Source organism: Monodelphis domestica, chromosome 1, assembly GCF_027887165.1.
Source record: "Monodelphis domestica isolate mMonDom1 chromosome 1, mMonDom1.pri, whole genome shotgun sequence".
In the NCBI taxonomy this organism is placed as follows: Eukaryota; Metazoa; Chordata; class Mammalia; order Didelphimorphia; family Didelphidae; genus Monodelphis; species Monodelphis domestica.
This window is the reverse complement of record NC_077227.1, coordinates 520,759,516-520,818,571: the sequence shown is the minus strand read 5'-3', so window position 1 is coordinate 520,818,571 and position 59,056 is coordinate 520,759,516. Positions and strand designations below refer to the sequence as shown.

Genomic DNA, 59,056 nt, shown 5'->3' with positions numbered 1-59,056 from the left:
ACTAGAGTTAAAATGGCATTCTTATCCTAACATGTGTGGACAGGCATGCCTATCCTGGCTCAAGCAGCCCTGTCAAGTGGAGAGTTCCCAGCCCTATAACCCGAGGCTGGGACAAACAGAATAGAACCATCCTGTGTTGTTCAGCTTTTGCGTGACAAGTGTTCACCTCCTCCCTCTCTGACACCCCAAGTGAACTCTTTGTGCTGGATTCTGTAAAGGTCAAAGCATAAAAAACATCATATTTTACCTTTGATTACCTTTGGCTCTTTCTTCTGACGCAAAAGACCCAAATATACTATCACAACATCTCATTTCTATGGCTCATTGCCCCGACTCAGGTGATACAGGAATTCCAGAATCTAACAAGTTCTCCAAAGGTGAAAATCATTAGATTCCCTTAGTAGGTGTCCAGATTCCAACTGTGAGAAACATGAACACTTTATTTTTCAAGCTAATGGAGACAGAGCTCCAATCGGAACCCTTAAAGGCATCAATATCTTACCAGAGAATGACCCCACCCTACCCAGCTGCCCCCAAGAGAGCTGCTCTCTCTCATGATTTGCAGTAATGTCCCAAGTAGGGCGGAATAAAAGGAGTAGCTGTGGTTTTTCTCCTAGTTGTTGCTACTTTGCTTGGTCTTGCTTAAGTATTCCCCACCTCTAGTCCATAGTCTACTCAGTTGTCAAATTAGTTTTCCTAAAGCATAGATTTTCACTGGCTGCCCCCCAACTCTCTCTTTCCCTTTTGGTTTCTCCCTCCACATTAGGGACAAGCAGGAACTACCTGGTATCCCGTAATGATGCCACTTCTCACCTGTGAGACCTTACTCAGCATTCTGGGTTTCAGGTTTTTTATGCATAAAATGAAGGGAATGGACTTTGTTACTTTCGAAGAGCTTCTCTAGAGTCAAGTCTACTTTCCTAGCTCTGTTCTATTCGGTTCCTCAGTCTTTTCCCCATCGCTATCATGTGTCATTTGTGCCATCTGCTGGTATTTATTTGCCACTGCAGAACCACAGGGATTCTAGAAACTCCAGGTAGGTTCAATTTTCTTTCCTTGTGTGAGAATTTATTTTTCATATACTGTATTAATCCCTATATATTAGGGAGAATTACAGTGTATTCCTCTGCCTGGGATCTGGATGAGAGAGACAATCTAGTCTGCATTTTCTTTTTCCTTGGGAATCCTAAAGAATGTCTTCCTTTTTAACACAACTGGCTAATAAATGGAGACAAGGGTTCTTTGCTATGGATGTGACCATCCACCTGCCAGTGTGGGGGAGGGTTGAGAGTCTGAAAGGCCACATCTTAATCAGCTATCACCAATTAAAGATGTCTTGGGATATTCAAAGGAAGAGTTGAATAATGAGCTCCTAAAAAATCTATTTATTGGGCTAACCTGATTTAGTTCAGATCATGTGAGACAATCATAGAGAACTATATCACTTTATCAGTTTTGATGCTGGCTTAAGCAATAAACTTGATATAATCAATAAACGTATTCTAGCCAAAAAACCAGTCTCTCATGATATTTTTTTAATAACCCTTACCTTCCGTCTTAGAATCAATATCATATATTGGTTCCAAGGCAGAAGAGTGGTAAAGGCTAGGCAATGGGGGTCAAGTGACTTGCCCAGGGTCACATAGCTAGGACGTGTCTGAGACCAGATTTGAATTCTCAAGATAATTTTATTTGTAATAGTTGATATAATCAATAATGGGAAATCATATTCTTGATTTTTAATTTGGGGTTAGTGGGTGTTGAGGAAGAGGGCTAGACCTATGAATTCATTGGTAAAAGGAGCTCTCAGTGAGGAAGCTTTAGCTAACAAAACAGCTCAGTCCCTGCTCAGGTTAAGTGACTTACTTAGTCACACGGTCAGGATGTGTCAAGAGTCAAGACTTGAAACCAGGTTTTCCTGATTCAGAAACTAGCTCTATCCAATAACACACTGATTTGCTGGTTTCCTATTTTAAATGTTTCATAACTCTCTTTGTGGGGTGGGGAGAATGGTGCTGGGAAGATGGGAGATTTTAGAGGAAAATAAAGCTTTAAACTTTCCAGGACCCAGATCGTAAATGTTTGGAATGAATCTTTCTTCTTTTTCTTTTTTTTGGGGGGCATAGGGGGGGAGGCAGGGGTGAGGACAGACGTGGTTCAGCAGAGCCATGAAGTCTTTAACAGTTTCGAAAGGGGAAGGGAATGGATAGGTAGGGGCAAGTCAAAATCAGGAGACTCCAACACGCTGATGTCTGAACTTGAAAGGATTTATTGCTAAATCATAACTTCTGAACCATGGAAATTTCATGTTAGGAGTTGGGGAGAAGAGTATGGATGGATGTCCCCCACTTCCATAGAAACACTGAAGACTGAAAACCTACCCACCCAACTCAGGCAGACTTCTTGGACAGTATATTTCCTCTGCTCTCCAAGATCCTTTGTTCATAAGAGAGGAACAAACCCCTTATTCCACAATGGTAGGAGGATTCCCTTGTTAATAGAGTTCAATCTCTCAAAGAGTTTCCACTGAACTTCCAAACTTGAAGTCATAGCTACTGGTGTGGGACAGAAAAAGCCCAGAAAAGAACCAGATAACCTAGGTTCATCTGATCAGAGATTTGGAGTTGGAAGGGAGGGCTCTTAGTTCCAAATCCTCTCCACTAACTGCCTTGAGCAAGTCCTTTCTTTTCCTTGGATTGCCACATCTGTGATATGAATTGAGTACACGGGATGGGAACCCATCAAAAGTAGAGTTCATAGCTGATGCACCCTTTCTAGCTCTCAGTACAACAGTTGTAAAAGAAAGGGCTAAACTTATTGTGTAATAAAGAACTGAAAACAAAGGAGGTGCCTCTTAGTTGGGAAGTGGCTAAACAAATCATGGTGAATGGAATATTATTGCAAAGAAATGAGGGCGATGAAAGATTCTGAGAATCCTGGGAAAAAATATGTGACTAGCTGAAGAGGAATAGGATGTAAGGAGGGCTAAATTTGGAGGCAATAGACCTTGATTTGAATCTTGGTTCTTCTATTACATATGACCTTGGGCAAATCACTTAAATTTTCTGAGTCTCAGTTTCCTCATCTGATCTCATGATAGTAAGTAAGCAAAACCAGGGAGGGACACTTTATGTGCAGATGTATGTGTGCATATATGAAAAATATTTTATGTATACATATATATATAAATACTATACAACATACATAAGAAAATAATATTAAAAGCTATACATTATAATAACCAGTTTTAGCCCCAGAGAAGAGATGAGAAAATGTATTTCAGGAGATGAAGGGAACAAAGTCTACAGAACGTTGCATGAGATGTTAGATGAGCCCATGTGTGTCCCTTGCTTTTGCTTCATTGCCCCCCCCCCCACCTTTGTTATATAAGGGAAGGCTCATTAGAAATGACTACATTGGAAAAATAAAAGGCATTTATCACACTTTCAAAAAAAAAAGGAGGGAGGGGACACTCCAGGTTTATTAAAGATTAAAAAATAAAGAAAACACAAAATAAGAAAGCACGTGCCTAGGAGTGCTGAAAGGCCCATTCACTTACACTACATCTTGAGAGATGCGTGTCTTTGGAAGCAGAAGTAGGAAGAGACCTCAGTAGGCTTTACAGCCAGTTTAAATAGAAATTTTGATCTCGCCCAGGTGGGGATCTCAGTGAAATTAGAGGGCATCTTGGGAACTAGAGCAAGGACTTCTGGGGATTGAAGTCCGGGGTTCAAATCTCCATTTTTACACACCTCAGAATCCTTAACTTCCTTCAATGTTCAGCCTGTGCCAATTGCTAATGACTTCTCACCAGAAATTATTTTACATATATTCTGTATCACATGTGGGCATATTGTTTTCTCTGATAAATTCCATAAAAGCAGGGACTCTTTGGCTTGTTTTGGAATCCTCAGAATCTAGCACAGTGCCTGGCACATAAGTGCATAGTAAATACATATTAAATAACTTATATGGAAGAGATAAAAGATAGCAATATAGATTGGGCTTCTTCTTACTGCAGACCCTTCCCTAAGGAAAAAATCTTTTCTTAGCCGAAGTCTATCTTTCTCTTTTCTTTTATCAAAGGGAAAGGAGTTATCCTGGAAGATCATTGTGATATTTTCTTGATTTTCTCTCCTCTTATTAAAGGGAGGATACATCGTTAGCTAATAACTAGCTTGAAAGAACTTTTGAGACATTTTCAACGATTCTCATGGGTTATAGCTGCATGGACTAATGAGGCAGCAAGATTCCATTTCTAGAGTCTTGGCAACACTATACCTCAGGGTCTGGAGCTTCACTGCACTGTATATACTCTATCCCTGCCACCCCTGCTAGCCAGCATTGAGGCAAGGCACTGATAAAATGCTTTGTCCACACTGACAGCATCTACTTCCTCACCTCCAACTCATTTCTCAACTTTTTACAATGATTTGCAACTGAACCATACTAGTAAAATTACTTTTTCCAAGATTATCAAACATTTCAATTATTAAATATATAAGCCCTTTCTTAGTCTACTTCTTAATTTGTTAATTAATTTCTTTAATTTCTTAAATTGCTGTCCACTCCCTTCTTCTAAGGACACTCTTGGCTCTTCCACCCATCTAAATGTTTTTTCTCAAATTCCTTTAATGGATTGTCTTTCAGTGAGCATCTCCTGTGACTGTACTAGGGTCTTTTCTCCCTCTACAGCCATTCTCAGAGCTCTTATCTCCTACAATTTTAGTTACCACCTGTTTAGAAGTGACTTCTAGCTGTATATATCCAACTCAAATGTCTTCCTTGAACTCCAGTCCTGTATCACTGTCTACTGGAATCTCCGGATATCCTGTTGGCCTCTCAAATTCAAGATCTCCAAAATGGAATTAATTATCTCCTACACTAAACCTCCAAACTTCCCTATTTTTGTTGAGGATATCCTTGTCTTCAGAATTAACTAGGTTTATAAGTTCAAAGCCACCTTTAACTCTTCTCTCTTCAACCTCCCTATACAATCAGTTATCATCCTTTGAAAATTCTACCTCTGCGGCTCTTTCCTGTCTGCCTGGCATGAGTAATGAAGACATATTGTCAAATCCTGGATAGGATAAATCCTGGCTTTCTCTACCCTGTCAACTTGTGGCCCATAAATTATGTCCCTCGGCCAGTTGCATGTCTTCTTTCTTGCTCTTAAATGAAGGAAGGTGCATTAGACTAAGTTGAAACCTTGTGAACCTAAACATTTCAGGAGAGTGGGCTGCCAGAATTCCAGGAGCTGGAGTCCATACCAGATTTTGTAATAGTTGAGTCTGGCAAGTAGTAAAGTCCCTAGTAACCTGCTTGACTCAATATAGCACTAGATCTAAGGCCACAAAGAGAATGGTGATTAGAGTAATAGCTGTTACATTAGAAAGTGAATATGGTGGAACAAATGCTTTGGAATAACAGTTTGAAGATTGAGCCCATTCTTCTCAGGGACCAAAGTATTATAGGGAAGAGTGTACCCCCCTGGTATTAGAAGTGGGGAAATGCTTTGTAACTTTTGTTCTTGCTATAGCTTCTCGATATTACTTTATAAAAGCTTTTAAAAAAAGATAAAAAGGAAAGGAAGAGAAATTTGTCACTGTAACATTTTGCATCGATTACCTCTCTACCTAGTCACCAGTGAAGTTCAGGGATCCCCTCTCTATCATTACCTGTCACCCAAGACTATTGAAAAAGCCTCTTAATTGGTCTCCCTGACTTGTATCTACTCTCTTTAAAACATTCTCCACAGTTACCAAATTGATTATCTAGAATACATATATGATAATCCCTACTCAAAATTTTTTGGTGGTTTCTATTGCCTCTTGAATAAAATTTAATCATCAACCTGTTATTTAAAGGCTACTACAATTTGACTTCAATCTACCTTGTCCTATATAATTTTTCTTCATACAATCTTTGATCCAGTAAAAATACACTGCTAGTTATTTCCTGTACACAATTCATCTCCTATTTACCTTACACTTACTTTAATACATGTTGAATCAACTCCCCAACACAGTTTTTGGGAACAAGGGCTAATTTTTTTTACTTTCTATGCCCAGGACCTAGCCCAGTATAGTAAATGCCTAAAAATGTTCATTAAAGTGAATTTGACTTTCTGGAAAACTGTTGAACCTCCCTACCTATAAAGGATTATTCCTCCACTCTATATTACTATAGTTTGCCATGCTGTCATTCTCTTCTCACATCCTTCAACCTAACCCTATCCATTTACCTGTCCTGGTCCCATCTTCCTCCCATTACAGAAGACTCTTTAATTAAACAATTCAACATTTAGTGTCCTACACTCTCAAAACCCTTTCCCCTACTTTTGCTGTTCATACCTTAATCTTCCAATTCCCTTCTCCACTCCAACCTCCAATGCCATTTCACCTTTACAAACCTTTTGTGTTCTTTCTCATGGAACTGCTGACTGATCCACCTCAGATTCTGATCTTAGTATTGATATATAGAAATCCTTTGATTCTTCACTAACAAGACTTCCTACTACATATCCCACAGCAATTATCTCAAATCACTAACCCCAGCCCTTCAATAGTTAACCTTGCCTTCCTTCTATTTTACTAAGAAAACTGAAAAACTCCATTGCAAACTTTCTCAACATCCCTACTAAAATATCTTCATATCCTTATACATTATTTCCCTGTTTGCCAGTTAGAAGATAAAGTAGTCTTTTTTTCCTAGTCAAGCCTAATTTCTCTACTTTGCCCTCATCACCTCTAGGAATTTGTCCTATTGATTAGTTCCCCTCATATTGACTGGCACATTTTCCATTACCTACCCACATTCTTAAAAAAAAAAATCATTTGACCTTGCCGTCACCTCAAATTATCAATCTATGTATCTCCTCCCCTCCCCTGAATACTGGATGGTTTAATCTAATCATGTCAAACCCTAACAGAAACTAGGGTCGTCGCTAATTCATATATAAGAATCCCATCAGGCTACATATTTAAAATGTGATGTTATCTGTTTTACTGCATTTTTATTTGTTTTGTTAAACATTTCCTAATTAAATTTTAATCTGGTAATAGGTATGTGTTTAGACATCTCTGAATTAGTCTGACTGCTTTCAGTTTCTTATGACCTGTAAAGGGGGAAAGGAAATGTTTATGAAAATTATAGTTCAAATGAATGAATGTTAAATCAGCCGAAGGGACTGTAGTAACTATAAGCTTATACCTGTGAATTGGAGATCAAGTAAAGATAGAGATGTTTGTATTAGCTATTATATGCACACACATACATATATATAAAAAGTGACACTTTAGCTAGGTTAATTGTCTATTGGCATATATTCATTTCTATGTAAAAACATGCAAAATATGTATGGCTCTATTTATAGAAACATTTTTTCACTGGTTATTATGACCAAAAACATTTAATTACCATGTGGGCAAACTACTAGCAATGTGCTTCTCTGATTTGCTAGGCTGGTCCTCTGAAATCATACTTGACCTGGTAGAATCTGCAAGAGCCTGTATTCTGTGGGCAGTCTTCAAGGATTCAGTCTTCTTCATGCTACAATGAAATTTAGGGAGTAGGACATTGTAGAAAACTGTTCTTTTATGGACCCCCAGCTTAACTATAAGAATTAAAGGCACCTCTTCTTAATATTAATGTTTGATTGGTGTTAACTACATGAAAGCCAGAAATGAAACACCACTGCCTTTGAAAAACTAGGTCTAGTGTGAATTTCAGATTCTTTAGAAGATCTGATTTAGCTATTTCCTGATCAGTAACAATAGAGATACTTGGAATAACAGAATCAGGTCTTGGGAAGTCCACATTTCTCCCCGCTACTCAGTTTAACAAGATCAGGATGCCTGCACCATACTCAAGATTAAGTATCTGGGAAAAAAGGCAACAGACATGTACAGAAAACAGCTGACAGACTCATGGGCTGTCCTAAGTCAAGCTAAGCTATCATTGGTACAGATGAGACGCAGAAAAGTGATATAAAAATGTCTATATAAGGCAGGTCACTTCCTGTCTCTTCCTCTTTCCCTGGAGAGAGGACTCTGGCTGGCAGCATGCTAAGCGTTCCGACATCTTGGCGTGGTGGCAGCTATTGTCTAGGTTGGTGGTGAGTTTTTCCCTGGAGCTGATTTCAGGTTCTGGCATCTTGGCTTAGCATTTTCCCTTTTTGGAGTTCAAGCCTGACTCCTTCCTCCTTCATACTCCAAACTCTTATCTCCTAATCTCCCCCCTCGTACTTCGGATGGGGGGGGTGGGAGGGGTTACTCCTTTCCTTCTTCCTCCTTAATCTCCTCCACTATCAATTAAAATCAACATAAAATTTCCAGCTGACTTGGGTTTTTCATTAGGATTTTATAAATAAAATCCTTGGCGACCAAAAATAATTATACATTCAGTCTCGGCCATAATTTCACCCTTTACACTAGAACCCAGAAGGTAATGGAGAAGCACAAGGTAGGTGTGAGCAGTCTGTGAGAAACAGGAATAAAGGGCATCATCAAGGAATTGTAGGAGAAAGTCACAGAAGCACAGGATTCCAGCTTACTGGTTGAACTTCTTATAGTGAACTCTGGAAGAATATAGACAAGAGTTCTACAAGATAGGCATACATGGATAGGCTGCAATCTGTTCCCTTGGAGGGAACCCCAAATGAATCACAGATCCATTTGCACATTTGATAACACTTTTCATTTGAGTATTGTATTTCCTGAGCTTTCCAAGGGGCCTTACAGTAAAGGCCTCTTATATTAAGACAATGGCCAAATAAACGGGGGGGTTGGGGGGGGGAGACCCATATCTGTGCTCTGTATGATAAATTTGCAAAGTCAGCCATGGACTAAACCAACCTCATCTTGACCAATCATAATGCTCAAAAGATACAAGAGATACAATTTGTCTACCCTCAAATTAAAATACTGGGAAGCCCATGGGACATTTGAAAGCAGAGAAATAGAGAATATCTCTAAATGTTGGTAACCTAATGTTGAAAGGCACAAAGACTAGGTCATTATATGTTATTAGCTATTCTACAAACACTGGTACAGGACAGGAGCATATCTTTGAGGAAAATGGAACTTCAGGGGCATTCCCTTTGATTCACACACACACCAGGAATGTATCACATTCTTAAAGAAAGCTCATTGGGATTTGAGTAGTTTAGAGGGTAATTGTTTGTATCTATACAATAACTACTGTAAACCTTAAAATTTCTTAGACTTATGAATGTTGGAAATTTCACCATTGGGAAATTTCATACTGGAAAAAAATTTCCTACTGATAGTAAGAATTCTATTGGAATGTGAAACCCCTTGGCATGGGAGGATCCTTCTCCTCCCTACTTAAGACTACTTTAGGACAGAAACCTTTTGCTAAACAATGGAAAGGGCTTTGACCTATGCTTAAGCATAGAACAGGAAGTTCTTTGAGTCATGATTAATTTTAGAATTGATACAATAGAGATACTTGGAATGACAGAACCAGGTCTTGGAACTTACAATCTCCACCCTACTCAGTCTAACAGGATTTAGGAAGGGCTGCAGCATAGATCAAGACTTAATTATTTGAGAATATGACCTTCAACAGACATGTGCAAAGCCACAGACCTCTGGGCGGTCCTGGGTTAAACTAGAGCCACCATTGGCACAGGGGAGACATCGACAGTGATTGGTAGATGTGAGAACTGAGGGGAGGGAACTTAGATGGTTTCCTTAAAGATAGTGGGGTCTGAAGAGAGAGTTTTTTGCTCTGAGAGGAGGTTTTGCTCTGAGCGAGGTGGCTCTGAAGGAGGACTGAGGAGGTTGCTCTGTGGGAGGACCAGGAGAGAAGGCTGGTTCTGAAGGAGGAGAATTCTCTGGAACATTTCTTGAAAGGAGGCTCTCTTGAAGATGGAGCGTGAGGTTGGCATGAGAAGCCTTACCTAGAGAGATCTTAGGTGAGTGATAAAACCAACTGACTGATTTATTCATTCTTATTCCTTTCTTACTTTCTCTCTTTTTCTATTGATTAATCAGTGTATTATAAATTAAATTTCTCTATAAAACCCAGTTGGCTTGGGCATATTCATAAATTGGGAATATATTCCCTGGTGACCATTTTATATTTATATAAAACCAAGACACAGTAGAACACATATTTCAGCGGTCATAATATATATATATTTCCCTTGCTCCCAAACATTTTAATTATCACAGTTTATGGCTCCCACTCTCTTATCTACAACTATTTAACACTCAAAACTATTTTAAATCTAATACTACTATATAATAATTGTAATAATCTGGAATGGGAATAAGAAATTGATCTGAGTTTACTAAACCCAGTCTATGAAAACACCCATTTATTCACTGATTTCTTGTTTTCTGGCTTCTGACCCCACTAAATCTGTTCTCTCCAAGTCACCAATAATGTCAATTGCTGAATCAAAGGGCTTTGCCTCAGTCCTCAGCTTAATTAAGCTTTCTCTACTAATTCTCTTGAATGCTCCCTTCAGGCTCTGACTTCTGCCAAACTCCCTCAGCTGCTGAAAACTACAAATTCTGGATCCTTTGATGACTATCATCTACCTAAGTGTAGGGTTCCTCTGCCCCACCCCCCATCTCTATACATAGGTTAGGCTCTTATTTTACTACACTTTCTGTCCTGGTCATATCATCAACTTTAATGTATTTAATTACCAACTCCCAGAATGGTAAACTAAAAAGAACACTGGTTCTAGAAAAAGGGGACATAAGTTCAAATGCTGCTTCTGATAAGTATCTCAAATTCTTGACAAGTCATTTAATCTCCTTGGATATTAATTTCAGTACTTGTGAAATGAGAACATTGAACTCTTAGAGCCCAAGGTCCCTTCTAGCTCTGTGTCCCTATATATCCAGCCCTAATCTCTCCTGAATTCATTAACAAACCAAATGGTTATTAAGTACTTGCTATGAGTGAGGCACTAGAGATACAAACATAAAACTCCAAATAGCAGAATTTACATCTTAATGGAAGACATTATGTACATAAATACATAAGGAATAAATATTATAGGGTAATTTAGGAGGAAAGGAAAAGATTTCCTTCTTGTAAAAGGTGGTACTTGAGCAAATCCCTAAAAGGGGAGTTTAGGAAGTAAATGAGGAGGAAATAATAGTATTCCAGAGTTGGGGCAGGTTTGACCAGGGCAAAAAGAATAGAGGCAGGAAATGGAATGTTTTATTGGAAGAACAGAAAGAAGGCCAGCTTGCATGGATGGCAGAGAAGGAAGCAATATCCAATGAAGTTAAAGACAGGATCATAGATTTGGGGCTGGAAGGGACATCAGAGGTCATCCAGTCCAACTCCCTTCCAAGTTATGAAGGGTTTTGAAAACTTAAATTTATTTATCTTGGAGAAAATGGGGAACTATTAATTAAAGGATTAGTATGGAAAGATCCATACATAAGTAAAATCTCTTTGGAAGCAGTGTGATAGTAGGAGGGAGTGGAGTGAGAATAAGAGGCAAGACCAATCAGGAGGCTATTACAATAGGATAAAAAAGCCTGAATTAAGGTGGTGGCTATTTGAGAAGAAAAAGGCATTTTAATTGCAGAAGTCTTGTAGAAGGTAGAAACCCAAATTTTGGCAACTCATTGGTTATGTGAGGTGAGAAAAAGTTGAGAATTCTTCAAATGCCTGCTGAATATCAACATTCCCTCTTAAACTTGCCTCTCCTCCAAACTCTATTTCTATTAAGGGAAATATCCTTCAAATTAACCAGGTTCATAAGATTATCTTCAAATCTTCCCACAACTAATCAGCTGTCAAATGCTATTAATACTACTTCCATAATCATCTCATCTCTGTCTTATTTGGTGGACTCAAATGGCCACTACCCTACATCATTTCTTACCTGGATGATCACTAGTCTCCCAGTTGCTCTCCTTACTTTATCTCCTTCCCCTTGACAATCTATCACACAACTGCAAAAAAATGTTCCCAAGGGCAAGGAACAGAGTAAGCATGCTATCCTCCTGCTCAAAATACCTTGTCATTGTATCTTCCATAATCTGGTTCTAATCTACTTTTCCAGTGTTATTACCTCTTATTCCCCTTCATGTATTCTAGGCCCCAAACTGGAATACCATCTGTTTTCTCAGGTAAACATTCTATCTCTGCCTTCATGAATTTGAATGAGCTGTCTTTCATGGCATTCCCTCTTCCATTTCTACCTTCCAGAACCTTATCTTCCTTTGAGATCTCAAGAAAGTTAAGATGCTACATCTTCTGTGCCTCCTTCCTTAGACCTCTTTCCCATACTCTGAAATGTTAGCATCTATTTCCTCAAATTTTCCTGGAGCACTTTTATGCCTCCCTTGCCCGGATTACTCCCTAAAATTTACTTTAAAACTATATATAATCTCTTCCCTCACAATTTAAGCTTCTTGAGGTTTCATTTCTGTCATCTCAAAGCTAAGCACAATGCTTTACATAGCAGACATATAGTAAATATTAAATTGAATTCAGTTGGGGTGATATGTTTAAATATTAGGCCACTAATTTATTCATGTGTATTTGTAGGCATTTTTAATGGTTGTTCCCCATGCCTTTCTCCCTTACCCTCTGCCTCAGCTTCGAAAGATTCCTTCAAATCTCAGCTAAAACTCCATCTTCTGCAAGAAGCCTTTCCTAATCCTCCTGACTGCCTGTCCCTTCCCTCTGATGCTTTCTAATTTGTCCTGTATATAGTGTTTGTAAGACAGCCTGATAGTTCCCTCAATCCTTGACATCAAGGACTATCTTTTGCCTTCCTTTGAATCCTTAAGCTTAGCCTTGAACACAGTGGGCACTTAATAAATGTTGCCTTACATTCAATGAAAAATATCAAAAGTAATAAAAGTCATCTCTGTGAATGTTTCTTCATCTATTAAAAAATGGGGCTAATAGGTCTACTAGATTTTGTGAGGAAAACAAAACTTGATAGCACTATACAAATAAAATTTAGTATACAGGAGCAGGCAGAGGTTTAGTTATTTCCATGTATCTACCCCTGGCTCAGAAGCAGTGCTTAAGGAGGAACAGTAGTAGAAAGAATCATGGAGATTATACATCTAGAACTGAAAGGGACCTCAGAGACCATCTAAGTTAAGTCCCCTCATTTTACAGAGAGGGAGGTTGAGTAATTTGTCAAGTCAGTGGTAGTAAAAATTAAAGGGGTTTAATCTAGATCCTCTGACTCCACAATCAGTGTTTTTCTTCATCGTATTACATTGTATGCCCTCAATACAACCCTTTATCCCACCCTCAGTCATACCCCCCCCCCCCCCAGACCTAATGAAAAAAGTCAAAACTCACTGGAAAGTAAACAGTGCTGAGACAATACAGGACAAAACATACTTTATTGTAACAGCAAACATACAGAGTGCTGCAGGCAAAACATGCCACTAAGAATTTGTCAAAAGACCAATATGCAAATAAGCCAAGGGGTCTCCTTGGTGAAGGAAAGATCATTTTTTTGTGCATCTTAATTCAATTACAATAGTGTCCCTAGTTAACCGGAGACTTTTATCTAACCAAGAGCCTAGAGATCAGATAAGAAAGAGCATGGTCCTAACCATGAGCAGACATCTTCAATGTCTAGCAGGCATACATGGCTGCTAAAGATTGAAGGTCTAACCAGGCCAGAATCTTCTTTCTAATCAGTTACATCTAGAAATGCCATGGATATGTGTGGATGGTGCACTCAAATAAGTTATTTTTAATGGCCTCTATTTGACCAGTGGAAAATACTGGAGTGTCTAAAGGAATATGGGCCAATATTTCAAGAAAACTGCAAATTTCATGTGAATTCTCCAATGTCAGGAAATGTGGACATGTGCCCTGAGTCAAACTTCATGTCCCTCTTTTCTGAGGAACTTATAAGTTTCGATTTCAATAACTGAATTCCTAATAGGGATTCTGGTATTAATCAAAAAAAAAAAAAGATCGTGCATCTACTGAGGCATAACCAAGCCTCTGTGTGGCATATTACTGGAAGACAGGCTGTTTTGTTGTCTCCCCTTTTCTTAAACAGATGCAAATTATATGCTTTTTGCATGGATGCACACTGACATTCTGTCCAACTCCTTTTTTTCCCTCTAACTACAACATTGTGGGTTTAGAAATAGGATATTTTAGTTTAAACAGATTGCAGTAACCTCTTACATTTAGTGAATCTGGAGTAGAGATGAAAAGAAAAACATTCACTATTATAATCATTACTTATCAAATTCTCATCATTTAAACTTTTGATTGTTAAAGTAACACAGGACCAGAAATATCCAACTATTTCTTTATTTATATTATTATGCTTAAGTTACATGGAAAAAAGGACATCCAAGCAGTTCTGCCCCATTTCTGAAAAGTTTCCAATCAACACCAATTATGTGGTGACAAGTAACTAGCAATGGTGACATCTTTGGGCCAAGACTGACAAGGAAGAATGGGCTCTGTGCTACTGTTCAACCCCCACAAGAATATGGCACAATGGCCAGCACGAGCCACACTAACACTGAACCTTTAGCGCTGGTCACAAATTCGGATCTCTTATCTGAAGCTAGCAAATCAGGTGAAATAACTGGTTTAAAAAAAAAATTAAAATTAAGTCCCCCAAAGAAGCTTAAAAACCATACTCAACTTCTATTTTACCTCCAAAGTTCACACTAAAAAACACTGATTTCACTCTATTAGCCCAGATTTGTTTTCCCTTTCACCCACCATATAGCTGCAGATACACTATTCATCAGCTTAAAGATGTAAAACGTAAGAGAAAAGGAAAAAAAAAGATAATGGCATCTGCATAATACTCCCTCTACACACAGCTGTTGGATGGAAAATATAAAGTTAAAAAAAAAAAAGAAAGGTTCCACCTCCAATTCTCTCCACCTCTTGTTCCACAGTTCATGAATCCGACTCTGATGCTAAGGTGACAGTGTATGTAAGTAGATTTTTTTTTCTGTTTCAGTGAAGGAGACCTGGGAAAAGATGGCGAGCTTCTTCTCTTCAAGAATTATCAGAGGGTACATGCTCTTCAAAGCCCTCACTTTCTCGGACAAGAGCCCGCTCCAGAATCACACGACCTTCCTTATAACGCTGGCTGTCTTCAGTGGCAAACTCATAGATCCAGCCAAGTTTGCTGTTGCAGTTTTTGCAGCTCACATCTCGAACCATGTGGCGGCCGGTGAGCATAACCCGGTCCTGAACTTCACTGTACTGAAGGTTAACTACCTATGGAGGAAAAAGTTTTCAAAGAAATAAATGAGTATCATTTGTTGCCAAGTCCACAGCTGCCTTTAAAGGGAAACTTTTGCATGCCAATATACGAAATTTTCTGAAAATGTGGAGTAGCACTCTACTGGATATATAGATTTAAATGATGAGACTTGGAGAAATGAGTTTCTTGTACAAGTTTAACAATAAGAAAATTCTATATAACTAATCTGGCTAAAGCAGAGGTGTCTGTAATTTGATGGCAAACATTGCAAAGAAATAGGTGAAATGGTACTAATACAATTACTTAATAATTGGAAACATTTTTTTTCTAGATTTAGTTTTGGTATGTTTTTATCAGTATAGAGCACTTTCAAGTGAGGAAACTCATTCATTGCTACAGATTCTCAAGGTAACAACTAGTATGGTTAAGAGCAGAACATAAACCCAAATTTTCCTGACTTCAAAACTGTTTCTTCCCATTATCCTTGATGATTAACCAAAATACATTTGTTAAGCTCCTATATTAAAAAAATTAAAGCATTTCTGTCCTTAAGGAGCTTACATTTATTAGGGAGAAGCATATACACAGATAGATACAACAGATATTAAAAATAAATACAAGATAATGGGGAAGGAAGGAAATGAAGAAAGGTATCATGTAGGAGGTGCTGACTGAGTTGAGTTTTAATGAAAACTACACTCTTAAAAGGCAGAAGATGAGAGAGACAACCTGTACAAAGGCAAGGAGATAAGAGGTAGAATATTGTTTGAGTGACAACATGTAGGTTAAATGTGACTGGACTATAGAGGGCATAAAAGGGAGTATTATGTTATAAACCTGGAAATGAAAGACAGAACAAGATTGTCATGGTCTTTAAATACTAAAAGGAGAAGTTTACATGTGATCCTAGAGGCAATGAAGAACCTGAAACTTCAGGAATATCAATTTAGCAACTGGGTGTGGGATGAGTTTGAGAGGAGAGAGGCTTGAAACAGAGCTATCAGTTAGGAAGCTACTACAATAGCCTAGGTAAGAAGTGATAGATAGAAGCTCTACATAGAATGGTGGCTGTGAATAGGGAGAACTTAATGAATTCTAAGTTAGAGCAATCAAGATGAATGTGATAATTAGCACAAAGCCTCCCTGAGAAGTCCCAGGATTCTTTCAGATTGTTGTTGAGGTAGAGGAAGATGTAGATACAGAGAGGGATTAACTAGATGTGATTTAGTTGGCATAAGATACTCCTGGTTGAGGAAACTCCTATCAAGACAGGTTGGCACATTCTCTGAAATCTAAAGAGTCTTAGAGAATTGCCTATAGCATGAAGAAGTTAATTGTACAGAGATGGAACTTGAACCAAAGTCTCCTACATCCCTTATACCACAATGCCCCTCAAACATATAAAACTCATGTTAAATTAAGCATAAGACAGACAATTTTCAAAGAGGAGAACAAGTTACTAAGTAATTAAATGTCTACTTAGATAGTACTGTTGCTAGACATTAAATTTAAAACATTTTTTCCTCAGTCTAAGCTGCAATATTTTCATCATGGCCAGCATCATTTCAAATTTGTTCAATGAATGCTAGGTGTGGATATTCTTTCTTCATTCACTTACTTTATACAAAAAAATTATCTTTAACACTGAACTACTCTTCTATTTAAAGAAAAATAATAATTCAGTGCCAAATAACTTCAGGGCAAAATATGGCTCAAAGTTAGGATCATCCAATCATTTCTTTTTATTACATAGCAGTTCAATATGTACCTAATCTGAAATTACTGATGGACAAAATATTAAATGGACCATTAAAGTAAGATAGTGGTTGTCTATAACTCACTGTTTGAAATGCAAAGAATCATTAGGAAAAAACTATGTAAATATTTACCAATCCATGATGAACCCAGTCAGGTTAATCAATTAGCTAGGAAGAAAGAAAGCCTCTTGAAAAGTTTGGGGAAAGTACCATGCCTATGATATGGAAAGAATTTAATAAATGTATATTGACTGATTGAGACCAATTGCTGCTAAGACCTTAGAAAAACACTTTTGGCAATGCTAAATAAAGTAAAGAAAAAAATATTTTATCTATGATCATGGTAGAGAAGTTATTATAGACATAAAAATATAACAAGAAAAATCTTTCTTGGTCGGTACCCATGCTGAACATATAGTAAAACGATTGGAATTGACCTGAATCAGTCTAAGAGCAGATAGTCTTCAATATATGATTGTTAAGTCAGATACAAATAAAATGGCACAGATGCTGGGAAATAAAACTGAAAAGGATTTTTTGGTAACGTAGGTAAAGTTACATGGTAGAACCTTTACGAAGAAAATTTTAACTTCCAGTTTAATATTATTGTTCAATAATCCTGCGTCTGCAAGTGAGTGATAAAAGTGCCTATAAGAATATAGTAATCTTGCATTATACCAAAATATTTCAGTTTGCAAGAGTCTTTCCTGAACTTTTTCTAAGCTACAAAGATACAGCACAAAATATTATCAGTTTATATCAGAATATTATGTAATATAACTAGTATTACTATTATTAGACTACTATTGGGTCACCATCAGCCTGAACTTGCAGCTAACTAGAAAGCTGAATTCAAAAGGAGCTGGAGACATTTAGCCTTCTCTTAAGCTGGGGAGAACTGATGACTGCTGTCTTCAAATCTTAGGAGTGTTGTCATGTGGAAGAGGAATTAGATAGTCAACTCAATCCCAAAGGACAGAGTCCTAGGAACAAAGGGTGAAAATTACACAAATCAGATTTAGATCTAATAATCAGAAATACTCCCCTGACAATTAGAGCTATCCAAAAGTGGAATGAGGTGTGTTCTCAGGGCACAGAGAATTTTTAGGTAAGTAGAGATATTCAAGAAAAGGATAGGTACAAACTTGTGAATATTTTTCAGGTATAGATTTGACTAGATGGTTTCTGGGGTCTCTTTCAACTCTAAATCTATGTAATTTTAAGTATACATTTCTTACCGCAGATAAGAATTCTTTAGTAGCTTTAAGTACAAAAGAAACAGAATGGGAATTCTTTTTAGCTCTCACTAATTAAAAAGACCAGGCTGAAATTCTGTCACTGCTGCTCACTACCTGTGAACAAGTCATATTCTTTCCTCTGTCCTGTTTCTTCATCTGTAAAATAAGGGGCAAGATGAGTCTTAAGGTCACTTCCAACTCTAAATCCTATGATAAAGTTATAGTCACCTTTCTATGGGGAATTGTTCATTTTTTGTAAGATTAGCTTTCTAAAGATTATATATTTTTGTGGTTTTGATACAAAAGATTAAATCCCACCTTGGCAGCAATCATTTCAAATGGCTCTAATAGAGTTGGGATTATTTCAAAAGTCTTTCCTTTAGCTTATAGATTTTTAAATTTTAACTATTTAAGACAATTAAGCATAAATGTCCAGTGATACAACAGTGCAAAGGATACTAGACTTGAATCAGGAAGACCTCAATTCACATTCCCCCTCAGACCACTCATGTGTTTTAAGTCATTCAATGTTTCTGGGTATTTACTAACCACTTTGTGCCTCAATTTCTTCATCAGAAAAATGTATAAATGGAGATTTTGAACCCTAGACTTCATTCCCCAGAAGTCCTTGATATTTTCTGTAATTCCCTATAATCTCTCCTGCATCTCCACATTGATGAGATCACGATTGGTATTTAACTGGCAGTAATGCCTCCCACACGCTGTCTCTTCCTTTGCAATGATGCAGCAAGTATGGTGGTATGGTGGGGATGGCTGAAATGGTTAACCAGCCATGGGCATGTGGTTTTTATTTTGTATCCCCTTTATTCCTTGATTTCTAATGATCCTTAATAAACCTCATAAAATATAATATTTTTATTATCAGAGATATAAATTTAATTTTTACAGTTTTGGTGACCAGAAGGGACAAGAATTACTCTCAAATTTTTTTAAGATAGCCTAATTTTTTTTTAAGCCACGTTTCTCCTGCCAAGGCTTTTCACTCACCCTACCCACCCACCCTCGCAAAGCTGCTTCTCCTGATTCAACTCGCTCCTGCTGACCACTCCTGCCTCTAGCCTCTACTCCTGACCTTCTTGACCCAGATCACTCACCCAGTCTGGCCCCAGCAACTCTACTCCTGATCTCCAGCCTCCAATCCAGATGCCTCATCTAACCCCAGGCTCAGCCCCAGGACCCAGGCTGCTGGTAGCTGGTAGGTGTCTTCAGAATCACAAGCCAACTGGTAAAAACTGGGATGTTCTTTCCCAAGACAACAATTAGCCTCCACATGGCAGGGGACCTCAAGGGGGGCAGCGAGGAGAAGGAAGAAACTTTTCCAAACAGGAAGTTGATCCCAAGCATGGTGTATTATATGAGAGAGCAGTGCATTGCCTATTTCAAAAATTTTTTGAGTGCACTGATCCTTTTACTTATCTTACCTGAGATTCAGGGGAGAATTCATCTCCCTACAACTCTTTGCCATTTGGGCCTGCCCAATTTGAGATTCCTAAAACTCATGTTCTCCCTCACTATGGGAGACTCCACAGTACTGACAAAAGGAATCTCAACAGATTAAAAAAACAAAACAAAAACAACTTTAAAGAGACTGGAGGTTACAGTTTTAAGACTTTTCAGACTCCAATGTTTTATAAAAGTCTCTGTATTTTATTGTATTTTGCTGATTGTTTTGTTTAAGATTTAATTTTGTTGGTTTTAAGTTCATATAACCACCTTTGGAAAATTTAATGAGCTAAATATCTCAAATTGATTTTAAGGGGTCTTTAAACGGGGTTTTTAGACTTTTTTCAACAACTGATCATTTTGCCTGCCTCTAACAGGAGGTAAGGTCCATTTTAATAGCTGAAGTGAAGTACAATTATAATCCCCACCTCCCGATGGGACATTACAGTCTCATATCAAATGAACTGGGAAGTTGATCCCAGGGCATGGTACCCCCTGGATGGCTCCCAAAAGAGAAACATCTCTCATTTGTAACTCCTTAGCTTACTAAACCCTTCCACCAGAATGATCTCTAGATTCTTGGTGACATTTTTAGACCCAACATCAACAGTACAGAGGTTTGATTTTTTTCTAGACTCCTCTGCCACATTTTTGTAATGATGGCAGTAATAGAATTTTTAAAAAATATCTCGGCCAAGGTTGAAATATTGCTACACCTGAAAAACTTGTGACAAGTATCAACTTTCTTTAAATGTCATACAACAGACTCATGTAATATGATAGTGGGTTTGTTTGCTATTGCCATTAAATGGACTATTATAACTTTGAGGATTTTGATACTTTTGGAATGTGCATTACCTGTTGTACTACTGTTATAAAAAACTGTTACAATGTCAAAGGAGTCCACCCAATTCTGCTCAGGTTGACGAAAATTTTGAGCCATGACAAAAGGACTGGATGGAACATGTTTGGGGTTCAAGGTTTTGGCTATTTAACATGTGTTAAAGGCAGATCTTCCTTGTCCCACATTCTATCAAGTATCTCAAATTTGGCTCCTACCTGGTTCCTAAAAATCTAGTCCCTATTCTGTCTTTCATAATGTGGCAACTTTCTATAGTCCTGGTTACTGATTGGGTAAATGTTTAATTGCTTATATCATTTTAATTGGAGCCTGATTTAAGGACTTATTTTAGATTTATTTTTCCTTTACTTAGAATTTTTACACATAAGACTTTGATAAAATCTATATTTCATCCAGAAATTTAACTCAGCCATGCATCCCTAAGTGATCCCTGTATTTTTCAATCACCCTCTTCAGGGGAGAAATGTATAATTATTATTATTTTAAATGGCAAAGTTTAAATTCCTTCTGATAGTAATTTTAGGTTAAGAACCATGCTACCTCTCCAAATCCAGAAAGTGAACTGTTTGGAGAAGGCACCATGGAGAAGATGCCTCCACAGACCACAAACTGCACCAGAAGATCCAGAGTGAACTTTGGGATATGCTGATTTGAACTGTGTGGGGTTGAATGCATTTGTTTTGTATGTATACTCTTATGCCAAAGGGGACTGCCCCCTAACTGGCTTTTTTGTCAATGCGCTTAGCAATTATTGGTTTTGTTCTCTTTTCCTCTTATCCTCAAATTATTATAATTTCATAGCTGGTATGATTACAAGACCCACTGGAGAGACTAGTCTTCCGTGGGTCTCAGGGGGGCTTGTATAAACGGGGATTTTGAACCCTAGACTTCATTGCCCAGAAGTCCTTGGTATTTCCCATAATTCCCTATAATCTCTTCTGCATGACCACATTGGCAATATCCCAATTGGTATTTAACTGGCAGTAACGCCTCCCACGCACTCTCTTTTCCTTTGCAATGATGCAGCAAGTATGGTGGTAAGTTGGGGATGGCTCAAATGGCTAACCTGCCATGGGCACGTGGTTTTTATTTTGTGTCCTCATTATTCCTTGTTTTCTAATGATCCTTAATAAACCTCATAAAATATAATATTTTTATTACTAGAGCTATAAATTTAATTTTTACAAAAAATAAGAGGATTGGTCATAAAAGAACTATGAAGTCCCTTTCTGCTTTAAATCTAGGATCTGACTGAGTTTGAAAACAAAGGTGTATGTTAAGAAATTTCCAAAGAAAACCCTTCACTATGATCTTTAATGCAGGAATACAGAACCAAGACAAGCACTATCAAATCTATTTCCATGTGACAAAAGAGAATTTATATTTCTAGAACATAAGTCTATACTTGTTTTCTTACCCACCTTGTTGAAAAGAAAAGCCCTTCCAGTAGCTCCTGTGAAGCGAGTAGAGATGAGTTCTGAGCGGTTAGTCAAGATTGTATCACAGTTTGCACAGGAGAACAGGCGAGTCCCACCAATGTGATCAAGGAAAATTCTGCCCATTTTTTATCTGTTGCTTATTCCAAGCTCTAAAAACCTAAAAGCAAAAAGAAGAGATGTACACTAACCATAAAAACACATTGATCATGCACCAACTCTGCTAGGTGCAATAATTATTTATAGTATAGACACTATCCTCTGAAGATTAATATCTAACAATATAGAATGTGAATTTAATAGAAAAAATTAATCAAATATATAAATAAAATTAAGTATAGTATTTTAGTAGCCAAAAGTGATGAAAACAGATGTAGTTTGATGTTCAGTAAATAAAGATATGAGAGAGAGCAAGAGATTGAAGGGGGGGGGGGGCATCCAGTTACTTATTTTCTTTAATCTAGAAAAGAAGATATGGGAGTGAAATTCCCTTGCTCTACAAAGAACAAGCTAAAAAATAATGCAGAGGATGTATGATCTTCTAGCAAGGTGTTTAACCTTCATTTCAGTTTCTAAAACTTTAAAATGAGGATGACATTTTACTATCAATCTCCTATGGGAGTTGTAAGGTTTACATAAGATAATGGTCTAAAAAGTGCTCTGATAAGTATAAAGCAAATATAATAAGTTTTTACTTGCAAAGCAGATAATATTAGCAGAAAAGAGGGGGAAATTACAGAAAAGGGGGCACTTAAGGAATATGGTTCAGATGGAAAAAAGGCTTAGAGGCAAACATGGAGGAACAAAGGGGGCTTGGAAGTGTGATCAAGATGACAACAACATCATCTTCATTTACTATGTCCCAGACATTTAGCTAAATATCTTTACACATGACTCATTTGATCCCTACAAGGTAGGTTGAATTGAGGCAAACTGAGGCAAACATATTAAATAATTTGCCCAAGGTCACAGTTAGATATCTTAAGTCACAATTAAACTCCGGCCTTCCTGATTCTAGGATGAGCAGTCTACTTACTGTGCCACTTAGTTACTTGTCTACACAAGAGGATGGAGCTGATTGGAATATTAAAAGTGACAAGAGAAATAATGTAACCTGAGCATAGTTCAAGAATCATGAATTTGAACTAGAGAGTAACAAATTCATTGTAGTGCTTTAACTAAAAAAGTAACCTGTCAATAGCACTGAAAGCACTGAAAAGAGTTTACATTTTAATGGTAAAGATAAAGCTGAGGAGAATAAGATATATCTTCTAACAGAGAAAGAACTCTTTCTTACTCAATTCTATTCACAACTGGAAAGACCTCCAAGAATTGATGCAGAGTGAAAGGAGCAGAACCAAGAGAACATTGTACATAGACATAGACACATTATGGTACAACCAAATGTAATCAACTTTTCTACTAGCAGCAATACGACCCAGGCCAATCCAGAGGAACTTATGAGAAAGAACACTATCCACATCCAAAGAAAGAACTGTGGGAATAGAAATGCAGAAGAAAAACATCACTGACCATGTGGTTTGACAGGGATATGAATGGGGTATTGGCCTTAAAAGATCACCTTATTGCAAATACATAGAAATAGGTTTTGAACAATGATACATGCATAACCCAGTGGAATTGCTTGTCATCTCTGGGAAGAAGGGAGGTGGGAAAAATCATGAAATCATGTAATCATGGAAAAATATTCTAATAAATAAGTTATTTTTAAAATGAAAATTCTATTCATATAATGCCATAGAAAAGTCTAAGATGCTCAAAAAATGCTCAAAACCCAGACATTCATTATATTTAATATTCCAGGTGAGAGGAATATATTCAAATCAATAAGTCATTTAAGTTCTTTTAATACATTTGACTGTTTAAATATGGAAAACTGAACTAATAACAGTTTTAACACTCTATAATTCATCTTCATACTCATGGCATCTTATAAATAAGAAAGTCAGTGAAAGAATAGTGCCCTTTCTTTCTGAATTCAACTTTTCCAAATAAAGGATGAAGTAATATTTTGATATTGATGGATATGTCATCTCAGAAATGTGGGAACTTACTCTATGGTACAGATTACAAAGCCATCCATATCTTTTCATCCTTTATCACTCTTGATCATGTCCTCTCATAAATCTTCCATAAAAAGTTTTCTCAAATTGCTATTTGATCTCTTGATGCTAAGTAAACATCAGCGGAGCACATGAGCTATCGGTTATTACCCCTGCTTTAAAATGATCCATACCTCTTCCATTTCTTCACCCCTCCCCCCATCTAATATGCTTTACAGCAGTTCTTGTTCAACAATCCATCTTACCTAGTAGCCTTACTTCTTCAAAGGCCAAGACACCCATGCCCCAGTCTTACAAGGACAATCTTCTCTTTCAAGGTGATTATCTGTCACTTAAGACAGCATGCAATTTCCCAAAGATAAAGCATCCTCTGAGAATCTTGTTTAATTTTAATTTTTGTAGAAGAGAAGGCCTTGCTGAAGGAGCCTTAAAGTGGGTAATCAAAACCAAGTTTTTGTGAAAGTCTGCCTATTGCCATTTGAAATTTATCAAAAATGTTCTTATATGTGGAAATCTTAAATTTTATACAAATAGGAAAGCAGAAATATATATTAGTAATTACTAATATTCTCTTAAACAGCTTCCTCCCAACCCCCTTCTTACAATAAGGTCTGAATCCTTCTCTCCAAATCATTTCCTACCTTCCTCTTTCAAACATTTTGAGAATCACTTCTTCAGTGGCCTCAAATTTGTCTCCTCCAACAGATATCTTCCACATATATTTTGTCTAGTTTATTGATTCTTTTTTCCCATGGCTATTTTCTTTAGTGCCATTACTCTTAATGGGGCACAGAGATTATTATACTAGAGTCCACATGTAGAAGACTCCACTGTTATAGAAGAAAACAGTTTGTTATAGAATTTCTAACTACAGGTTAAAGCCTTATAAATTGTTCCTCTTATTCTTTCACTTGGATCTATAAGAAACCATTTTTACTAGTCTGTAGCTTTGTCCCACCTGTCCATTTTTTTGGTTTTCATATTAAAAGGAAACTTCTTTATTTTGCAACAATACACTATTGGAACACAACAAAATTAATACTTGAAATATTATTCTTTTCTTTAGCATGTTAGAAACATGCAACTCCAGGAATTTATATATGCACCATGGATCTCTTAAAACAGCACATATCTTTTTATATTAGAAATCTCATTAACATTTCTGTCTGGAACATGGGAAATACCAATACAATATGCCATTATAGTAAAAAAAAATGGGAATACCATTTAACTCATAAATCAGTATTACAACAAAGTATTTTATAATGGAGTTTTACATGGTGCCTTACTATACTAGGCTCTCAAATAGCATTATCAAGGTTTTGAGAATATTAAAGAAAAACTTACACAGGGAACAGGGGTTGGAATGAAATAAAATGTGACTTTCTAGTTCAGAATTATGCAAATAAAGTGACAAAAAAATGATCATACCCTTTGACCCAGATTTTACTTTTAGGTATATGCTTCAAAGAGGTTATTAATTTAAAACAAATTTTAAAAGGAAGACTCTAAATCCACCAACATATTTATATTTTATGGTGGTAAAGAATTGGAAGGCCAGCTAAATGACAACAGTGCCATGCCTAGACTCAGATTTAGCTTCTGAGTTCAAATCTAACCTTCAGGCACTTACTGGATGTTGTAAGAGTTAAAATTTAGGGGTTTTGACTAAATATGAGAATTATAAATTCTCATATTTTGTATGATATATTGTAGTTTCCAATTTAAAAATATTACAACTTAAGTCAAAAATGACTTTTAGCAACTTTATTTACAAAGAGGTGGAAAGAGTGAAAATGGAAAATGTAAGAAGAAGGTAGAGTGTGTCTAGCCTACCACCCTAAAGTGGTGCTCCGGTGTCTAGCTCAGCACCAACAGGGCCTCACCAGGTCCAATCTCCACATGGATTTCCCAGTAATACTCAGCCAAAAGGTTCCAGTGGTGTCTTCAGCCAGAGTTCCATGAACGAAGCCTCCTCCAAAGCCAAGGCAGAAATCTCAGCCACTCACTCCAAAGGCCAGGAAGGAATGAATCTCCAAAACCAATCTCTCCAGAAGTCAGGAAAGTAATCCCTGGAACCAATCTCTCCAGAAGCCAAGAAAGGAATGAATGCTAGACCATGCTGGTCTCTTTTATGCTTCTTTTTCCACATCACTTCCTGTTGCTCTTTCTTCACAGAAACCAATGGCAGTCTTTTAATTTGCCTAGCACTATCCAAGGGGGGAGAAGGAATTGGCTTTTGGAGGTATAAGCTTACTCTAGTAAGTAACTAGTGAAATCTGGTACTTGTAGGGGGGTACTTTAAGTTTCTGATTTGATTAGTGTTACAAGGGAATCACTTTAAAGACTGATATATATTAATTTAAGGTCGCCAAGGAATCAGCAGTGTAATTCCTAAATGAAAACTTAAGTCAGCTGTCAATCTTTTATGGAGTTTAATTACAATAGGAGGAAGTAATTAGAGATAGAGAGAGAGAAAACGGAGAGAAGGAAATAGGGCTTAAATACCCCTTCTGTTTAGGTTGGGCCAAAAGGCCCAAGCCCTTAGATAGCTGGGGCAAAGAAAAGAGATCAGTCCCTATAACTCACATGTCCAAAATGGAGAAACAGTCTCAGAGGCCCCCACCTTCAGCTTCCTTCAGAGCAAGCCTTCTCAGAGCCCACAGGAACCACACCGACCAACTCTCCACCTCCCCTGGAGTCTTCAGACCCCCCTGATCTTTAAGGAAACACATCCAAGTTCCTCCCCTCAGTTCTCCCATCTATCAATCACTGTTCATCAATTTCCCTGTGCCAATGGAGGCTCTAGCTTAACCCAGGACCGCCCAGAGGTTTCTGGCTTTTGCACATATCTGTTGAAGGTCATATTTTCAAATGATTAAATCTTTGCTCCTTTGCTACAGCCCTTTCTAAATCTTGTTAACCTAAGTAGGGTAGAGATTGGAATAATTAAATTTTGATCTAGGCTGCAGCCCTTACTCAATCCTGTTAGGACTGAATAGGGTGGAGATTGATTCCAAGTATCTCCATTGTATCAATTCTAAAATCAATCATGACTCAAAGAAATTCCTGACCTATGCTTAAGCATAGATCAAAGTCCTTTCCATTGTTCAGCAAAGGGTTTCTGTCCTAAAGTAATCTTAAGAAGGGAAGAGAAGGAACCTCCCATGCCAATGGGGTTCCCATTCCAATAGACTATCAGTAAGAAATTTTCCAAGTATGAAATATCCCAATGGTGAAATTTCCAACATTTATAAGTCTAAGGAAATTTGAGGTTTACATTAGCTAAAAATAGACAAAGAAGTTAATTCTATTTTCACAATATGAAACCATGGTCAAGTCACTTAACCTTGTTTTCCTCAAGTTTCCTCATTTGTAAATGGGATCACAAAAAAGTCAGATACAATTGAAACAACACAGATGCTCATCAACTGAGGAATGGCTAAACAAATTGTGGTATATGAATATAATTTAACGTACACTTATGATGAATACTGAAAGAAGTTTGGATAGACAAATAAACCAACACAAAGTAAAATAAGCAGGGTAAGGAAAATACAATGACTAAAACAGATAAATGGAAATAATGATGCAAAATGACAGCATCTGAATGTTACAAAATTGTAAAGAGCTCCAAGAGAGAAATGACAATCACTCCTGTTCTTCTGTGCCTTTTTAGGAGTTGAGCTCTTTGGATAGGTAGCATCAGATTGGGTCAATGTGTGGATCAATTTTAATGAATTTTTCAAAAATTCTGTGTTACAGAGACTGATCCATTATGGCACAATCAAATGTAATAGACTTTTCTACTAGCAGCAATGAAATGACCCAGGCCAATCCAGAGGAGCTTATGAGAAAAAATGCTATCCACATCCAGAGAAAGAACTGTGGGAACAGAAATGCAGAAGAAAAACATATAATTGATCACATAATTCAATGGGGATATGATTAGGGTTTTGATGTTAAAAGATCACTCTACTGCAAATATGAATAACATGGAAATAGGTTTTGAACAATGATACATGTATAACCCAGTAGAATTGCCTGTCAGCTCCAGGGGTGGGGGTGGGGTGGGGTTGAATGAATCATGTAACCATGGAAAAACATTCTAAATTTTAAAAATTGTAAAAATTCTGTGTTATAGCCTTTGACATTAACATATGACAAGAGATTACAGACAGAGATTCAAGTAGACTTATACAAATGACAGATGTAAGTAAAGAGTTTCTTTTAAAGATCCTGGGCAGCTAGATGGCTCAGTGGATTAAGAGCCAGGCCTAGAAATGAGAGGCCCTGAGTTCATGGCCTCAAACACTTCCTACCTGTGTGACCCTGGGCAAATAACTTAACTCTCATTGCCTAGCCCTATCACTCTTCTGCCTTGGAACTAATACATAGATTTGATTCCAAGATAGAAGGTTAGGGTTTTAAAAATTAATTAATCAAACTAAATTAAATTAAATACCACTTGAATCCACAAAACACTGGACAAGTTATACAGCTGCCAGAGTAGATGAGTTTTAGACAAAGGCAGCCATAATGATTACTCTCATGAACTGAAAAGTAAATGGTATTTAGAAAGGTGGGAGAGAAATATGGAGGGGGAAAGGGGCCATCAATGTAATTAACTACCGACTATGTGTTAGGCAGAGATAATATCACATAGCCAACAGAGTTAGGCTTTGAGACCAAAACCCAAGTCTAGACCCTGCTTCTAATATATACTAGTGTTACAAGGGAATCACTTTAAAAGACTGATATATATTAATTTAAGGTCGCCAAGGAATCAGCTATGTAATTCCTAAATGAAAAACTCAAGTCAGCCGTCAGCCTTTTTTGGAGTTTAATTACAATAGGAGTAAGAAAGGAATTAGAGATAGAGAGAGAGAAAAAGGGAGAGAAGGGAATAGGGCTTAAATACCCCTTCTGTTTAGGCTGGGCCAAAAGGCCCAAGCCCTTAGATAGCTGGGGCAAAGAAAAGAGATCAGTCCCTATTACTCACGTGTCCAAAATGGAGAAACAGTCTCAGAGGCCCCCACCTTCAGCTTCCTTCAGAGCAAGCCTTCTCAGAGCCCAGGAACCACACCGACCAAAACCTCAACAACCCCTCCTGAGTCTTCAGACCCCCTATCTTTAAGGAAACCCTCCAAGTTGCCTCCCCTCAGTCCTCACATCTACCAATCACTGTTCATCAATTTCCCTGTCAATGGAGGCTCTAGCTTAACCCAGGACCGCCCAGAGGTTTCTGGCTTTTGCACATGTCTGTTGAAGGTCATATTTTCAAATGATTAAATCTTTACTCCTTTGCTACTGCCCTTTCTAAATCCTGTTAACTTGAGTAGGGTAGAGATTGGAATAATTAAATTTTGATCTAGGCTGCAGCCCTTACTCAATCCTATTAGGACTGAATAGGGTGGAGATTGATTCCAAGTATCTCCATTGTATCAATTCTAAAATCAATCAAGACTCAAAGAAATTCCTGTTCTATGCTTAAGCATAGGTCAAAGTCCTTTCCATTGTTCAGCAAAGGGTTTCTGTCCTAAAGTAATCTTAAGAAGGGAAGAGAAAGAACCTCCCATGCCAATGGGGTTCCCATTCCAATAGACTATCAGTAAGAAATTTTCCAAGTATGAAATATCCCAATGGTGAAATTTCCAACATTTATAAGTCTAAGGAAATTTGAGGTTTACACTAGTTATATGACTGGTGAATCAGTTAACCTCTAAGTGCTCTAGGAAACTCTTTAAGCCTTTAGTTGCAGAAAGATGCTGACTTGCATTGAAAGAGGGAGTTTCCTCACCTAATAGTTACTTATGCTAATAAAATCACAAGTAGAGCCTTTATCTCTAACCTATATTCCAGAACTGGGGATACAAAAATCAGAAAAATGAAATATTCCTTGCTCCCAAGAAGTTTACAATTCTATTAAAGAGATATTATGTGAGTATAATTAATGCAAAACAAATACAAGGTATTTAGGGAGAGAGAGCACTAGCACTCTGGCAAGGGGGAAAATCGTGAAAAACTGTGTAGAATGTAGTACACTTGAACTAAGTCTCAAAAGATGCCTTTCTATGAGATGAAGGTAAGGAGGGAATAAATTCCAAGCATAGGGACACCCTGTTTAAAAGAATGCTGGGAAAAATGTGAGGAAAAGAAAAAAAAAGGCAAGTTTGATAAGTATGGAAAAATATGTAGAAGGGTTAGTGGGGATGTACATGTCAAGTCTAGAAGACTTTGTCAAAACATGACTTTATCCTCTAAGGTTTTGTAATCCTGATCCTATTTTTCTCCTCTTTTAAAACAAGTAAGTACACCATGGAATGAATCAAAGCATTCTGCTTCCTGAATGTGTGTTCTTGTTGCAAATAGGAATGTATAGAACAAATGATTATTTCCTTGTGAGAAATAATTTGACACCTCCCACTCTATTTTTGGTTAATACCTACTCGCCTTAAATTAATAATTGTATTCCTATGACTAGTTCCAATCATTATTGTCCAGTTTCATGTAATTTCATAGGGATAATGATTACTTATTAGTATCCTCTAATCTAATGCAATCCTACAGGTACAGTCATCATAAGTTGTCATTTATAGTTCACAGTTTAATGACTATTAGAAACAAGAATCTTTTCCCCCCAGTTCTTTATCATACTTTAGCTTAGGCAACATGACTTGAAGGCAATCAACATGACTAGAAGGAGGAACATCTACTCAAATGTCACAAGCTTCTGTGTAAAGTCCCACAATATATTACATATGGAAAAAAGCCCTTCCACCCAGTATTGCTTCTCCTTTGTGACCTTTTGCAAGTAAGGCCACCTAAACAAGAACCTAAAGATAATCTAATGATAAAGCAGACCTGATGATAAAGTAACTGGCATAAAGATGAGGAGGTGGTGGTGAGCTAACTGCTACATGTCCATCTACTGTTTGGTAACAACATGACAAAGGGCTGTACCAAGAGTTTGGAGCCCACCATTGAGATAACTCACTGATGCCTGACCTGACAAAAGACCAAGTATTGAAGGGAATAAAAGCTGTACTCTAGAGAAGATAGGGGTCTCAAGACTATGAGGAAGGTCTGGGATCCTATTTTTCTTGAGAGGACCAGGTCTCTCCAATAAATAATTTGGCTCGGAGGTCTGCCTCAGTTGTTTTATTGGAGTAGGCAAATTTCTAGTGTTATATCCCGCCACCTACTAAAATTGTTGATTGACTAACTTGATAACTTGGGTTAAATGTTGTGCCAGTTTGTGAAGGATGGAATTTGAAGTCATGTCCAGGATTACACAGGTGATGGGTCAAGACATGTAATGTAGGTATCGCCTATTTCTAGGCCCTTTAAATGGCTGCTCATCTACAAAATGTAGACCAGAACACTGAAAGGTATAGTATACTGCAGGATGTAAATCAGAGGTGGGGAAAGAAATTGGGCTTCCTTCTGTTTTGGGGTAGCCTCTTGGTGAGGGATTCCCCAAGGCACTGGTTAGAATACACATATCCTGCCCTCCTTCCAACTCTGCAAAGAGCTGGAAAAGTTGATTCTGCCCAAAGAAGATGAAAAGGACAGGAAACCAGGGATAAAACTGGGACAGGAGGACATTAAGTGGGTCTCAAAACTAGACAGGCCAGTCCTGTCTGCTTCATCCTCTTGATTTCTTCCCAACTCAGAGCAGGGACTGAAAAGCAGGGTAAAAGAAAAATCCCCAATATCAGACATTAGAGTTACCAGGCAGCCCAGGCAAGAATACCCTTTATAAAGAAGAACTTTCTTTTTTAAGAAGCAAATAGCAAAGGAATATAAAAAAAGTTAAAACTAACAAACATTTCAATTAAAAACCTAGAACACAAGAGAAATGATACTATATTTAGAAGGATGACTTATTTAAAAAAAAAAGGATAAACTTCCCTAAATAGTATAAGAAATAGCAAATTGAACCAAATTCCTGATAAGACACAGAACCCCATGGAATTCCAAGACAGCATGGAAGCACAAGAAGATATTCTAGAATGATGCAAAAGAAAAAAAAATCCACAAGAGAAAAAAGTTGGAAGGAATAAATGTCATAATTTATTGACTGTGCAGCAGAAATAAGTAGAATTAAAAAAAAAACTCAAATCCGCACTGTCTAAAGAAGCATAGAGAATCAGAGATTTAGAGTATAAATATAATCAAGTGAAGGACAATCTAAAAAAAGAAACACAAGCAATAATTCTAAAAGAACACACATGAGCAAAAGAATTTAACTTTTTGATAAGAACTGTTGGGAAAACTGGAAAGCATGCTGGCAAAATTTTGTTAATTTGTTTTAATTGTTGTGAAATCTAGAATCACAAAAACCAATTAAAAGGAAAGGTTCCATATACACTAAATATTATGATTAAAGCAGACTAGGCATCGTAAAAAAAAAAAAGTTAAAGCTGAAATTAGAGGCTGTCACTAGGCAGCAAAAAAGTTCAATGGATAAGGTAACCTATGGATTCAGGAAAACCATAATCCAAAAATGATGTCAGACACTTATTAGTTATGTGACCCTGGAAAAGTCACTTAACTTCCATTTGCCTTGCTTTTCTTTTCTGTAAATGGGGATAATAAATAGCACCTACCACAAAGGACAGCTATGAGGATCAATGATATAATGTTTGTAACAAAGAGTAGGTGTTATATAAATGTCAGCTATTATTATTAGTTCTCAATTTGTATATTTAATTTTTAGATTACATAGTTAATGGAGATAAAAATAGCCAAAATAAGACTAACACAGTCAATTCTCAGAACAATGGAATAACTATTCCCTTTAATAAGACAATCTAGTTTTCAGAGTCGCAAAGAACTCTTTGTACTATTTTGTAATACTATACCACTGTGACTGTTTTTAATAAAGCTGTGGCCAGAGTTTCAGTTTGGAAATTCAAATAATTTTTTCTTTCTCATAAAGGATCAATCTTTTCTAACAATATTTAAACTTTTAGTTCAATGTAATTTCAATAATGCCCATGACTTACAAAACACATTTATCTTAGTCAACACTGGAAAAAGAATTAATAATGTAATTCAGTGAGTCAGCAAGATAATTATATGGAGTTTGTAATCTTCCAGAAACATCTTTCAGTAAAGTTATTTCATAATCACTTAGAATGTCATGATGTATTCTGAAGCAACACTTTGATTAGGAATTTATCAGGAGCATATAAATAAGTAAGTCTTTGTAGGTAAACTGGCCTATAAGTCAGCTTGTTTGGCAGAACAAGGTGTAATGGTATCAAATTCATGACATAGTTAAGATACAGAAATTAGAAGGTCAAGAAAGTCTAAGCTCTGGAAGGTACTTAACAGGTGCTTACAACTTTTGTTTGTTAATATAGCCACTTACCCTTCTAATAAATATGTTTCAAATGTTAAGTGTGCAAATAAAAAAAAAACTTTTTGAGGAAGGATATTCAAAGATAACTTTTTGTACCTCTTCAGTCCTGGGGAGTAATTCAATTTACCTTTCATTACAATATTAGACACTGAAGCAAGCATAATACAGACACACAGGGGGCTGCTGGGTAGCTCAATGGATTGAGAGCCAGGCCTAGAGCCAGGAGGTCCTAGGTTCAAATCTAGCCTCAGACACTTCCCAGCAAGTCACTTGACCCCCATTGCCTAGCCCTTACCACTCTTCTGCCTTGGAACCAATACACAGTATTGATTCCAAGACAGAAGGTAAGGGTTTAAAAAAAAAAATACAGACACACAGGCAAACATCAAGATCTATGTCATTATTCTCAAACTAGATTAAAAACTACTGCTTAAGATTCAGTTTTATCATTAGCATCTTTTTTTGATCCTTCTTTTAACACCACCTTTGTTTCCTTCTCTCCCAACTTTATTTTTTGGTCCCTTCTCAAATAATAAGTTAAAGGCAAAGTTCTAAAAGATCCAACAGACTATTTTAATAGTCAAGTGATGTGTCCTTTCATTTTAGTATTCACTCCAATTAATTCACCTCAAGCACTTTTTAATCACTGTTTTGTGTCAAGCAAGATTGCATCATCTTCAAAATTAATAGGCAATTTTTTAAACTTCCTTTGGTTAAAAAAAGTATCACATTGTTGTCAAACTGGTAATGAGCCTTGGTGATGTATCTAAATAGGATCAAAATATTTTAAGTGGAACCATTCATTTTACTATTTCTTTTTTGAACATATCACCATGTACTTGTTTAAAGTTTAGTTTGAGTAGTCAAGAACTGCATAACACAAAAAGGTATGCAATTGTATTTGACACTGATAGAGGGACTACCCATACTAAGGAGATACTAGATTCATATTTTTAAATTTTTATTACATTGCTCCCCTGCTCAAAAACTTCAATCAGCTAAGCAAACTATACTATTATAGTAGAAAGACTACTTCCTATAACAAATAGAATATAGGGCTCTTGAGGACCATGACTTTTATCTTTACATCCCCAGCATCTAGCAAATGCCTATAAGCAAATGGTATTTAATAAATGCTTGTAAACATGAACACATTGAACTTAGTCAAAAGAATTGGTTTTAAGTTCTGACGCCAAAGCTTAGATTGTATGATTACTAGCTGTGCCTACTACTAAAGGCAAGTCATTTAATCTCACTTTTAATTTAAAAACCTGAACCTTTTAATCTATAAATTGGCAAAGTTCACTACCAATTTATTAGCTAAGTGCTACTTGCAGAAAATATTAACTTATCATCCCTGCCTCAGTGTTTACATTCTAGCTGGGAAAGACATTCAATGAAATAAAAGACTTAATGGCTTGTCACTATTTATAGGATGATATAGCTTAACAAGGCCTCACTCTATCAAATCATCTACTCAAAAAAGAATAATTCCTAGTTTAGCATCTTCATTAACCTTTAGGCCTTTGCTTTTCCTAAATCTTTCTCTAAAATTCCTTTCCTTTTCCCCTCTGACTATAAAAACCATCCCTTCCTTCAGGGTCATTTAAATCATATTTTTTCTAACAGTAACAATTGTACAAAGTGCTATATATAAATATGCTGACTGTGGAAATAAATATATAGACCTATACTTTTGTAAACATATAACCATTATACATCTCTATAAATAGAATATATATATTCCATAATATATACCAACTGGTTATATATATATATATACATATACACACACACAAACTATATAACCTTTGTGGATATATTCAATCTATAGATATATATGTCTATATATAGATAGTATAGCTCTACAATATACTACCCAACACAAAATATCACAGGATTTAAGAATGGAAAGTGATTGTTCCTAGTCTGTTTTGTTCAAATATTTCTGTAACTACTAACCAGGCAAAACTAACAAATAATCTATTACTGAACAATGAAGTTATTTCATAAGCAAGTCACTTCATCAATAATATAAAATGTAAAAAATTCTTAAGTGACTTGTACAAAAGGATTTCATATTCAAAAGTTTATATAAAAAAGATGAAAACTCCCCCCAAACCAAGTGATCAAAACCTTGCTTGCACAGATTAATGCAATTTTCAGAATTTTAGGATTAAATTTACTAATTTGCATATAAGCAGATGACTAATTCCCATTTTCTTATTGCTTTGTTCTTTATACAACTGTCCAGAATTATAGTGAAAAGGGATTAAGAAACAGATTAATATGCCACAGGTACGCTCCCTACCAGTCTCTCCCAAAAAAGATTTTGTCACGTAGGATGCCTATTGGCACAAGAGCTAATGAACAGCAGGAACTGCGGAAAAGCAAAGAGACTTTCTAGCGCCCTCCGCCGACCACAGAAGGAAGCGAAACCAGTGCGCTGCGGGATCAGACTCCATACAAAGAGTCCGGGGAAACAGCTGATTGCAAAGCACGTGACTAAGCAGGATCCAATCAAAAGACGCCTAAGTAAGACTTTGAGAACGAGGCTCTGGGACCTCCTACAGCACAACAAACACAGGCAGGAAACAGCTGAGCTAGGCTAGAGCAACACAACACAGATTTAGGAGGGGGAGGGGACGAGAGCAAGCCGCATAAAGCTGGGCTAGGTAGGCAGCCAAAAACAATTAGAAACACAAGGATGGGGGAGTGACAACAACCGCCCCCAAAACTTTCCATTAGGTCAAGAGATCAAATTTACCTAAAACCTACTTACTTACACGGACAGCCAAACTGTCCTTGTATGCTATGGAAAAGCCCTAGTTACTGATGGGAAATAAATGGTGACTCTCGGAATTAAGGGAGGGTTAAATCCCCACCGCACATCTTTTATCCCAGGCCAGGCATTTGTTTTTGTCTTTAATGGTTGACAAAACTCTGGTGAAGGATTTCAATATTAGAGTTACAGTTCACTGGAAAGGCAGGGACTTCCAACTAAATTCTTCCTAAGACTCAGAACCCAAGGTCCTTTAGTGTTGGAGATGGCCAACATCTCCAAGAGTAGCCATGTTGACCCCCCTCCCTCCCCTTCCCTGTACAGAGAAGTTGAAAAGTTAAGTCTATGATATATACTAAGAAAATTTGACATTAATCAGGCAGTAAATAGGAGGAAAAAAGTTGTTGCTGTGTGTATCGCGTTGCGATTGTTTGCTGTGATTTTAAAGGGAAATGCCTTCTTCTGGGGAAGTTTTAGGAGATCTATCCCACTTAAATGAAAACAACAATTAAGACTAAAGTGTTTGGGGGGGAGGGGTCCAGCAGCGGTGAAAATAAGGCAACCAACCAGACCCACTCTTCAAATGGAAGGTCGGTGAGCAACAGAGGCTGGTAGGTGAAGGAGGAAGAGGTTGCTATAGCTGTCATGACTGAGTCTTGAGGAGGGTAGTGTGGGGTTGAAGCTGCAGCTATTGCATCTAAAGGAAATGGCAGTGGGGGTGGGTGCAGTGCAGAGGTTGCGTTATAAAGGGAGGATGGGGTGCTATCGAGCTGAGGGAGGGTGACAGGGTGGTAGAAGCCGGAAGGAGTTAAAACTGTGATGGAAGCTTGAGTTATATGTGAGCTGGGGTAGTCAGGGCTGAGTTGTGAATAAGGGAAAGGGAGTGCGGACGAATAGTGACTGGGCAAGGGGAGGTGGAGACTGAGTAGTGGTAGGCTGGGAGGCAAGGGAGGCTGAGCTAGAGGAAGGGGGTCATGGAAGTCCCGGATGAGTTGTGGTTGGGCAAAGAGGAGGAGGGGGTCGGGTTGAGCTGTGGCTGGAGAAAGGAGTCCAAGGCTGAGTTATGAGAGGGAAGGGATTCCAGGCTGAGTTGGGGTGGGGCGGGGGGAAGGGGACCCATGCTGAGTTGTGGCTGGCTGAAAGGGAGAGGGTCTAGGCTGAGCTGGGGGTAGGGGCGAGGGGGAGGGGCCCCGGTGATTGTGCGGGCCTCATCCGGCCCGTTTCGCCTATATATCCGTGGTGCGCAGACCGCCGCTGCCTCTGCCTCCTCCTCAGTGGGCCTAGAAGTGCTTTCTTCCCCAGCTGCTCCAGCGGCTGCAGCCCCGGAGACTGTGGGGAGGGGGGGGGCAGGGAGGGCGGGCAGCCGCGCAGACCCGGGGAGGCAGTTCCTACAGCTCGATCCCCAACCCGGCCCAGAGCCCTTCCACACAGCCAGGCCCAGCTAGTTCCCCCAGCTCTTGGCTCCGCCCTGGCCAGCGACCCAGACTTACCTCGAGCGGCCTGGCCGTAGGCTTGGTCCGCAGCAGCGGCGGAGGCGGCTGTTGCTTCCTCAGCTGAGGTAAAGCGCCTTGGCCGCTCCCGTCTCTAGGTCTCCGTCGGGCCCCAGCCTTGGCCCCGCCTCCCAGTGGCCCTGCCTTGGTCGTCAATCACTCAAATTGGCCCCGCCCCTCACCCGTCTGGTCCACGGGTTGGCCCAGGCCACCTACTCCTACAAGCCCCGCCCCTCCTTCGGGGCCCGCCCCTTCCTTAACTACCCCCCCAACCCCCCCAACCCCCCCGTAGTGAGGCCCACCCCTCCTCCCGCAGTCCCCGGGCGAGCCAGTTCCTCGAGGCTTGCCCCGCCCCTGACCCCTTCTCCCCTACCATCCTAACCAATCCTGACTGTCGACTCCTCCCCTTCCTCCCGGACAGCCTATGTGGCGCTCTTCAGGAACCACCCACCTCCCAGCTGAGAGCACACAACACTGCAGCCACGTGAGTCAGTTTCTTAAAGAGGAAGGCTCCTATCTATCTTGTGCAGGTCCAGCTTTAGCAGCTGTTATCACTACTGCAGCTTTTTAGATCTGGCCTAGACCCAGAGATTAGGCTGGTTAGGCACGGAGTCGCTCCGGACCAGGAAATTCTTTTATTGGCGTTAGATGGGGAAGAAATTGAAGTTACACTTATAACTAAAAAATATAAGAAGCAGATGACATTTGTCCAGATTCATTATTATGACTGAAGTTGAGAAAACTTCCTGACTTGCTGTTTTTCCTTTTTCATGCACTTAATTTGAGACTTTGAACCCGGATAATTACGGTCATTCCTCCACAAAATTATAAAACAAACAACTCACTCACATTAATGATGTGTCCTGGGGAGGGAGTAACCCTGGGTTCTGGGCCTTGAATCCTCTCAAGTGTAAACTGGAATTAGTATGAGCATGGGGTATTCAACAAAGCTTCTCACTGGAGATTTCCATGTCATTATTCTTAATAGAGTAGTAGTAGTATTATCAGATTGGAATAGATGATCTTCAAGCTGCCTTGTGACTAGGAAACCCTATTAAAAACCAACATTCCTAAAAGGCTCTCCATATCTACACTGCATTTCATATCCAGAGTAGAAACTATTACATATTTTTCCTGCTTCCTGTTGACTTGGGAAAAAACACATAACTATTTTTGTTTAACTCTTCCTGGGATTTATTTAAATGTTCAAGCCCTTGGTTCACACAAACCCCAGCAAGGAAGGCCTGCTGGTCTGAATCAAAGGGTCAGGACACTCAGGACAGCAAACACATTTTTTTCTGCCACCTGGACATCAACATCCTCAGGAGTTCTGGATGAATGTGGTGAGATGGTGCCCACTCAGGGTCTTTGGCCCATCTTCTTTAGGGTTCAATTGAGCTCCTCAAATTTGTGGATCATGTCTTTGTTGATATAGAAGTCCACCTCGGAGGCTGACTGGAACTCTCTGTCCAGGGTAGAGATGTCCACATCAGGTTCTTCATCTTGTGTTTGAAGACCAGCAGCTGGATACGAAACTCCTGTTCAGTGAAGTCCAAGAAACCAGCCAGCTTGGCCACAAGCATGGTGGTATAGAGATTCAGAAAGCTGTGAATAGTGGACAGCTGGGCCTGCTGCTATACCTCATCTGGAAACACCTTCAGCTGTTGCAGGAAGGGCTCCTTGTGGTAGTTGGGGTGCATGTTGTCGTAGTTGGGCACGATGGGGGACAGGAACTTGGGGCAGGAGTAGCTAAAGAGCTCCTCATATGCCTGGGTGTCTCCCTTCTGCCATGCGCAGCATCTTGTCTCCATACTTCTCTCAGAGCTGCAGGTGAATGCTCTCATCAATGTGCATGGGGTACATGGTCAGGACAATGGCCAGCAGGGCGTGCATTTGCTCATTCTGCTTGTTGATCATCTCATATTTGTACATTGTTCTCTGAAACATGCTCTTGGTTCTCTGAATGTAGAGCAGGATGTTGGCAAAGACACAAATGTTGGCATCCTGGTACCAGCCCATCATCAAGTAGGCAAACCCCACATAGTAATAGGTGGTGACCTGGCATTCAGGCACCCGGGAATACATGCTCTTCTTGTTCAATTCAATGTTCTCCAGCACCTTGATAGCCTGGTAGTAATCCCCCAAGAGGGAGTGCAGCCAGAGCAGTCCCACCAGGCTGAAGTAGCCAAGCATCTTGTAGAGGGAGTGCCGGCCATATTCACTAGCCACACTCTCAGGGTCATCTCCACTGGGGTAGACTTCTAGCTGCCAGTTGATGTTGGATTTGTCTACAAGGGGATGAAGCACATTGAGGACGCTGTGGACATTCCAGACCTTGGGGTTCGAACGAAGAAAGTTAATCTCCTCATGTGACTTTTTAGCCGTCTTCCACTGGTATTGATTGAATGACTGAAACTCTTAGATGAATTCATCAATGATATCCCACAGCCACTGGTTGGGCAGTTCAAGGGGGGCAGGTCCATCAGCATTGAGAATGTAGTTGAAAAGGTTGCAATAGTTGTAATCGGACTCAAACCTTTGTTCCAAGGAAGGCCCACTGCTGACATTGGCATAGATGGGTCTGTAATAAAGTTCCTTAGACAGGATCAAGAAGACAGCATCATTGCCAACTTGTGGGGCAATGGCCTCAGCTTCTGGCCAGGGAGTATTCTTGAAGAACCTTTCAGTCAGCTTGGTCCAGCTGTTCTCATAGATGTCCTGGATCTTATACACCTTTTGGTCGATAACATCGTTGGACACCCGGCTTGCCTGGAGCTCATACACTTTCTGGTAGATAAGGTCGGAGACAGTTTTATGGGAATAGTGGATGAAATCCTTGATCACTTCTGGAATTACTTGATAGGTCTGCTGCTCATGCTTTGGGTCTCCTGTGTGCATGTCATCGTCTCCAGGGTAAGCATAGGGATCACATGTAGCCTCGTTGTCGTAATCCTTGGACGGGTAGGACATGGTGGCAGGTTGGAGTCACAGCTCAAGAGAGAGAGCCACATAACTATTCAATAGTCCGAAAATCACTCTTTAATCAAGGAAAGGGGGTTCAGTATAATAGTAGGCCTCCACACAAAGTCTGAGGATTGAACTCTGGATGCTCTGGACACTGACCTCTGGGAAAGCCAACCACAGCTAAATTGACAACTCCAAGGAACAGAAGAATTTGGGGAACCTATGTACCATTTGGGGGAAATCCAGGGGCAGGGAAAGATGATTGACATCACTATAGCTACAAAGGGAGTGCTCAAACTATACAGACAGAATACAATCAAGCTTGGGGAAAGAATCATAGCTAAAGGCTAGGGTCTAAGGGAACGGGGCTGCTTACAATTGATCCTAAAAGGATGGTCCCTGCCCCCTTGAGGGTATTCTTGGGAAAGGGTCTGGGATAGAATAGGGTCCCTTATTCAGTCTGAAACTGCTAGCCTGAGATTCCCTTCAGGGTGGATTCTCACAGGAACAGGGAAGTACAAGTTTTGGGGTCTCCCAATTTACAAGCTAGTCCTAAAACTTGGGGTTGATCAGCTCTTACTAGGCTACAAGTTTGGGGATTCTAGATTCCATGTTGACATTCCCATATAAAAATGTATTCAGCTGCCTGGCTCAGTGTTTCATCCATAGTAGAGGCTCTATAAATGCTTACTGAATTTAATTGAATACTATCTTAAGTCTCTAACTTTGAGCATATTCAGTATTCAATGAATTTTCCCCCACAGCTTTACAAGGGAAGTATTTACTGTCAACATGGAGTCTAGGAACCCCAAACTTGTGGCCTAGTGGGATCTGATGAACCCCAAGTTTCAGGACTAGCTTATAGGTTGGAGACCCCAAAGTTTGTACTTGTTTCCTTTTCCCATGGGAATCTACCCTGAAGGGAATCTCAGGCTAGCAGTTTCAGACTGAGTGGGAGACCCTCAGGGGAAATAGACAATGCACTTCAGGTGGGAGCTAAACCCAATCAGAAGTTGAGTGACTTTTTGGTGCTTTAGGCAGGGCATCTGTCTCACCCCCTTCCTTGGAAAGGAGGGTGTGATATTCTGGGAAAGGCTTCTGGAGACAAAGAGTCACTTCTGATTGGGTTTAGCTCCCACCTGAAGTGGATTGTCTATTTCCCCTGAGGGTCTCCCACTCAATCTGAAACTGCTGAGATTCCCTTCAGAGTAGATTCCCATGGGAAAAGGGAACAAGTACAAGCTTTGGGGTCTCCAACCTATAAGCTAGTCCTGAAACTTGGGGTTCATCAGATCTCAGTAGGTCACAAGTTTGGGATTCCTAGATTCCATGTTGCTACAAAGTATAGGTAAATCTCAACAGAGAGAAATGGTCATCATTTTGGAAAAGAGAAACATAAGCAAAGTAAGCAACAGAACATTGAATATATTTGGGAAACGCAATTGATCTATTTTGATTGTAAAATAGAATGCATGTAGGGTAGTTCATAGAATCAAAGGATTTAGATCTACTTGAAATCAAGAGATTCTTAGACTTCAAAGGAATCTGTAAACTTGGAGAGGGAAAAAAAGACATTTTTATTTTCATTAGTCTATAACAAATTTAGCATTTCTTTTTATTATTTAAAAAAGCATTATTCTGGGAAGAGTTTCCAAGGCTTCACCAAACTTGCAAAGGAGTCTGACACAAAGAAAGTTATCAATCCTTGTTCCAGGACATCTTTTCAAGATGCAATCCTCTTCTAAAAGAGGTAAAACATCAATCCTTAATCCTAATTAATTTTTACTAGTTTAGTAATGTCAACATGGAGGCTGGCAGTTTCAGACTGAGTGTGGGACCCTCTGGGGAATCACAATCCTAGTTGGGAGAGACTAAGCATATGCTAAGGACCCTCTTTGGCTTAGGTAGTCTCCCCTATAGTAAAAGACCCTTTACCAAGAAGATCCACACCCGGGCAGGAACCATCCTTTAATATCCATTGTAAGTAGCCCCTTCTCTTACACCCCAGCCTCTAGCTAGGATTCCTTTCCCAAGCTTGATTGTATCATGTCAGTGTAGTTTGAACACTCTTTTTTCCTTTGTAGGTATGGTGATGCCAATCATCTTTCCCTGCCCCTGGACTCCCCAAATCGTATATAGGTTCCCCAAATTCTTTTGTTCCTCAGAGTCCATCTTGAGCAGTGCCACTCCCAGGGGTCAGTGACCAGGGTGGCCAAAGTTCAACTCTTGGACTCTGTGCAGTTGCGTGGGGCAAGCAGCTCTGTTGTCCAGGCCTACTAGCTCTGAGGCCTATTAGTGCTGAACCCTTTTTGCCCTTGATTAAAGAGTGATTTTGATTATTTAATAGTTCTGTGTGTTTTCTAGTTAACATTTCAGATTCAATTCAATTGCTACATTTCATTACCATCTCTGATTCTCTCCTGACTCTAAAGAGGCTTTCTTTGGACTTCTATAGTTTCTTTTTGCCTCTGTTAGAGTCTTATCACATTCTGCTTTCTTGTTATAGCTCTTCCATACTCAAATTGTAGAGTACATTGAGGGCAGAGTGTAAACCTCAAAATTCCTTAGACTTATAAATGTTGGAATTTTCACCATTGGGATATTTCATACTTGGAAAATTTCTTACTGATAGTCTATTGGAATGGGAACCCCATTGGCATGGGAGGTTCCTTCTCTTCCCTTCTTAAGATTACTTTAGGACAGAAACCTTTTGCTGAACAATGGAAAGGACTTTGACCTATGCTTAAGCATAGAACAGGAATTTCTTTGAGTCATGATTGATTTTAGAATTGATACAATGGAGATACTTGGAATCAATCTCCACCCTATTCAGTCCTAACAGGATTGAGTAAGGGCTGCAGCCTAGATCAAAATTTAATTATTCCAATCTCTACCCTACTCAGGTTAACAGGATTTAGAAAGGGCTGTAGCAAAGGAGCAAAGATTTAATCATTTGAAAATATGACCTTCAACAGACATGTGCAAAGCCTCTGGGCGGTCCTGGGTTAAGCTAGAGCCTCCATTGGCACAGGGAAATTGATGGACAGTGATTGGTAGATGTGAGAACTGAGGGGAGGCAACTTGGATGGTTTCCTTAAAGATCAGGGGGGTCTGAAGACTCGGGGTGGTTGAGGAGTTGATCGGGGTGGTGGCAGTGTACTCTGAGAAGCTTGCTCTGAAGGAAGCTGAAGGTGGGGGCCTCTGAGACTGTTTCTCCATTTTTGGTCACGTGAGTAATAGGGACTGATCTCTTTTCTTTGCCCCAGCTATCTAAGGGCTTGGGCCTTTTGGCCCAGCCTAAACAGAAGGGGTATTTAAGCCCTATTCCCTTCTCTCCCCTTTCTCTCTCCCCCTCTCTCTCTATCTCTAATTCCTTTCTTCCTCCTATTGTAATTAAACTCCATAAAAGATTGACTGCAAACTTGAGTTTTCATTTAGGAATTACATAGCTGAATTCCTTGGCGACCTTAATTAATATATATCAGTCTTTTAAAGTGATTCCCTTGTAACAAGAGTCAGTACCACACCTTGCAAAAAGTCAGGGTTCACTGAACATGTGTGAAATCAAAGAGCTGCATTCCTTTACTGAGACCACTTAACTGACCTACAGGATTAGCTACATCCTAGGTCCTGAAACTAGTCTAGCCTGTGTCAATATGGAATCTAGGAATCCCAAACTTGTGGCTTAGTGGGGTCTGATGAACCCTAAGTTTCAGGATTAGTTTATGGGTTAGAGACCCCAAAGTTTGTACTTGTTCCCGGTTCCCATGGGAATCTACCCTGAAGAGAAACTCAGGCTAGCAGTTTCAGACTAAGTGGGGGGACCATCAGGGGAAAGAGAGTCCTAGTTGAGAGGGACTAAGCATATGCTAAGGACCCTTTAGTATCCATTGTGAGCAGCCTCTTCTCTTACACCCTAGCCTCTAGCTATGATTCCTTTCCCAAATTTGATTGTATCCTGTCAGTGTAGTTTAAATACTCCCATTTCCTTTGTAGCTGTAGTGATGTCAATCATCTTTCCCTGCCCCTGGACTCCCCAAATGGTATATAGGTTCCCCAAATACTGTTGTTCCTTGGAGTCCTCATCTAGCCTTGTGGCACTCCCAGGGATAACATCCCCAGAGTCCAGGGTTTATACCCTGTAAAAGTTTTGGCGCCAGACTCTGAGTAAAGAATTGGTTTTTCTGACTATTTCTGTTTTATTTCCAAGTTAACACCTGTGAACTAAAGAATTAATTGTAAGGCCATTAAATCAGAAACATTGTGATCTTACCATCAAGTCAGTTTGGCTACTGGTCCTATGTTTACCACATGGCCTGGTTGTACTAGATGGAGTTCTGTCTAATCCTTATTTTTGTTTGTTTTGTTTTGAGAGTAGGAGTCTCCTTCTGGCCTCTTACAAGTCTGACCCCATCATTGATCAGGAGGAGAATTTTGACCCCTGTTTCCATCCTGGGCTGATTGACCTTTTTTAAGCAATCTGGTGATCTCTTGACCTCAGGGGCCTACTATATTGGTGCCAGACTCAATGCAAGTACTCTTTCTGCCCTTTGGAATTCCTGAGTTCAAATGATCCACCAGCTTCAGCCTCCCTAGTAATTGGTATCATAAACATGTACCGCCATGCCTACCTTGCCTAATTCCTTGTAATGAAATCCTCTACTTCATACCCTAATTCTGACAAATCATTGTCAAGTTTCTTTTTGATGGAGTACTTTACCACAGCCAATGTCTCATTTCTCCAGAGATTAAGACCTTGCCTTACTCTCAGCCATCACTCCACAGACTGAAGTGTTATTTTATGTCCTATAAGTCAGGGGTTCTTAACCTTTTTTGTATCATGAACTTCTCTGGCAATCTGGTGAAATCTTTCTTTGCCCCCTTCTTAAACTAATGTTTTTAAATGTATAAAAGAAATTACATAAAATTATAAAAGAAACCAATTATATTAAAATAAAGATGTAATTTTTTTCCAATCCAAGTTTATGGACCCTCTAAATCTGACCCTTGCTTAAGAACTCCCACTATTATTAGACCTAGGCCCCAACTACCACTGCTACATACATATCATGGTTGCTATTCCTTTCATCCCACAACTCTTGGTTTTCCCAGTAAGATTGTAAAGGCATTATAGGACCAGATTATAGAGAGACTGGAAACTCAAGGTAAGGAATTTAAATTTAATTTTATTTTTGTTCATTTTCATTATGAATTCAACTAATTGAAGAGATAGAAAGTGAAGAGCTTCAGAAGGTACAGTGATTAATATGTATTCCCCCAGCCATAAAGAAGCTTGTATTTTTATAAGGAGTTGACAAATAATACAAACAGGTATATAATACACATAAAGTATGAATAAGCTGATTTTTTTATCATCCAAATCTACAGTTCATTGATATAAGTAATGCTCCTATTAGGCAACTGTTTCACAATTTGTAACCTTAAAGAGTTGCCTGGGGCACTGGAAGATCAAATGACTTTCTCTGCATCATACTATCAGGCATAGGGTCTGTATGTGTCAGAAGGGAGCCTGGAGCTCAAATATCCCAAACCCCAGGGCCATCTCTCCTTTCATCTCAGCTCTGGCTATGCTGGGTTGCCTCCCATAACAAATCATTATGGAAATTTATAATTGAATGTATCAGGGAAGATTTCTGGAAGGAGATGTTTGAGCTGGGTCTGGAAGGGTAGGTTGGACTTCTGCAGGTAGAGATTATGGGAGGAGGATATTCAGAACAGAGGAAATGAGGAAATAGTTTTGAAAAGTTAATTCAGGGCCATCTGGTGGAAAGACTTGATATCCAGTTTGGTTTTTATTCTCTTTGTGAGTCATTAGAGGTCTTTGAACAGATGAGACTCATGAGTAGAGAGTCAGTCATGCTTTAGATTGTTTAATATGTTAGTTGATGTATGGGATTGGAGGGAAGATACTAGAGTCAAATCCAATTAAGACACTTATAATAGATGTGAGGTGATAAATATCTGAATGAATTGACCTCAGTGGAAATAGAAAAGAAAGAATGGATGTGAGACAAATTGAAATCTCAGGAGCTCTTGGTAACTGACTAGTTATGGAAAAGAAGAGGGGAAAGTCATAAAGGTTAACTAACTGCAAAGTTTCTAGTCTGGGTGAATGCCAAAACGTGCTAACAGTGACAAAAATTGAGTTATCCAGCCAAGGTACTAGTTTTAAAGTTGTCAACATGGAATCTTGGAACCCCAAACTTGTAGCCTAGTGGGATCTGGTGAACCCCAGGTTTTAGGACTAGCTTATAGGTTTGAGACCCCAAAGTTTATACTTGTTTCCTGTTCCCATGGGAATCTACCCTGATGGAAATCCTAGGCTAACCCTTTCAGACTGAGTGGGGGACCCTCAGGGGAATGACATCCTAGTTGGATGAGACTAAGCATATGCTAAGGACACTCTTTGTCTTAGATAGTTTCCCCTATTGTATCAGAGACCCTTTCCCAAGAACATCCACACCTGAGCAGGAACCATCCTTTAGTATCCATTGTAAGCAGCCCCTTCTCTTACACCCTAGCCTCTAGCTATGATTCTTTTCCCAAGCTTGATTGTATCCTGTCAATGTAGTTTGAACACTCCCATTTCCTTTGTAGCTGTAGTGATGTCAATCATCTTTCCCTGCCCCTGGACTCCCCAAATAGTATATAGGTTCCCCAAATTCTTTTGTTCCCTGGAGTTGTCATCTATCTTGGTGCCACTCCCAGGGGTATGGGACCAGAGAGGCCAGAGTTCAATCCTCCGACTCTGTGAGGCCCTGTGTGGTGCCCAGCTCTGTGTCGAGGCCTACTGGCGTTGAACCCCTTTTTGCCCTTGATTAAAAAGTGATTTTGACTATTTAATAGTTCTGTGTCTTTTCCTAGTCAACAACACCTATCACTGACCTGTCCACAGTAAGAGAGGTACAAGTAGGTAGTAGGAAGAAGAAAGGAGGAGGAGGATATAAATTGGCCAAAAGTAAGAGTAGGTAAGATACTATAGCTTCATGGAGGTAAAGGAAGAGAAAGATTCAAGAAGGAAGAGCTCAACAGTTAAGTGAGGAAATTATAGAGAATGAGGATTGAGAAAAGACCATAGGCTTTGGCAATTAGGTGGCCCCTGCTGAGGGAGGGAGGGGGGTTGGGAAAGAAGCTAAATTATGAGGAGTTAAGGAGGTAGTAGTGGTAGTCTCTCAAGTGACCGAGAATGACAATTGTCTTTGTGCATGATCATCTACGGTGTACCCTCATGTGGCTTTGAAGTCCAAAGACTGAGGCGAAGAGTTTGTGGCACATGGGGCCTGGGACGCCAGTTGTTACGGGAGGTGTGGCTGTGGCCTGGTGTTGGCTTTCATGCGCAGCGGCAAGACGTCGACATCGTTCATCTTCAAAGGTGGTGGAGGCATGGTTAATGTGGGTTCGCCAGCTGCTTCTGTCAGAGGCAGCGAGTTCTAGTTGCTTTGGTGTCATGCCAGCCCACTTCAAGTTGGACTTTAGCTGATCCTTGAATCTTTTCTTTGGTCGGCCTTGTTTCCTGAGTCCAGATGACAGTTCACCATAGAATACCTGTCTTGGTATTCGCTGTGGGTCCTTGCGGATGACGTATCCAGACCATCGTAGCTGGGTTTTGAGGACCATGACTGCGATGCTGGTGGAGTTGGCTCTGTCGAGGATTTCCTGGTTGGTGATTCGGTCCTGCCATCAGATCCTCATGATTGACCGGAGGGAGCGTTGGTGGAATTGCTCCATCTGTTTCATGTGCTTCCGGTACAGTGTCCATGTCTCACAACCGTACAGGAGCGAGCTGAGGACCACTGCATTATACACTTTGAGCTTCGTCGCAGTGCTTACACCGCTGTGTTGGAGGACTTTGCAGAGCAGCCGCCCGAGTGCCTGGCTGGCCTTTTGGATCCTGGCATTGATCTCGTGGTCTAGGGACCCGTCGTTGGCAATGGTGCTGCCCAGGTACTTGAAAGTGTTGACGTTAGAAAGCTGTGTGCCGTCGATTGTAATGCACGGCTGGTTCGTTGGCCTCCCTGGTGCAGGTTGGAACAGCACCTCTGTTTGCTGAGGCTGATGGTCAGGCCAAACAGTTTTGTTGCGGTGAGAACCTGTCCACAATGGTTTGGAGATGATTTTCCTGGTGGGCCATGAGAGCACAGTCATCTGCAAAGAGAGCTTCCAGGATGAGTCTCTCTGTTGTCTTTGTCTTTGCAGTCAGGTAGCGAAGGTCGAATAGTGAGCCATCCAGTCAGTATTTGATGTAGACGCCCAGGTCTAGATCCATCACAGCATGTCATAATACTTGGGTGAAGCAGAGGTTGAATAGAACTGGAGTGAGGACACAGCCTTGTTTCACGCCATTGGAGATGTTGAAGAGATCTGAAATCTCTCCACCAGATAGGACTTCCCCTGTCATGTCGACGTGAAAGAGCTGGATCAGTTTGATGAATTTTGCTGGACAACCAAGCTTGCTGAGGATCACCCACAATGCGTCCCTGTTCACTGTGTTGAACGCCATTGTCAGGTCTATGAAGACAATGTAGAGACTCAGGTTCTGCTCAAAGCATTTTTCCTGCATTTGCCTCACCATGAAGACCATGTCAATGGTGCTACGATCTGGTCGGAAGCCACATTGTGATTCAGGCAGGTTCTGCTCTGAAACAGATGACAGGAGTCTGTTGAGTATAACACGGGCGAGGATCTTTCTGGCAGTGGAGAGTAGTGAGATGCCTCTGTAGTTGTCACAGGCTGCTCGTGCTCCTTTGTTCTTGTATAGGGCTACGATGAAGGCATCTCTGAGTTCTGGGGGCATGTCTTCCTCTTCCCATATGCTGGTCAGTACTATGTGGAATGCCTGGAGCGCCTTTCCATTTAAGGCCTTGTACACCTCGGTTGGGATCCCATCTTTACCAGGTGCCTTGCCTGCACTCATTTGTTTAATGGCTTTTTGGACTTCCTCTATTGAAGGAGGGACGTCAAGTTGTTTAATGGTGCAGTTTTGGGGGATCTGGTCAAGGGCGCTTTGGTTGACTGAAGAGGGTCAGTTGAGAAGCTGACTGAATTGTTCTTTCCACCTGTTGCTGATGCCTTTTTTATCTTTTATGAGAGTGTCACCGTCAGAGGATAGCAAGGGAGTGGTGGTGGGTTTTAATGGCCCATAGACAGTCTTGAGGGCACTGAAAAATTGTTTGTAGTTTTTCATATCAGCAAAGCGCTGGATTTCTTCTGCCTTTTTTCCCACTATCGGTCTTGCATCTTCCTGATCTCACACTGCGCCATGGCTTGGAAAGAAATAAGGAGGAAATAGTTGATAAAGTAATGGAGTCAATGGTGGTGAATTTAAAACAATTCACTTTTATGTTATACTTTCAGGTTGACAGTTTACAGGAATTCTATTAGCTAAATAATAACCATCATTTCCCTCATTTTGTATATGAAGAAATTAAAACATGTTAATTAAATGATTTGCCCAAGTTCATAAGCATGGAACCTGAAATTCAGGCCCAGATCCCTTGATACCAAGTCCAACACTTTCCACCATATCATACTGCCTTTGAGAAGTTTGAAAGAGACAAGAAAGAGAATATCTGTCTAGTATCTGATTTTGTCTACTCTTTAGATTATCCTTTCCTGTATCATAGTACTTGGATAATAATAATGATGATTGAATAATACTAACAGACTTTATAATATACTTTAAAATGTGCAAATTTTCATATATATTACATGTATAATATATTATTGCCTGATCTAATTTGATCCTCACAACAATCCTGTGAACTATGAGAATCAAGTGTTATTATTCCTGTTTCATAGATGAAAAAATTGAGGATGGATTGCCCCTACCCTACGGCTCAGACCAATGCTGTGCCCCTCCCTACCAACACATACTAGGTAAGCCCCTCTCCTGCTTATCCCACACAGGGGAGGGAGGCTGCTGAGCGGAGTGGGGTGAAGTGAGGAATATCCTCAGCAAGTGTAGAGAAGGGGAGAGGAATGGCTTGAGAGCTCTGCTCTGCTCTCCTCTGTCCCTGCCTGGTGTGAGCTGCCCACCTTACCCACTGTGTGTTTACATTGGCTGCTAGCAAAGGGGTGGGGAGTGGAAAAAAATCTTAATCTTTGAAAGATAACATCCTCAGACTAATTCAAATAAAGAAAATTCAATCCAATAATCGTTTATTTAATATGTACCATATGCCAGGTGCTATGCTAAGTCTTGGGGACGCAAAAATAAACCCTGGATCTCTTCATGAATTTACATTCTATTGGGCAGAAACAATGTATATACAGTTTGACAGATAGGAAATATATAAAGAGGAAATGCAAAGTAATTTCAGAATGGATACCAGCAAAGGGTGGTTCAGGAGAAGCCTCCTGAAAGGTGACAGGAGCTGAACTTTGTAAGTAGGGATTTTTTTTTTAATTCAAAGATATTATATTTTTCTAATTACATGTAATAATTTTTAACATGAATTTCCCAAATTTACAAGATCCAAACCATCTTCCTCTCTCCCTTTCCCCTCTCCAGATGGTAAACAATTTGATCTGGGCCATGTATGTATTATCATGCAAAGCACTTCCATACTAATCATTGTTGTTAGAGCACTTTCATGCAAAACAAAACCCCAAAAATAAAAACTGTAAATAAAATAATGTGAAAGATAGTATATTCTGATTTGCCTATGACTCCAACAGTTCTTTTTTTTGCAGTGTATAGCATGCCCCTCATAAATTCTTCAGAATTGTCCCAGATCATTGCATTGCTGATAGTCAAGTTCTCACAGATAATGATCATATAATATTGCTGTTACTGCATACAGTGTTCTCCAGATTCTGCTTATTTATCTCTTTATTGGTTCATGTAGAATTTTCCAGCTCTTTCTAAAATCTTGCTCATCATTTCCTATAACACAATATTATTCCATCATCAACATATGCTACAATTTTTTCAGTGTTACAAGGAAATCACTTTAAAAGACTGATATATATTAATTTAAGGTCGCCAAGGAATTCAGCTATGTAATTCCTAAATGAAAACTCAAGTCAGCAGTCAATCTTTTATGGAGTTTAATTACAATAGGAAGAAGAAAGGAATTAGAGATAGAGAGAGAGAAAAAGGGAGAGAAGGGAATAGGGCTTAAATACCCCTTCTGTTTAGGCTGGGCCAAAAGGCCCAAGCCCTTAGATAGCTGGGGCAAAGAAAAGAGATCAGTCCCTATTACTCACGTGACCAAAATGGAGAAACAGTCTCAGAAGTCCCCACCTTCACCTTCCTTCAGAGCAAGCTTCTCAGAGCACACCGCAACCACTCCGGCAAACTCCTCCACCACCCCTCAAGTCTTCAGACCCCCCTATCCTTAAGGAAACCATCCAAGTTCCCTCCCCTCAGTCCTCACATCTACCAATCACCTGTCCATCAATTTCCCTGTGCCAGTGGAGGCTCTAGCTTAACCCAGGACCGCCCAGAGGTCTTCTGGCTTTGCACATGTCTGTTGAAGGTCATATTTTCAAATAATTAAATCTTTGATCCTTTGCTACAGCCCTTTCTAAATCCTGTTAACCTGAGTAGGGTAGAGATTGGAATAATTAAATTTTGATCTAGGCTGCAGCCCTTACTCAATCCTGTTAGGACTGAATAGGGTGGAGATTGATTCCAAGTATCTCCATTGTATCAATTCTAAAATCAATCAAGACTCAAAGAAATTCCTGTTCTATGCTTAAGCATAGGTCAAAGTCCTTTCCATTGTTCAGCAAAAGGTTTCTGTCCTAAAGTAATCTTAAGAAGGGTAGAGAAGGAACCTCCCATGCCAATGGGGTTCACATTTCAATAGTCAAGACCCACTATCAATAGGAAATTTTTCAAGTATGAAATTTCCCAATGGTGAAATTTCCAACATTTATAAGTCTAAGAAATTTTGAGGTTTACATCAGCCATTCCCCAGTTAATGAATGTCCCTTCAATTTCCATTTTTTTGACACCACAAAAAGAGCTGCTATAAGTATTTTTGTATGAGCAGGTCCTTTCCCTTTTTTTAAAAAAAAATCATCTCTTTGGGATACAGAACCAATAATGATATGTTACAGGATCAAAAGGTATTCTCAATTTTATGGCCTTTTGGTTATAGTTCCAAATTACCCTCCAAAATGCTTAGATCAGTTCACAACTCCATCAACTATGCATTAGTGTCCCAGTTTTGCCACATCTCCAACATTTATCACTTTCCTTTACTGCCATATTTATCAATCTGATAAGCATAAAATGGTACCTCAGTGTTGTTTTCATTTGCATTTCTCTAATCAAGAGTGATTTAGAACTTTTTTTCATATGGTTATTGATAGCTTTGATTTCTTTATTTGAAAATTGCTTGTTCATATCTTTTGACCATTTGTCTATTGGGGAATGGCTTGTATTTATGTAAATTTGACTTATTTCTTTATATATTTGAGAAATCAGACCTTTATCAGAGAAATTTGTTGTAACCCCCAACCCCACCCCCAGTTTGCTCTTTCCCTTCTAATCTTGGTTACATCGATTTTGATTGTACAAAAGCTTTTTAGATTAATATAATCAAAATTATTCATTTTATATCTTACAATGCTCTCTGTCTCTTATTTGACCATAAATTCTTCCCTTCTCCATAGATCTTCCAGGTAAACTATTCTATATTTCTTTAACTTACGTATGGTATTACTCTTTATCTCTAAATCATACAACCATTTTGACCTGGTCTTGGAACAAGGTGTGAGATATTGTTTCATACCTAGTATTTGCCACATTGTTTCCCAATTTTCTCAGCCGTTTTTGTTAAATAGTGAGTTCTTATCTCAAAAGCTAAGGTCTTTGGGTTTATTAAAAAACTATGTTGTGAAGGTCATTTATCCCTGTATATTGTGTATCTAATCTATTCCATTGATCTACCATGTTATATCTTAGCCAATATCAAAGTGTTTTGATGATTACTGCTTTATAGTACAGTTTGAGATCTGGTACTGTTAGGCCATTTTCCTTCAATTTTTTTTTCATTAATCCCCTTGATATTCTTGTCCTTTTCTTCTTCAATAAATTTTGTTATTTGATTTTTTTCTCGTTCTATAAAATAATTATTTGGTAGTTTAGTTGGCATGACACTGAATAAGTAAATTAATTTAGATAGAATTGTCATTTTTGTTATATTAGCTCAGCTTACTCATGAGCAATTGATATTTTTTTCAACTATTTAGATCTGACTTTATTTTTGTGAAAAGTGTTTTGTAATTGTGTTCATATATTTCCCGTGTTTGTCTTGGCAAGTGGATTCCCAGATATTTTATATTGTCTAGTTATTTTAAATGGAATTTCTCTTTCTCGCTCTTGCTGCTTAACTTTGTTGGTAATATATAGAAATTCTAATGATTTATGTGAATTTATTTTGTATCCTGTAAATTTACTAAAGTTACTAGTTATTTCAACTAGCTTTTTAGGTGATTCTCTAGGATTCTCCAAGCATGCCATCATATCATCTGCAAAAAATTATAGTTTAGTTTTTTCATTGTCTGTAATTAAGGATTTTAAGAGGTAGAAGAGAGGAATAAGTACATTCAGGGAAAAGGCAAGGAAATAGGAAACAGAATGTTATGTGCTGAAAATAACTAATAGTCTAGTTTACCTGGAATATATAGTGATTGAAAAGGAGTAATATGCAATGAAAACAGTTATCTTAGATTATGAAGGGCTTTAAATGTCAAATATGGATGTTTGTATTTTATCCTGGGGCAATAATAAGTTTTTGGAGCTTCTTGAGCAGGGGTAGATCTATATTTTAGGAATATCTAGTTGACAAATGTGTAGAGGCTAGATTGAAAAATAGAGAGACTGGAATAATTTAGGATATTATTATGGTAATTTAAGGAGAAATGGTGAGGGGCTGAATTAGAGTGATGACTGTATGAGTACAGAGATAGGAATAGATGAGAAAGATGTACAGGTAGAATTAACAAAATTTGACAATTAATTGGATATGGGGAGTGAGGGAGATATAAAAGTCAAAGACTATTATTACAAAGTTTTCAACCAGGGTACTAGAAAGATAGTGTGGCTCTGATTTAGCTCCTCAAAATCCTGCACACTTCCTGACCCACTTTCCAAGAATAAAGGGCCAGGTTTAGAATAGTTTACCTATCAAATCTATGGATAAGCAAGAGATAGTATTATAGATTGTAAGATGGAAAATTTGGTTGTATATTAAACTAAAGAAGTTTTTTGCACAAACAAAATTAATGCAACCAAGATTAGAAAAAGAACAAAAAGTTGGAAATTTTTTTACAGCAAGTTTCTCTGGGCATAAGCAATCCTAAGTTGTCTCAAAAATTAAGAAAAAAATAACTACAGACCATCTTAACAAGAAGCACATAAAAAACTAGAAAGTTTTCAGTATATATTCATTATAAAAACACAAGAGAATAGGAAGAAAAGGCTTTTTTCCCTCAAGATAATTTAAAAATATTTCACTTCAACCCAGAGCCAACATTATATGCTATGGAGAAGCAAAAGAATCATTCTCATTAAAAAAAATGATACAACAAAGATCCCCATTTTTATCTTTTTTATTTGTTATGACATTGTAAATTATTTTAGTTGAATTAAGATAGAAAACAAGGAATGAGGAATTATTGCAAGATATTAAGAGGTCAAAATATCAATATTTTTAGGTGGTATAATTGTTTACCTACAAAATCAGGCTCAAAACAAAAATTAATTGAGAAAACATGCACAAAGCAATTATAGCAAACAATATAAAATTAATAACCACCAAGAGAATGTAGTTTTAATAAAGAAGCTCCATTTTTAACATAAAAATGCATATCTGGAAATTAACTTACTTAGTCATACATGCAACTTATATAAAATAGTTATAAGTTTGCATTGACAAAAGTAAAGGAAAAAATACCTAAGAGTTAGAGGAAATTTTATCTAATTGTTTAAAATATTATACCAGTAAATAATGTGATATTAAGTGGGAAGTCCAAGATAGTTAAAATTTCCCCCCACTAATTGGGTTCTCTCTCACCCAGCCAATTCTATTTCCATTGTATAGTAATACTAAGAAAGTAAAAATTTCACACCCAAATAAAATTTATATAATTTAAGTTTATAGTTTGCATTTATAGACAAATTATAGTGTTACTACTGAAACTCCCTTGGAGAAATGTCTTCCTGAAAACACTTATTCCCTCTTTAATCCCTTCCTCCAAGGATTCTGCTTTCATTCTGACCAAAGATATACTAAAATATCTCTCTTAATTAGATTAAATTAAAAAGTAGTTCAACTTTTTTTCACTTGATCAATAGTCAATAAACATTTATTAAGAATTTATTGTGTGCTATGTACTGGGATAAATCTGAGAGTACAAATACAGAGAAAGATTGTCTCTGCTCTGAAAAGGCTTACAATTGCAAGGAGGAATATGAAAAGAAAGATGAAAGGGGGAGAGGAAAAGGTACCAGGCCAAGGGCCATGACAGAAAAGTCCAAAGAAGTGTAGCTGGAGGAAAACATAAGTATATTAATTATTGGAACTAAAGACCTCCTCCAAGAATTGTCTTTTACTTAAAAAAGACTGACTAACTTGGTCTTTGATTCAAGTGAGATAGAAGACTTCAGATAAGGTTATTATTATATTTCTTAATGTTTTATAACACAACTGAGGTCTTAATACTGTGACATTTAAAAGAGTGGAAGCCATAAACTGTAATAGTAAAAATGGTTGAGGTTGTAAACTGTAGTGAGTAAAATAGTGGAAGATATAAATTGTAGTAGATATAAGAGTGGGTGAGTAAATTGTGACCGCAGGAAATATGTTTTCACTACAGTGTTTTGTTTTTAAATCAAATATAAGGTGGTCGCCAGGGAAATATTCCCAATTATTCAAATATACCCAAGTCAGCTGGGTTTTATAGATATTTTAATTAATACAAATGAGGAATTAAAGAAAAGGAGCTAAAGAGAGAAAAAGGGGAATAATGAGAAAAGGATAAGCCAGCCCTGGCCAGTCCTGGTCAACTTAGGCCTAAGCCCTAAGAGAAAAGATCAGTCAGTCCTTAATCACTCACCATAAGATCTGTCCAAGCAAGGATTCTAGTGACACCAGGCCAGCTCCATCTCACTTCACCAGCTCAATGTCTCCATCTGAAATGTCCCCGAGAGAATCTCAAGAGAGACCCTTCAAGGCAGTCTTTTCCCAGCTGACTCTCTCAGAGTGTGTTCCCTTGAGCTCCTATCTGAGCTCCTATTTAAAGGGCAATTTCTCCTATGTCACCTCCCCTAAGTCCTTACATCTACCAATCATAGTAGATGTTTTCCAAAGGACTGGCCATTCTTAATTCACATTTTATTATCACCTTCTTAATTCACATCTTGCTCTCACCTTTTCTGGGTAGACTAAAACTTCTGAGTAATTCACATCAGGAAAGCTCTGAGTAAGTTTTCACCTCTTTGCTCCTTGTAAGTTCACAAGTTGCCTGACCTTTATAGGTACTTAGCTTAAGAATTTTTTTTGCTTTATAAGTATGGGTTTAAGTACTTTCATTGTTCAGAAAAGAGTTCACAACTTTATCTTCCCCTTGGGCAGACCCAAGTAGCTGAAGTAGAGTTCTCACATTTCTGATCTAAGTACCTTCATTGTTTAAAATGGGTAATGGTCTTAACCAAATGTTCTAAGGTAGAGTCTGAGAATCTTTTAACATTCACAATTCTGAGAAATTTTAAGGTTTACAATACTATATTCTTCCACTTTAGTTTGCCTTTACCTCTTCCTTCTCTCATATAACCGATTATAAACCCCAACAATTCTTACATACTAACTCTTCTTTCTAGTCCTTCTGGCACCACATTAGAAAGATCCTTTAATATCCCTCAAAAAGCTTCTATTCTAATGGAAAAGATAATGTATCATCTGGTCAAAGAGTGGGCAGGGAGGGGCATTTTAGCTTGGAAATTTTCAGAAATGGTGAGTGGAGCCTATAGGGAAGGAGATTGGTCTACCCTTTCCAGTGGCAATGTTAGTAGTATTAATTTGATTATGGTTTCATAATTGGAAAGGCAGGGCAGAGTTGGAGGGTCTACCTGCACTAGGGTAAAGTAAAGTGGCTTGCAAGATGGCAAGAAGGCTTGGGTGGACCCAGATATAGATCACATGAGGTACTAATAATGAGGCTGGAATGTTGAGTGATCCAGAGCTAAAAGGGTTAATTAAGTCCTTTAGGGAATGTTCTCTAGTCCCTGGGACAGGTAGTGTGAACTTTAGATTACTCCACCCTACTTAGTCTAACAAAATCAGGAATGTCTACACCCATACTTAAGGATTAAGTATTTAGGAGGATGGCCTATGACAGACATGTGCTAGCAAATGACAAATCAGAAACAACTGACAGACCCTGGGCTGTCCTACGTCAAGCCTAAGATATCATTGGTACATGTGAGATGCAGGAAAGTGATGTAAAACTGTCTAGCTATTTTGCGTCACTTCCTCTCTCCAGCCTCTTTGATGGTGGAGAGGGGGCTGACAGCAGCTTGCTGAGCATGTTGGCATCTTGGCATGGTGGCTGCTATTGTCTGGGTTTAGCAGTGAGTTTTCCTTGATACCATACTGGAGGAAGCCTAGTAACCTACTTCAGGTGAGGTTCTTCTCTGAGATCTCTCGGCGTTTAGGCTGATTTTTCTCTCCTTTACCTTCCAAACACTATTTTCTTAGAGAAAGCCTCTAATCTTTTAAGACCTCATGGTAGAGGAATTTGAACTCCTTCTGGCACAGGCTGGGCGGGAGAAACCCTATACTTTTCCCTCTCTCTTTTCCTTGATTTCTTCCCTATATTTTGATTAAACCACCAGATATCTCCAAATTGACTTGGGTATTTTATTTGGGATATCCCCTGGAGATAAAAAATCAAACTTAGATTAGGTCACAACCCTAAATTATCCTTACAGTATAGTGTAAACTTCTATATTAGACTTTTAATGTATGCTACACTTTGATGCTATCTTTCCCCTCTTTTTCCTTGGGAGAGGGAAATATATATCTTTTTTTTTTAATCAATAAAATTTCACAGTAAAATAAGAAGTTTGGGTAGGTATCCTCTCATATCTCTCTTTTGGGGCCAAGCTCATTTTTTGTTAGGTACTATGAAGAGCCCTAGAAGTGACAGTACTTCTAGACCTCTGGTTGTTCCAGTCCTAATAGTCATTGTTACCTTGAAGAAGCAACTTTTGTGGGAAAGGGACCAGCCATTCCTATCAACTACCACCTATAACATAGGTAAGTGAGCCTCCTTGAAATATCCAGACACCTTGGAAAGAAAAGAGATCAAATAAGCCAGACCAGTGTAACGGTAAAAATTAGGGGTTATTGACT

At 38.7% G+C, this 59,056-nt stretch overlaps 1 protein-coding gene, 1 long non-coding RNA gene and 1 pseudogene across 2 annotated transcripts; 1 reads left to right on the top strand and 2 right to left on the bottom strand.

The window, feature by feature from the left end:
- Positions 1 to 13,350: 13,350 nt before the first annotated feature.
- On the bottom strand, positions 13,351 to 38,060 carry YPEL5 (yippee like 5). The gene is made up of 3 exons (XM_001371380.5): positions 37,704 to 38,060; positions 21,963 to 22,137; positions 13,351 to 15,234 (listed from the first exon to the last, which is right to left on the bottom strand). Exons 2-3 carry the CDS (start codon positions 22,101 to 22,103, stop codon positions 15,010 to 15,012), a joined length of 366 nt encoding a protein of 121 aa, XP_001371417.1. The 5' UTR covers positions 22,104 to 22,137; positions 37,704 to 38,060; the 3' UTR covers positions 13,351 to 15,009.
- Positions 35,969 to 38,191, top strand: LOC130456503 (uncharacterized). Its single transcript, XR_008915481.1, has 2 exons — positions 35,969 to 36,824; positions 38,125 to 38,191. It is a non-coding gene; the product is annotated as an uncharacterized LOC130456503 (long non-coding RNA).
- A 670-nt stretch (positions 38,192 to 38,861) lies between these two features.
- Positions 38,862 to 40,673, bottom strand: LOC100031400 (eukaryotic translation initiation factor 3 subunit L-like; annotated as a pseudogene).
- Positions 40,674 to 59,056: the final 18,383 nt, after the last annotated feature.

Coding starts and splice junctions, on each gene's coding strand:
- YPEL5 (XM_001371380.5), bottom strand. CDS start 22,103: ATGGGCAGAATTTTCCTTGATCACATTGGTGGGACTCGCCTGTTCTCC. Junction 15,235..21,962: donor GGGCTTTTCTTTTCAACAAG/GTGGGTAAGAAA, acceptor TTTCCTCCATAG/GTAGTTAACCTTCAGTACAG.